General features: G+C 44.4%; 1 long non-coding RNA gene across 1 annotated transcript; it reads left to right on the top strand.

Annotated features, from left to right (window-relative positions):
• The first annotated feature begins 28625 nt into the window (after positions 1-28625).
• On the top strand, positions 28626-53337 carry LOC113629510 (uncharacterized). The gene is made up of 4 exons (XR_003436582.1): positions 28626-29177; positions 38437-38514; positions 49871-49948; positions 53160-53337. It is a non-coding gene; the product is annotated as an uncharacterized LOC113629510 (long non-coding RNA).
• Positions 53338-72089: the final 18752 nt, after the last annotated feature.

The raw sequence follows: 72089 nt of genomic DNA, 5'->3' as shown, positions 1-72089 counted from the left end.
GAAGACCTTGCCCTGTATCTCCCATGGCCGCTCCAGGCCACACCTTGCAGCACAGGGCACAGGGGTGTAGCCCCCTCTGCATGCACCCCCTCTCGGGGGCTCCACCCCTTTCATCCCTGTCCCTCTGTGACCCATGGCAAGCCCTAGGGATGTTTGTATGTTCTTCCTCATGGTTGAAGACATTTTCTTATTTCCTTCATAAAACCGGACGCTTGCACATCTTGGTCCCTGCCTAAGCTAGAGTTAAGGAAGCAAAATAAAAGGTCCTCTTACCCTTTCATCACATCTGGGTCAGAGACAAAGTGGGGAAGAGTGTTGAGAGTGCCCAACATCAGCAAGTCCCAGTATTATAGTAATCTCACTTTCTGTTTTCTCTAAAATTTGTTTAATCTTTTCCAGATTTACCGGCATAGACGATCACCTGATGGCCTGACCTTCTCCTGCCACACTGGAGGCTGGGCAAGGGGAGTGACTTCCCAGAGAAGAGGCTGCCCTTTAGCCAACGTCCATCGCTGCTAAATTGTCCAGGAAATGGCCATTACAGTAGGTGCTTTTTTGAACTTTCTCATGTCCCATCAGCACCTTGATACCAGCACAGTTGGGGGCTTTTAAATATACCCGGTGGATAGGTAACTTATTCCCTTTTTCAAACTCAGATACTCTTGGCTACTCACTGTAAACTAAATACTTCTCTCCTTGGAAACCTCAGAATAGTTCTGTGTGATATCAAACACCTATGCTGGGAAGAACAGGAACAAACAAAGCCATAAGGGACTGCCTTTGAAATGGAGCCTGGGAACCCGTCAGCCACACTGAGTATTTGTTTGCTTCCCTTGTTTCCCCAGAACTGTGCTCACCTGGAGGCAACAGCCTGTACTTTGTCGTTTGTTGGGATGAGGCGGGGCAAGGGAAGGGAGGCACTTCGGCTGGCTTGTCAAAGCATCCCCAGCAGGAGACGGTTCAAAAAGTTCCTATCTTGAGTAACCCTCAACCTGCTGTTCCTTTCATTGGGGGACATGCCAAGGGCTGCGGCTGACTCAGCTTGGGCCCAATTCTGCTGTCATTACTTAAACCCAAAGCTCCTGGTTCCCTGGCTTTGGTGGGGAGTTTGCCCACACGGAGAGGGTAGGGACAGCACCCTGGCTAGGACTGGCTTTGCGTTAGGTGCGTCTGAGGCTCTCGTTTTCCTCTGTGAGCTCTAATTTCTGGCATCAAAGGAATGAAGGAAGCAAGGAGTTCTCTTTTCCAGAAGCAGCCCAGTTGAGGACACATAGGTTCCTATGTCACTCGAGCAGGAGGGTGGAGAAGGGGACATTGACTCTCCTCCCTTGATAATGGAACTAGAGGCAGAGTCTTTTGAACCTTTCAGGTGAGAACAGATGTAGTCCAGTCCCTTTAGTTGGGAGCTACTTCTTATAAGGATGAGAAAGGAAGGGACTGTTTGGGGTTTTTTTTAATTTAAAAAAAAATTTTTTTTTTATACTGAAGTATAGTTGATTTACAGTGTTGTGTTAGTTTCAGGTGTACAGCAAAGTGAGTCAGTCATACATATACAGATACCTATTCTTTTTCAAATTCTTTTCCCATATAGGTTTTTACAGCGTATTGAGTGGAGTTCCCTGGGCTATTACAGTAGGTCCTTGTTGGTTATCTATTATAAATATAGTAGTGTGTATCTGTTAATCCAAAACTCCTAATTTATCCCTTCCCCCCATCTTTCCCCTTTGGTAACTGTAAGCTTGTTTTAGAAGTCGGTGAGTCTGCTTCTGTTTCGTAAATAAGTTCATTTGTATCATCTTTTTAGATTCCACATGTAAGTGATATCATATGCTATTTGTCTTTCCCTGTCTGACTTACTCCACTTAGTATGGTAATCTCCAGGTCCATCCATGTTGCTGCAGAGGGCATTTTCCCATTCTTTTGCATGGCTGAGTAATATTCCACTGTATATTTGCCTATCAACAGATGAATGGATAAAGAAGATGTGGGAAGGGACCATTCTTTACCAGGGTTTGAAATGCCATATAGGACAAAGCACAGACCTGGCTGCCTGTGATTTTCTCTACTCCAGGGCTCTGCCATCAGGGTGCTGTGTCATCTCCCTATCTCTGCAGTCAAGTCATCAAGTTACTATGTAGCTTGGGTTCTAACTCCCCAAGGAATGGTCTCGTTAGTCCCCATCTAGTATAGAGTGTCCTGTTGACCAGAGCTTCTCCCTCGTCTGCCAGTTGGCTGACCTCTATCTAGATGGCTGCCTTTGGCCCCGATGCCCATCCCTGGCCCACAGGTGAGACCAGCTAGTGGGACCACATGGTATGCTTCATTTATGCATGAGGGATTGCCGTGGCTCATGGCCTTGGATGGGGGCCATAAGTGTGGCAAACAGTCGGTATCATATTTTGCCCAGCTCTGCAGAGGCAGTGTTGAGGTGGTGGTGGTGTGGGAAAGGGTGGTTGTTTGCTAAATACTCTAAATAATTTGAGGCACCAAAAGTTTGGCTTTGGTTCTCCTCTCATGGTCACGCGAAAGTAAGGTGAGAAGCATTTTCCTAATTCCTGGGAGGGACCCTTAGCAGCTTTGGCATATGGGGAATTTACCACAGAGCTAAGCTTTAGCACCCCAAGGATGTCAGTGCGTCATAGTGAATGTGGCCCGTATGAGGGATCAGAGGGAGTGAAAGAGGTGACACTGGATGAGCCAAAGCAGGAGAGGGCTAGGATACTGGGTGGTTGAAGCCTGAAGAGAATGGACGGTGAGAACATATGGAAACCCTACAATGACTCTAAGACTTGATTGTGCGGCCTTTTGGGAAAGGCTGGGGCCCTAAGCCGGCGGGTATAAGAGGAGCCACTAAAACATGTGCTATGATAAGGAAAAGGACAAGAAACAGTCCAAAGAAAAGGAGTAGAGAAAGAAAGAAAAATGAACTAAGGGGTAAGAACTTCAGCTTTGTACTGTGTAGGAATCAGCAGGCATTCTGAGATTTCATTCACTCAGGAGTTTAGAAAGAGATCCAAAATAAAGCCCAACCCAAGAGCAATTACTGTCACTCTTAGAGCAGTGAAGAGACCCAAGAGGTCATGTTTACATCATGCCAGGTGGGGAGCAGCGTGAGTGAAGTTATAAGGAAAGTGCCGTAAAGTGAAGGCTTGGGGCTAAAAATGGTGAGAGCTTTAGAGCTGGAATTGGCAGAGAACTCGTGTTGTAATCCTGTGTCTTGCGGAGCACACCGACTTGCCAGCCCAGTTGAAATCATATTCCATTATATGAGCTGCTGGCCTGCACTTGTGCACTCTAGACATTGACGTCTTGACTATAATCGCCACGCCAACCCACCAGGCCATGTGTTTGCCTGTAAAAATACCTGCAAGTGTTCCTTAACTTGAGGTCTTATGACAATAAAAGAAGAGATTTGTTGAATTATATTTTAATATACTAGTCAATGCAATTAATATATACTATAAATCATTCAATGCTTTTTTAAAAGTGGCTCTAGGGCTTCCCTGGTGGCGCAGTGGTTGGGAGTCCGCCTGCCGATGGAGGGGACACGGGTTCGTGCCCCGGTCTGGGAAGATCCCACATGCCCCGGATCCGCGGCTGGGCCCGTGAGCCATGGCCACTGAGCCTGCGCGTCCGGAGCCTGTGCTCCGCAACGGGAGAGGCTACAACAGTGAGAGGCCCACGTACCGCAAAAAAAAAAAAAAAAAAAATGGTAAAAGTGGCTCTATTATAAATTTGCAGTTTTTCTTCACTTAGGAGCTGTTGGGAACTCATACGCTGGGGATGGTCTGCTCTCAAGCTCTGCTGACTTTCCTCCACCTGTGCGGTGCTCTTCTTAACAAGTAGATCTTTAATCAAGACTCCGTTTTATTGTGTCAGGGCTTTTCCTCGTAATTCCTGCTGACGAAGTTGCTCCAAGTTAACTTTCAGGACAGTCTTCATCAGGAATGGCTAATACTTTTTCTTCCTGCCAATCCCATCTGGAAATATTGACAGTCTACTCTGCTTGGGGCCCCAGGGATTGGCATTCTCTGCATTTCCCCTCCAGCTCTTCCTCTTTCTGTGTGGTTCCAAATTAGCCCTGAGTTTCCTGCTTTGTATTCTCTGCCGCTGGTGGCCAAGGAAGGAGTTAAATTCTGCCCCTTGGGTTAGGTCAGAGCATCCCTGATACTAAACAGAAATACGAACTTGATGCCCCTTTTTGTGTAATGCTGGCCGGAATCCCCTCAATAACTGCAACTCGGGAATTGTTTCTGTTGAGCCACTTTATACCTCCTTTAGTGAAGGTGTTGGTTATTTGAGCTTTAAAGAGGTTCAAGCTCTTCTACCACCACCCCCCATCCCCCAGTATTATACGTAGTTACTGAAATGTTCCATACATACCTCCCATTATAAGGACTACTGCTGCCTACACCACCACTCCAACCATCATCACCACAACTTTGCTACCTTATACTTGTATATTACTTCACAGTTTTCAAGGTACTTTCACAATCTCTACCCTATTCGATCTGCACAACCTCCTATGACCTATTCATAGTACCTGTTATTACTCTTTTTCCAAGTGACGATCCTGAAGCTTATATGTCCCAGGGTCACGACTTGGCCCAAGAGCACATGGCTAGTAAGTGGCAGAGCTGGAAAAGAACAGATGCTCAAGGCATTCACGGTGCTCAAAGTCCTTCCATAGTTTAACGTCTTCCCCATCATTTGCCCAGCTCCGGAGAGAGCTGCTCTCTGAGCACCGGGAACGTGAAGTTTGAAAAGGATCTGACGAACTCATCTACATATGCTAACATTCAATGCTGATAAGTTTCAACATGTCACCCCTCTCAAGGACATTGCATTTTAATGAGCTTCATTCAGTTATATAACGTGAAGGAATACTTGCCCAAATATAAAATTGCAGGCATAAGTGAGAAGTTAGCCGGGGACGTATTGGTGGAAAACGGGAGCGTTCTGACATCCCTCAAATCACATCGTGTCGAGGATCCCCATCTGACGAACTCCCTGTTCCTCACGAGGCTGCCCCACCTGGGAGGTGTGGGTTTACGCACCTGCCAGGAGCTTGAATACAGGCCTCCGGCTTCCTTTCCAGCCATGCCTGGTAGGGTCTGTGTTTGCCTTGAACTCACTCCTCAAACACGCATTGGCTCTTCTCCTGCACTCTCCCCAGCGCGGTTTTGCTCCAGGGCTTGTCACACCTGGTGCTATCAGATCTCTGACCCTGAGAAGCAGCAGCCCGGTGACCCAAACCTTGGCGCAGTGGCAAGCAGCAAGGGTTAACCGGTTTTGCACGAAGCAAGCCTGGCTCAACCCTGTGAATCTCTTTTTCACATTTGCTGCTTATTCATAACCCAAGCCCATCTGCTGCGCAAGTAACGACCAGCCGCTCCTGTTTCAGATGTCAACCGCCCCAGCTGTTTCTCTCTCTCTGTAAACATGAAGGGGGGGAAGCAATTACCACAATATTAATATTCTGGCTTGATTATCTCTACGCAATGAAATGAAGACTGATGAATTCCCCTTGGGGCCCACCGTCACTTCAGCCCCACACAGAGCACACCTACGCAGCGTCGCGCAGGCTATCACCTCCCAGGAAGGCCCAGGTGAACCTCGGAGTTTCTGCCGTGACCCTGGCCACCTGGAAATGCCAAGGTGAACGTGGTGCATGCAGGGAAAATTGATGAGTCGCTTGGATCGTGCAGGGCTTTGAGAGTGAAGTCTACGTTGAAGTTAAGGAATGAGGCTTAAAGATACCCCATGTAGCTCGGGATGACTCTTAGATCTGTTTTGATAGAGATTCCAAGAGTCATAATTTCTTCCATCAGCATTCTTTGGTTTAAAGTCAATGTCAGACAAAAGCTATCATCAAGAACATGTTTCCCTCTCTGGTTTTTCGCTGCCATCCCGAGGCAGCAGGAACTGGAATGATCTGACTCATCAAGAAAGCTTTCTTCATTATTTCCTAAATTTGTATTAAGCATCGGCACATCCTCCCTCGGTCATAAGCAGGCACCCAAGCACCTCGTATGAGGAGCTCCGAGATACAAAATTTAATGTGGACCGTTTCCTGCCCTCCTCAGACTTCATACTGCCTGATACTGGGGCAAGAACTTTTTTTTTTTTTTTTTTTAGGCCATACAGCATGTGGGATCTTATTTCCCTGACCGGGGATCAAACCCGTGCCCCCTGCAGGGGAAGTACGGAGTCTTAAACATTGGACCACCAGGGAAGTCCCAGGGGTAAGCACTTTAAAAAGGAGGTTGAATCAGAATCGGTCTGCCTGGCTCTGCCGCTTTCCACATGTGACCTCGAGGTCCATGACCTGCCGGTGCCTCAGTTTCCTCATTTATAAGATGAGGATAGCACTGTTGAGAGGATTAAAGGAGTTGATAGGCACGCAGTGTTTAGAGCAGGCCTTGGCCACACTCAGTGAAGTATACATGTTGCTGTTGTGCTGCGTCTCATATCTGAAAGGGATTTCGTGTGATGGTGTCTGGGTGCAGGTACCGGGAAGGCCCCAGAGAAGAAGCATGTGTAAGCCATGCCTCAGACAAATGAACTCAAGAGTAGAAGAGAAACTGGAGGCCGCGGAAAACCCATGGACATAGTGATGAAGGAATAAGAGTTCTCAGTGTGTTCGAAGTTAATTGTCACCCAGGGGACAAGAGAGTTGGGTGCATGGAGGCAGGAAAGTGAGCTAGAGTGAGCAGGGGATTTAAGTTTGGAATAGATTAGAAAAGACCCCGAGTGATAAACCGAGGAATTGGGATGTGTTCTTACAAGGAACGGAAAGCCTTGGTAAGTTTCTAAGAAAATAACCTAAATAAATTCATATTTTGAAAAACTGTAGGAGCAGGCAGTTCGGAAGACTAAAATGGCAAAAGCACGGGGAGACTTCTGCCGGGTAAGTCAAGGCGAGGTCTGACCCAGGGCAGCAGAGTGCAGACAAGTGGACAGGGCAGTGACCAGAGGGCCGAGGGGGTGAGCGAGAAGTTCAAACGGAAGCAGACCGTGAGGCTCAGGGTCCTGGCACGTGGGAGGAGGGAGACCCCCCTGCTGGCTTAGAGGACACAGGGGGACGACGTGAGTAGCAGTGGGACTCCACTGGGGGCTGACATGGTGTTCTTGGTCACTGTGGGGGATTCCTGAGGTGCTCAAAGGCAGAGAGCAGGGCCTTCCCTGCAGCTGTACTTGAACAAGCCGCTTCTCCCCCCAGCGGCAGGTGTGAGGCCTGAGATTCCATCCACCTCCCAACGGAGCCAGCCAAGCACTGCCTCACGAAGGGAGGGAATCCTAACAGACTCTTCTTAGGCATGGAAGTTTGCTCAGCTTATTCTAGCTTGCTGTAAGAGTCCTGCATTTTATAATGGACGGTCTTATTTCACGAAGCAGCTTCTTCTGGTATATGTGCACGTGTGTATGTGTGTGTGCCAGAACACAGGTGTGCATGGGTGCACATGCATGTGTATGTGTGTGTGAGGGGAGGGGGTGGGTCCAATAAGAAGAGTCGAATTTGCCTGATAAAGTGTCATGGGCTTCTAACCCCATCCTCTCACCCATCCCACTGGAATCTCGTTAGTGGCGACTCGATTCTTTCTTTCTGTTCAGCGTAGCCATACGCACCACAGTGGGGAACGTCTGTGGGTAGAACACCCTCCCTCTCAACAAGACAGCTCTGTGACCTTGAGCGGGTTACGTACTGTACCTGGCTTCCTCACGTGCAAATGATGATAACTGCAAGGGTTGTAAGAAGTATTGTAAGGATTGAATAAAATAAGGCAGCAAAGCCTCACATCTGCTAAGTGCAAAGTAAACGTAAGCTGTTATCGTTGTGACAGGATGCTGACAAACTGACACGGCTCACGGTCAGGGGTGGGGTCGGACAGGGCGCCTCCTCACGCCAGGCCATGCTGTGTGCTGGAGAAGCCTGCAGTTCCAGCTCCGCCCCTGCGTGGCCTGTACCCCTCTGTGCCTGAGCTTCCCTTTGTGCAAAATGGATATGCTGACCACGCACCTTCTGCATCGACTTCCTGTGCGCATGAAATTGTGTAAAGTGGTGAGAACGGTGCCTGGCGTCTAATAGGTACTACTGATTTTTAAGTTCAGCTGCTGTTACTTCTAAAGTAGAGGAAAGGCAGAGACAAGGGGGCTGGTGTGAGGGAAGGTGTCATTGGTCCTGTCATTGAAGATCAGCTTTTCTGATGACTAGGCCCGAGGACACAGCAGTACCGTAGCTGTCCCTGGAACTGGCGTGCTGTGACTATAAGCTTGGTAGGCTGTCCTTCTAGTGTCGTTTCCAAACTGGAACTAGAAACAACTCCCAAAGTACCCTGCCAGAACATTTTAGGTTGTCTCAGCATGGTGACTTGGAGGGGTTGGCGTTCCTTTGGATCTGTGAATTCAAATTTCTCTTTTTAATTGAAGTATAGTTGATCTACAATGTTGTGTTAATGTGATTAATGTTGTATAAAGACATTCAGTTATACATAGATTCTTTTCTCAAATATATTTATTAAATATTACATTCCTACCCAGTCGCCACTTTTTAAAGAGTTAAGAACAAGATGGGAAGAAGAAGAGACACATGAAGCTAGCCCCAGGCCTAAGAGTTGCTGCTTGCCTGTGAACATGGGTGTCCCATTTTGAGAAATCCCAATACACATCACTCAAAAAGCTGCTAATCTTGTAAAAAGAAAAAAAAAAGGAGTGTAGTTTTCTGGAAAAAGAGTGAAGAGAATCAACATTTGCATTATCAAAGGATTCTTTGCTTCAGGGGGAAAAGAAACCACAAAGAAAGAAAGAAAAGAAAAAAAAAAGTAAAAAAAAAAAAATTGAAAAGGATTCCCCACATGGTCTGTTTAAATGGTATCCTTTCTTGGTGAATTTCAACCCTGATTCAATTTGCAAATATTGGATTTAGACTGCAGTGCGTAAACCATATGTTCCTGAGGATGTTTAAAAACGTGTAAAGTGAGGTACCCCTGTAGGAACGATATTTAGGAGAAATTAAAGCAAACCAGAGAAAAGGAGCACGTTCCTTTGTAAAGAAATCGGGTAATTGAACTCAGAGTATGTGAGCTTAAACATCAGCTGAAAAACAGCTGCTCTTCAGAGGCGGATGAGCCAAAAGAGTGAGGTTGGGAGGAAGTTGAGATGAGAACTGTTTAGTTCTTTAATGCTCCTGTGTGTGGATAAAAGGGTGAGAAGGAGGGGATCTTCTTTGGCCCCAGCAGCGGTTCCAAGCAGTTCTAGAAGCTTCTGCCTCCCTGAATATGATCTTCCCGCATGGCGGCTGGAGTGGAGGACCAGGGTCACACACATGGAGCAGTGTTGTAGCAGGGCCAGCGGGTCAGGCACCTGTGAAGCCGCAGCCATAATACATTCTTTAGAAGCTGCTTTTTGACTTAATCGAGCACAATTTTCCATCCCATATGTGCAAAGCATTTCATCCATTAGCGTCTTCTTGGCTCCTTTGGGCTTCTTTCTTTCCATTCAAAAAAAAAAATCAAAAAAATCAAAACTCCCCATACTTCAACTCATCACACGCAAATATTTTGCTTCTGAAATCCACTCCATTTTCTCCTTGACGACTGGCATATTTTAACCTGTAGAGGTTCAACCGCCCTCATCTGCTTTTGATTAATGCAAGTTCCCTCTTTCCTGGGTCTGAACCCAATCACATTAAACAAGGTACTTTGCTAAGTGTTCTGAGGCGTAACAAGGGATCACGAACAGCTGTCTTAAAGGAGCTTACATTTTAATTTAATGTAATTTAACTTTAATTTAATTTCCATGTAACTGCCTGTCTGATTTTCTCAATTTCTACCGTAGAGTACCCCCTCCAAAAAAGAAAAAAAAAACACCAAATGCTTCTAGAAACTTGCAAACTGACACTTTAACTCTTGTGTAGTTGGGGAAGGTGGGGAATACACGCGTCTATGTGCATATGTGCGCACTCACACACACACAAAGATGCACAGATATCCAAAGTAACAACCTCAGATTCTATGTTGTAACCATGCTTTACTTAATTTTTAATTTAAAAATAATTTTTTTAGCTAGGAAATGCTGAGCATCACTTTCCTTGAAATGGTACTTTGCAGTTAACCAAATGAATGACATAGGTTGTGTCTTTTTTTTTATACCCCCTTCACCTATTTCTCTGACCCTGCCCCCCACCCCTGGCAACCACCAATCTGTTCTCCATACCTGTGAGCTTGGCTTTTGTGTGTTTTTTTGTTTTTTAAGGTTTGTTCGTTTTTTTTTTTTTTTTTTTTTTAAGATTCCAGACATAACAAAGAGCACACAGTATTTGTCTTTCTCTGTCTGACTTACTTCACTTAGCATAATGGGCTCAAGTTCCATCCACATTGTCACAAATGGCAAGATTTCACTCCTTTTTATGGCTGAATAATATTCTACTGTGTGTGTGTGTGTGTGTATATATATATATATATATATATATACACACACACACAGACACACATTTTCTTTATCCATTCATTTGTCAATGGATACTTAGGTTGTTTCTATATCTTGGCTATTGTAAATAATGCTGCAATAAACACGGGGGTGCATTTTATCTTTTCAAGTTAGTGTTTTCTTTTTTTTTTCGGATAAATACCCAAAAGTGAAATTGCTAGGTCATATGTTAGATCTATTTTCAGTTTTTTGAGGAATCTCAATACTGTTTTTGACAGCGACTGTACTGTTTTACATTCCCACCAACAGTGCATAACGGCTTCCTTTTCTCCACATCCTAACCAACATTTGTTAATTCTTGTCTTTTTGATAATAGTCATTCTAACCAGTATAAGGTAATAGCACATTGTGGTTTTGATTTGCATTCCAGGTGACTGACGATGTTGAGCATATTTTCATGTACCTGTTGGCCATCTGTATGTCTTTTTCTGAAAAGTGTCTATTCCAATCTTCTGTCTATTTTTTAATTGGATGTTTTTTCTTCTTTTTGCTACTGAGTTGTATGAGTTATTTATATATTTTGGATATTAGCCCCTTAACATACAAATGATTTGCAAAAATTTTCTCCCACTCAGTAAGTTGCATTTTCATTTTGTTGATGGGTTCCTTTGTTGTGCAGAAGCTTTTTAGTATGATGTAGTCCCACTCATTTATTTTTGCTTTTATTGCTTTCACTTTTGGTGTCACGTTAAAAAAAAAAATCATTGCCAAGACCATACTGCCTATGTTTTCTTCTAGAAGTTCTATGGTTTCAAATCTTACATTCAAGTCTTTCATACATTTTGAGTTCATTTTTGTATATGGTGTAAGATAGTGATCCAGTTTCAGTCTTTTGCATGTGACTGTCCAGTTTCCCTAACACTGTTTATTGAAAAGAACGTCTTTTCCCCATTATATACTTGGCTCTTTTGTTGTAAATTAATTAGCCATATATTCATGGGTTTATTTCTGGGCTCTCTGTTCTGTTCCATTGATCTATGTGTCTGGTTTTTTTTTTTTGCGGTACGTGGGCCTCTCACTGCTGTAGCCTCTCCCGTTGCGGAGCACAGGCTCCGGACGCGCAGGCTCAGCGGCCATGGCTCACGGGCCCAGCCGCTCTGCGGCATGTGGGATCTTCCCGGACCGGGGCACGAACCCGTGTCCCCTGCATCGGCAGGCGGACTCTCAACCACTGCGCCACCAGGGAAGCCCTATGTGTCTGTTTTTTATGCCAATACCAGTCTATGCTGTGATCATGCTTTACTTTAAACAGTAACAACATTTTCTGGAATCTAGAATGAAAGGGCCTTTGACCTCAAGACCACATGTAGCCCAGATGTAACTGACCATGGTGAAGATGATTTCAAAGGGGTAAATGCTGGACGCAGGAAGAGTAGCAAAGGGCACTGTTGCAGTTGTGCAAGAGTGAAATGACAATGACCTAAACAAGAAAATGATTGTGGGAAGGGAATGGAGTCAAGATATATTCAAAGATAAATTTGTAGGACTTGGTAGTTCCATGGATTGGGGGGGATAAGCAAAGTTTTGAGTCTCCATTCACTCCCTTTTATCTGACCAGATTGTTAGGAAGTTGGCATTGATGTTCATGGAGATACAGAGCTCATGGGCTGGAACAGGTATGGGGTGGAAACTGGACGAATTAAGTGTGGGACAAATTACATTTGAAATTACCACGGGAATTCCAAGTATATATATGCAGCCAGCCCTCATATATGTCGAGGAGTCTGAAGCTGAAAGGAGAAATCCCTGCTGGAAAGTAGAAGAATGACCCATCGGAGAGGGTCATGTAAGTCAACAACAGAGCAAGGATTAAGGAAGGGTGAGTGGACAACTATGTCGAGCAGCGTGGGTATCCTGTAGACAGGGATTGGGACACATCCACTAGATTTGGCAACATGATGGTTCTCCCCAGGCAGCTGCTGTGACACGTTGAGAAAGTAGACAGCAGAGGAGAGTTTGGGAGTTGGTAGAAGGCTGTTAGGCAAATGGCCGTGACTGTAGCCACACAGATCATCACAGTAATCTTGGCATTTGTTCTGCAACTGCATGGCCTTTAGTTACAAAAGGGATTAGAGAAGCTTGGGACGCTCTCTGTGTAAAGGCAGATCCACGTGAAGGCCCAGGAAACGCACTGAGCATAGAGCATCATTCTAGTCTCTGGTTTCATCCTAAACCTGTCTCTGTCAGAGACACACGTACATGGCCAGATATGTGTGCCCCAAGAACGTGAAAGGACTCAGATTCTTTTCAATGTAGAAAGGTAAGAATTTTAAAGGTCAGTACACATTGATGATCCTAGGAACATCAATGCATTTACAAAGCTCTCTCCCCCCCTTTCCTGGTGTTGGATAACAGGTTGGTAGATGACTAATACCAGCATTTTCAGGTGACAGATGATGTAATCGAATGGTCAGGAATCCTTTATCTACAGTTAAGAGGCATGAGATGTGATATTCAGAGATGGCTAGAACTCCAGAGCCTCACTCGTGTGCAAGAGATTTTGCAGGGGTATCGATTCAACTCAGTTTCTCTACCAAACTCAGTCTCTACAAATCCTTGGATCCTTTAAAACGTAGATTAAGCAGTTCTAACGTATGACAGAATTATAGAGCAACTCCGTATTTCAAAACATCTCTCTGAACAGGCTGACCTTTATTTTCAGAGAGTATGTGGTCAGTGCTTCCTGTAGCAGTTGTGATGCCTGTGTGTTGATATACCCGTGTGGGCTGGCTGGTTCCCTGGGTACACAGCAGGCACTTAGAAAATGTGTCGGGTGGTTCGTGGAAAGTGTGCATTTCTAAATACCTGGCTAGGGTGAGATGTAGTGCACAGCTATAGATCAACACTTCAGACCTCTGTAACCCCAGATTCCCTCCCCATACCCCAGTCAAGATGACAGCTTCTGGTTGGTTCTCCTCCCATCTGAAACCACACTTGTGTAAGTCTCCTTCACCCATGGCTAGATGTACCCACTCACCAATTTCTGCCCCTCATAGGAAATATAAAAAAGCTCATAAAAATACAGGTGACTTAAGTGTGTGTTTCAGTTACTAGTTTTGTCTCTTGACCTCCTTGATCTGTTGAGCTTTGGGACCTTTGCCCCCCTTTGCTAGATGACCTCTGACTCCTTCTAGGTAGAAGCAGCTCATCCCAGTGGTGGAGAATGTGGCCTCTGGCACTGCCTGGGCTGACTTCCTAGCTCTGCCACCTCCTATCTTTGTGCTGTGGGCAAATTGCCTAGCCTCTCTGTGCCCTGGTTTCCCCGGATCTAAAATGGGGCTAAACGTCTCATCTGGTTATTATGAAGGTTAAATTAGTTAATACATGTTATGCGGCTGGAAGAGTGCCAAGCACATGGCAGACAGTCACTAGACTGAGGCACTGTAGTTGCGGAGTTATGGTTATTACCTAGTGCTCTAAGCTTCTCGGCCTATAGCTCCCCATTTCTGACCCCGTGGAGTGGCCGATGGAGGAGCCCTGCGGAGCCTGGGACTGGGTGTCAGCTGGCCTCGCTGCCGGCCGCCAACGGCACAATGCACACTTTAGCCACAGGTTCTCGGGCAGCTCTCAGTAAAGACAAATGTTCACTTGGGGCTCGGAATTGCTCTCCTGACTGAAAGGAGGTGCAAAGAAGAGGAAATTCAAATCATTGTTCCCCTCAAATAATCTTTTATTGTACAGTGTTTGCTGATCCTTCGAGTTTTTTATTTACTCGCTCCTGACCCACTCAACTTCCAGGGGAAAAGAGAATTTCAGAGATGTTGTAGGATTGAGCAGGGGCGAGACACATAACAGGAAGACGTGTCCTTCGTTTACGAGTCTTAATTTGTGAAACTTTCTTCATTTACACCAGTTTCTTAACCCCTCAGACAACTGGCGTCACCCATTCTTGTATGAAACTGCTCTCTCTCCATCACTGGAGAGGACCGAATCCAGCTGTCCCAGGTGATCTTCACAAGAAGCATAGGTGAGAGCCACCCTCCAACAGAGCTCCCAAGCTGCAGGTCCCCGATGAACCCAGGCATATGATCCCTGTGGGGATCCTTCCCACATTTGGTGGGAAGGCACCCACATCAGCAAGCCCTAGGAATGAAAAGGAAATCTGTCTTTTCTTACTATAACTCACAGGCCCTTCTGGGAAAGGGAAATGATGGTCCAGGTAGCCTTGGAGACATTGCTGATAACAGAGACAAGAGGCTGGGGATGCAAAACTTAGTAGTGGCTGCAGCAGCAGCAATGGCAGCTTGATTTACTGAACACTTACTACGTGCCAGCCATTGTGTTTAGTGCTTTATATGCATCATCCCATTTTATCCTCCCAAACCCCTCCTATAGATGTTATCTAGTGAGAGACAACATCTAGTGTAGATGTCTCTTAGTGGTGGCTAAGAGGACAGGCTCTGGAGTGGGGTTTCTCAACCTCAGCACTGTTGACATTTGGAGCTGGGTAATTCCTGGTTGTGGGGACTGTCCTGTACATTGTAGGATGTTAAGCAACGTCCCTTACTCAACCCTGTAAATACCAGTAATATCCCTCCCCTGTCCCAGTCGTCACAGCCAAAAATGTCTCTAGACATTGTCAAATGTCCCCTGGGGTGCAGAGTTACCCCTGGTGAAGGATCACGGCTCTAGACTCTCAGAAAAAGCACAGAGAATCCTAGCTCCAACACTACTGGTACGGCTGCGGGTTAGTTTCCTCATTGGCAGATGTACACACCACATATTTTTAAAAATTTAACTGAAATAATTTCTGTATCATGCTTAGAACAGCACCTGGCCCAAAGGAAGTTTCAGTCGATGTTAGCTCCTTTAATTACTTGAAGTTTTACCTTTCGATACATTTTTGTAAACAGATGAAGAAACTGAGACTCAGAGAAGTTAAATAACTTATTACATTCTCAGCGGAGGTGCGGCTGAGCCAGGTTCAAATGCAGACCATCTGCCATCAGAGTCGCATGCCCTCCACCTGGCTCTCCTGCGGGGTAAGCTCGGAGTCAGCCAGGCTGTACACTGTCCAGCCAATGGCTCGGGGCTGGCTTCCTGGGGTCCTAGTGGGACACAAGCCCTGGAGCCTGGTGACTCTCCCTGACAGCAGCAGGGGCCACAGTGACCCGAGCAGCTCAGCCAAGGCGGCCACTGCGGCTCCCTGGCCTTTGACATTGTTTGTCGGCATCACAAGTGGCCGCTATCAGGGATTACTATTTGCGTATCCGTGAATCACAGTATGCCAGATTCATAAGAGCCAGATGTCCCAGCTGACCCAGACGAGGCCCTCAGACAGATCCCACGCGTTTCATGTGTCAGGCCTATATCCATTCATAAAACAGCTCCCTTCCAATCCCCAAATATAAGTCTTGAGAAAAAAAATTCAAAGTTGGATGTGCAATTCTGAGACTAGCTGCAATTGATTTCCAGACCTCGCCCCCCTCCACCATCCCCAGCCCTGCAGTCATCTTATACTTTTAATTCTGGGTTAATTCTTCCATGGTTCAAAGCAGAAAGAGGGGCATGGTATCCATCATTCGACCCCAGAAAAGGAAAGAGGAATTCAAAGACATATGTAGGTGAGCATAGCATAATATTAGCTTTGCTGTTGTAAATGTTAAAGCTACAGAAATAATTTGTGGTTGGACTCAGGGGAGGTGTGTCACTAACACCCTCCCCTCTTTTTCTTTACTGTTTTTTTTTTTTAAACTGTTTTTGGAGCCACTTTCTCAGAAGCACAGCTGAAAACCCCTTAAAAACGCACACACGCATGCACACCAGAGGGGTCTGGAGTAAGGATCTGAGAGGTTCAAGTTGGCTCCCCCTGTTAAAAATTACAGCTGCACCAAAGATGGTACAGAATATCAACCCAGGGCGCAGGAAACTCGTCTGGTTCTCAGGAATGAGAAAATGTATCTGTGCTGGATCAGACAGAAGGTAGAGGGTCAGGCTTCCCTCTCCCATCACCACTCTGTCCAGAAAGAAAGGTCAGGGAGATGCCCACCATGTCTGGCAGCATCCTGGTGGCTGGGTGCGGTCAAAACACAATGTCTGTCATTCATGAGTGGTCAAAAGACAGGGACGCATTTAAAAAAACAAAATATGCGTGAAAAATCAACCTGGCGTTTAGTGTTACTCGGTTTTCGTTTCCACTTTTTGATTTCCTCCAGGGGCTGAAATTTAATCTCTCTTTTAGCAAACTGGAGCTGGCTCCTTCTCTCCCTCTGGCTTTTTCTCCCCAGTGGGCTCTCAGTGCCTACCCCACAGATACGCTCAGCCGATTAGGAAGCCTGTGCATTGTCACCAAGACCTGTTGTCACCAAGGAAATGTGTTGGGGCAGGTGCTTTCCATCCACCCCTCCGCACACCTTCAGCCCTGCTGACCCTGCTAATCTTCAGGTTCAGCACTTGTCAGGTGCTGACAGAGAAGGCATCCCTTTACAAAACACACCCACCCTGGGGTGTCCGTGCGTGCGAGCCTGTGTGCGTGCACCTGTGTGTCCCACTCTCCCACAAGGTTCCACATTTCCCATGGGTCCCACTAGTGCAGGAGTCGAAGTGACACGGCCTCAGTAGCTGTTCTAAGAAACTCTGGCCAAGGGCTAAGCTTGCCCCTCTTCCGAGGGTGTGCCCCCGGACATTCCTCTCCTCCCCAAGAGGCACTTTTGGTGAGACAACACAAACACCCTCACCCACTGTGCCCCCGCCCCTTGGCTTGATGACCTACATTACTGGCGAGCACAGAGTCATTTCTTAGTTTAACTCACATCCGGTTAGACACAGAGATATTTGTTAAGGCTACTTTGTGGCGGGTAAGAATACATCAGGGGTCACTCCAAATCCATTCCAAATCAGTCTTGCAGGCCAACCCCGCAGAGAACAAGAAGGAGGAAATGACTCACTCTCCGAGCCCATTGCTCTCTGTAATTCCTGAGACTCTCTCCTGGCACAGAGAGCCAGGGGCCGTCGCCGAGGTTCAGCTGCTACTTGAGATCAAGTCCTGCCTCTAACAGCACCTGTGCTCCCTGCTTTGCAGAGGAAGGCCCTGCCCTAATGGCATGTGTCTACACCCTGCCATTCTTGGATTGTACGAAAAGTGGATAGAAACAGCTTTCCCACCCACTCACTTTCCTGATAACCCTTAGAATGTCCGTTGTTGAAATAAGGTAGATTTAGTACATCGATAGCAAATGAGAATCACACATTTTCCCCAACTCACAGTACTTCAGCTCTGTTGTTTTCAAGCAGACTGATAGATTAAGTTGGAATTGTATAATCATGATACACCATCCTTCACTGGCCAAAACTTAGATTTCTTTACTCACTTGTCTCTCCATCAATCTACCCATTCATTGGAAAACACGTTAAGTGCGGGATCTGCCGGAAACAGTGAGACCCAGGGCACGGACATGAAGACACAGTCCCCGTCGCTGATGGGTTGGCCAGGTGGTAGATAGAGATGGGCAAGCAAACGTGCACAATTACATTGGCACCACGATCTGGATCTTCTGAAGCACAGGGCAGTGACATAGTGCAGGTGGTCAGTACCACCTTCAGGCATCAGGAAGGCTCCCAATACTGAACGAGCAGGGATTTCTGGGCATGAATGTGGGCAAAGGTTAAGCAGACAGTGGGAACCCTTGGAGCTGTTTTGTGCCTCTGCCCTTACTCCTGGGGCTTTTTCTGCCTAGAATCCCCTAACCCAGCATTAAGGAAACTGCTGGCACATAGTAGGCAGCTACTGTATGCCCACTGGGGAACTGATGAATAAATTCCTGACGATGAGCAGTTAAAGAAGCTGGTAAAGATGTAGTAAATCAAAGAAAGTGGAGGCAACTACAGACAAGGCCCAGCGAACACATGGCACGTGAATAGCTGCCCCTGGAGTCCTCGTCCATGGCGGATGGCATCCATGATCAGAGAGGTTTTCTGGTTGAGTTTAGATGGCAAAGGACTCAGCTCTGCACAACAGAGCACTTGACTGGTGCACAAAGTGGAACCTGTTTGCCGTGTGCCTTTGTAGACTATTCATAGGAGGCACTTGACAAGGAAGAGTAAAATACACACATACATAGCATTAGAGATGAGACTAATTTCTTCATGAAGAGCCTTTGAATATACCTGGAGAAAGAATATGAGCTAGAACGTCTGCATAGCGCTCACATCTCGTGTATAGTGACAAGAATAAGAGAAACAGTTCTAGAATGTCTATACTTTTCTTCACTGTGATGTTTGTTTCTACACTGAACAAATGATTTGGATTGTCTGTGGGGTCCTGGGCTGTCCGAGGGTAAGATGAGGTTGGTGGAGTTGTAAGGATGAAGCGCTATGGAAGTGCAGAGGGAAGGATGTGAACCTTCTAGCATGAGCACTGAACACTGCTCCAGAGGACGTAAAATCGAGCTGCACTTGAAAACATGGGTCAGGTTTACACAGGAAGGAATTGTTAGAGAAATGACCTTTTAGGGAGGAAAAAGTAGCCTGAAAAAGAAGTCTAAGAATAAAAATTTGAGGCATGGGGGGATTACAGGGAAGAGGATAATGTGTCCAGAATATGCACTATGCTAAGTGCATCCTGGGCGTTAATTAACTAAATCATCTCTTAATCACATGTGGTGTCAGTCAGTACAAGGGTCAGGCAGACAGTATGCTCATATATTCATACTTTAGGGCCTTAAAGAAAATAAGTGACATTTTTAGGAAACAGAGGTTATGACAGTCACGGCCGATAAGAGATCCTTCATCACATCTATTGGGTCCTGGGAGAAAAGTCTGAACCACTGGCTCAGCACAGGGCTGTCCTTCCATCCCTGGACAGGATGGGTATACAACCAGATTTCCCAGCCTCAAAGGACTGCTGTAAATAGTAGATAAAATACATGATTCTAGGACAAAGCCGGGAGCCCCGTCTGTACTTGGAGCACAGGAATTGTGGATTGTGGACAGTAAAGGAGTGTTTCTAGCTTCACCGGTGCATCAGGACCACCTGGAGGCTTCTTAAAACAGATTGCTGCCCCCTCTGCCCCCCGGGAGTTTCTGATTCGTAGGTCTGGAGAAGGCCAGGACGTTAGCATCCTTGGGCGATGCTGCTGGCCCAAGGATTGCTCCGCGGGGACACCCACACTGGGCCACACTGCCTTTCTGTGCTGTGTCACTTGACACACCCACTCTGAGCCTTTACTTCCTTCTGCAACTGTAGACTCAGAGAGAGGGAGTTCATAAACTCATCCAGGGAAAAGTTTCAGACAAGCCATTAATTTACTACCTATTACTTAATATAAATGAGGAAAATCCAATGGTAGAACTTATTTCAGGCACTTTCGGTCATGAAGTGGAAAAGGATTTGGAGGAAGGAAGGATTGATAATGCTTTTGAAATCATACCTCTCCTATAGGTGAGATGACTGGAGGTCTGAGAATTTCTTGGCTAATAAAATGTAGTCAATATTCCTACGTAGCAAAAAGATCACTGCCTTCACCTGGCCCATGAATACCGCAAAATTCAAGTCCCTTTTTCATCTGTTCTTCTTTCCCCCTCCCCCTCCCCTCCCCACCTAGGAGAGTACTGACCTGGGCACTCCACAACGGCTTTGACTGACCCTTTTGCAATAGACAAAGCATCAGTTATCATGATATCCAGCCCAGCATGGACAAGTTGGCACTGGCGATAGGTCAAATACATTCCTCAAAATTTGGTGCTTCCTCTTGAATGTCTAAATATTAAGGTTTAAGAACAGAAAACCCTAACCCCAGTCTGTCACTCAAGGATCCTGCGATTGCCGAGCGGAGGTTTAGAAAAGAAGCGGAGATTTTTTTTCTGGGAAACCACCAATATTCCAGCAAAAGCCACAGCATAGTGAGAACTTCTGAGTAAAACTAGGAAATACCAGCTATGGAAAGAAATGGCAGTATGTTGACCATACATGTAAATAATTTCCTGCCCCCCACCTCCCCCGCCAGCCATCATCTCCAGGGGAAGATAAGCACATCTGTGTGGGAGAGTGTCTGCCTTCTTCTGAACACAGGTCAGGAGCCAAGTCAGTTAGGAGAGCCCCATGGAAGCACAAGATACACAGCTTCGAAACATCACTGGCCTCTCTCTCAAGTACAGTAATTGCCAGGGATGGTCCACAAGGTACACTCCTTCCTGACATGAGACCTTCCACATAGACCTCATTTCCAGTTGGCCCTCACTGGCGTGTGTTCATGAATATTAAGTAAAGGAACAAACATTTATTGAGCACCTTCGACGTACTAGACTTTGTGCTAAGTACCTTACACATAGTGATATCTTATTTAATCCTCACTCCAACCCTGTAAGGAATGTCCTCCATTAACAGATGAAGCATAGGCTTAACCAAGGTCGAGCCACCTCCTGAACATTAGTGATGTGATAAGATTCAATCCTGGACCTGCTTGAGGCAGAACAGCATCCAGCCATTGCTTTCAACAAAAGACCTGTCTTTTCGGTTGTTTTTTAAAAAATTATATTAAAATACACATAATATAAAATTTACCATCTCTGCCGTGTTTAAGTGTTCAGTAGTGTTAAGTATATTCACATTGTTGGGCAGTCAATCTCCAGAACTTTTTAATCTTGCAAAACTGAAATGTTCTACCCACTAAACAACAAGTCCCCATTCTCCCTCCCCACATCCCCTGGCAACCACCATTCTACTCTTTGTCTCTAGGATTTTGACTACTCTAGGGACTTCATATAAGTGAAATCATACAATAATTATCTTTTTGTGATGGGCTTATTTCACTGCACGTAATGTCTGCAGATTTCATCCACGTTGTAGCATGTGTCAGGATTTCCTTCCTTCTTAAGGCTGAATAATATTCTATTATATGTACATATCACATTTTGTTTATTCATCTATGAATGGACACTCGGATTGCTTCTTTCTTTTGGCTATCATGAATAATGCTTCTGTAAACATCTGTGTGAAAATAGCTTTTCCAGACCCTGCTCTAATTTTTTTCTGGATATATATCCAGAAGTGGAATTTCGGATCATTTGATGATTCTATTTTTAATTTTTTGAGGAACTGCAGTACTGTTTTTCATAGAGGCTGCACCATTTCACATTCTCACCAATAGTGCACAAAGGTTCCAATTTGTCCATGTCTTTGCCAATGCTTGTTATTTTCTAATGGGTGTGAGGTGTTATCTTGTGGTTTTGATTTGCATTTCCTTAATAATTAGTGATGCTAAGCATTTTTTCATATGATTGTTGTATATCTTCTTTGGAGTAATGTCTATTAAAATTCGTTGCCTATTTTTATTTTATTTATTTATTTATTTATTTATTTTGCGGTACGCGGGCCTCTCGCTGTTGTGGCCTCTCCCGTTGCGGAGCACAGGCTCCGGACGCGCAGACTCAGGGGCCATGGCTCACGGGCCCAGCCACTCCGCGGCATGTGGGATCTTCCCAGACCGGGGCACGAACCCGCGTTCCCTGCATCAGCAGGCGGACTCTCAACCACTGCGCCACCAGGGAAGCCCTTGTTGCCTATTTTTAAATCAGGTTATGTGTTTTATTTGTTGTTGTTTCATTTTGGAAGTTGTTTATATATTCTGGATATCAAACCCTTTTCAGATATATTATTTGCAAATATTTTCTCTCATTCCATAGGCTGTTTTTCACTCTGTTGGTTGTGTCCTTTGATACACCAAAGTTTTTAATTTGAATATAGTCCAGTTTATTTTTTCTTTTATTATTGTGCTTTTGATGTCGTATCCAAGAAATCATTGTCAAATCCAATGTCGTGAATCTTTTCCCCATGTTTCCTCTAAGAGTTTTATAGTTTTAGGTCTTATGTTTAGGTTTTTGATCCATTTTCAGTTACTTTTTGTATATGGTGTAAAGTAAGGGTCCAACTCCATTCTTTTTCATGTGCCTATCCAGTTTTCCCAGCATTGTCCTTTCCCTACTGGATGGTCTTGGCATCCTTATAGAAAATTATTTGACCATATATGCAGAGGTTTTTTTCTGGGGTCCCTCTTCTATTTCATTGATCTATACGTCTGTCTTTATTCCAGTACCACACTATTTTGATCACTGTAACTTTGTAATGAGTTTTGAAAGTCAAGAAGTGTGAGACCTCCAATTTTGTTCTTGGTGAAGGTTGCTTTGTCTATCAAAAAACCTGTTTTGAAGAGATAATAATAATAATGACTGTTTATTATTAAAAATCCAGAAAGGGAATGGAGTTCTTAAACATACAGACTATTTCGCTTGCTTAGGATCAATGAGTATAGATGTCAGAACCATCTTTCAGTTTGAGAGGATCACGTTTCCTAAGAATTTGAAAATGTTGTCCCCTCCTTCATAAGTTAGGTCAGCTGACTTTAGAATTAGCCCTGCCTTGTTCCCCTGTCTTATCCCTACTCAGGGTCCTGGCTGAGTTTCTTGTTAGTTGAGCTGCTCTGGATGGAAGTTGTACTATATTCCCAGCCTCAAAATTGGGAGTCCAGGAGCAGCAGGGCAGAGGATATCAGTAGTAAACAGGAGATTTGTGGAAGCTCCATAGAGGGTTGGGGCAGTTCAAAAAAAATGGAGTTCCCTCTCCAGTTTTCAGTTTAGAGGCAGAGGGTTAAAGCCTGACAGAATAAAAACACCAAATTCCGTAGGAAATACCTGTTTCAGTCCAAGGCACTGTGGCTGGATATGTGGAGTGGAGATGGAAACCTTTTCTCCTTCCTTAAAAAAAATACAATCGAAATATGAGAAAAGACAATACTATGTTAGCGCATTGGAAGAGAGTCATGGAAGAGAGTCCATGGGAGCCTGGAGACCAGTTGTAATGCCAGAGCTGAGGAAACATGAGCAAAAAGACAAGAACAGCAGTGATGGGAATAAAAGAAACCCAGGTGGTGGTTACAGAGATGTCTCAGGGTCCCAGCGCTAACCTTAAGTGTTGTCCTAAGGCACCAGCAGGCTTCCTAAGGTAGTCCGGGGCAAACGGTGGAGCATTACTCTGCTCCATAACTCTCCCACCCCCGGAAGCTCTCTCCTTCCCAAGTATTCCCTGTTCATCACCACTGTGGTCTCTCCTTGCAAGATATCCTTGGCTTCTAAATAAACCCTCTCCTCCCCCCACCTCAACCCTTAACAAACCCTAGACACGTGCACGCACACACACACACACACACACACACACACACACACACACACACACACGAGTCTCCCTTTTTCCTGTCTTGAGCCTGGTCTCACAAGCACCTGTTCCCTGGGTGTCGCTCACCCAGGGGATGCTGAAAAATTGGCTGTCGATGGCAAACACTTGATTGACAGGTGGCCTCAGGATACCTTCACTTGGATAAGCCAGAGAGGCATGGGGGACTTGGAATTAGAACAGGGATCTCTGACTCTGCTCAATGTATGTGGCAGCCTGGATGGGAGGGGAGTCCGGGGAGAATGGATACATGCATATGTTTGGCTGAAGCGCTTTGCTGTGCACCTGAAACTATCACAGCATTGTTAATCGGCTATACCCCAATATAAAACAAAAAGTGAAAAAGAAAAGAACAGGGGTCTCCGGTAGAGAAAGAGCTGCCAACAAAGAAGTGAGCAAAATAATAGAGGTAAAGTAAAACAATAAAACATATTTAAAAGGACTTAATGATTATGCTTTAAAGAGCAGTTTGTATTTCCCTGCTCTACCTCACACGGGTCCTGTGTCCTAGGTCGTTTAATTCTGATAACTGCACTGCACGATAAATGCTACCATCTTCAATTTGCTGACGATGAAACTGAAGAGGAGAGAGAGGAGACCCATATGCTCTCTTTTATGGAAACTATGAGGTCGGGTCTGACCGGCAGAGATCTGGCCTCCTTTGATTAACCTGTTCTCCTTCTGTGGATAGACCCAGCTTTGGGGGAGTTCAGTCTGGGTTTATTAAAGCACAGTCACACTGCACAGGTCTGTTGAGAGAGGTGACTCCTCTCCCTCTTCTTTCTGAAACCCTTATTGAGCACAGAAGGGGTGAGTCCACAACTACTGAGTAAAATATGCCTGCTTGGTCTATTCAGAGCAGTGTCATTCGTGTCCCACGTAAGAATAGGTGTGAGGGGCGTACCCTGAGGGGTCAGAGACAAGAAGCCTCACCTGGGCTTTTGGCCAAGGTGCTATTTTTGAGGGTTAACTTCTCAGGGCCTCAGTTTACTGTCTGCAGCATGGTGGAGGAGAAGGCATCGGGGGAAGTCTCCAGGAGTCCCTCAACACCCGCAAACAGCCCTGCAGCAACCCTTTGCTCTCACCCAGGAACCACAGAAGGGGACGAAGGGAGGGAAGAGGGACTCCTGGGGACTTCCCCCCGATGCCTTCTGCGTGTTGCTTGTCCCTTATTCTTCCCTCACCTCCACCTCCCTTTCCTCCTGTCCTAGCAACGGGCTGGCATCCTGGTGACCTGGGCTGTATAATTCTCAAGGTCTTCTCCCAACCCTTCCCTCTCTCCCCCCCAGTTCAGGATTTCTTGGGAAGAGAAATACAAGGATAAGAAGAACCGTTTGCCCCCCTTGCAGGGTGTGTATGGATTATAAGATAATTCTTTTCCTTTCCTGTGTTCTGAGTGACCCGACAACATTCCTTCATAGCAACTGCACTTTTATATGGATTAAGAACCAAATGTTGAAAACACAACAGAAAAAGGAATCTTATTGCAGTTTCCAATATCTGACCTGCCAAGAACCAGGAGCTTCAGGGAAGCTAAATCAATTACTTAAGAAGTTTCCATCTTTTCAGCTTTTCTCAAGAAAAGTTGGAGGGAGCCTCCAACCTATCTTTCCAAAAAAAAAAAAAGTGCACACACGGCAGTGAACGGATAATAACAAAGGCATTTCCACCAATTCCGCATTGGATGGGAGGGCCTGCCTAGAGATTTGCCAAGAACACCGAAGCCAACTCCAGAAAGCTTCCTGGGATTGCAGTTGAAATAGCCCTCTTGATTAGTGAACTTCCCCAGGTTGATTAAGAAATTTGTACTGTTCCCCTGTCAGCAAACTCAATTTTTTGGAATTCAGCACTTTGAAGCAAAAAAAAAGATCTAAGAACATGGACTGTATTGTCTTCTTTCTAGAATCTTATTGAAAATGTGTATTTTGTCATTTTTTAATTTTTATTGGAGTCTAGTTGCTTTACAATGTTGTGTTAGTTTCTGCTGTGCTGCAAAGGGAATCTGCTATATGTATACATATATCCCCTCACCTTTGGATTTCCTTCCCATTTAGGTCAGCACCGAGGATTACGTAGAGTCCCCTGTGCTATACAGTCTGTTCTCATTACTTATCTATTTTATACATAGTATCAATAGTGTATATATGTCAATCCCAATCTCTCAATTCATCTCACCACCTCCCTTTCCCCTATTTTGTCATTTTTAAAAAGCTGCATTCTACCCAATGCAATTCACCTAACGTTTGTCGTATGCCTAAGTGTGTCCGGTTCGTTGAACTCCTGATGTGAAAATTCAGAGATTCAGTGTGAATTCAGGAGCTCACGATGTAGAGGGGAAGGCAGCCTGCAAAGGGAGATCTGTGGAGGTACGGAATCCATGCTTCAAGGAAGGGGGTGTCTCTGTGGGGAAAAATGAGTCTGCTTCAGGGATTCAGGACAGACTGGAGAAAAAGGATAAAGATGAATGCCCTTGGCTGGCAAGGGGAAGAAGTCATTCCCAAGTGAAGGGGCTTCCTTTGTGCCTCCAATTTTACATACTTTACCTCTGTTCATCCACACACAACAGGTGGGTTTCAGGTCTTACAGAATTAGTCTTTCCACGTTATGAGTGAGGAAACTGAGGCAACGAGAGACAGTTACGTGTCCAGGGTTACAAAACCGTAAAGCACGGTTTGCACAGGCATCTAAGTCACAGTCTGGGAGTTAGATCTAGATGGAGGCCAACAGGCTTTGGTCAGAGGTGAAAGGAATGAATTCTGCTCTGAATATGTCAAGCTCGAGGTACACGTGGGAATAGATTAGCTAGAAATAAGGACCTGGGATTGGAAGAGAGCTGGGGGCGAGATTTGGGAGCATGGGCAGGTTGGTGACAGCTGGGGTATGTGTGAGAGTGAGTGAGATTGTCCTGGGCAGGCATGTGGTGAGAAAAGCAGCTGTAGATAGAACCCCGGGGCCACAGGAAGGGCCCGAAGACGGACAGAGAAAACGGGGGAGTGGCTGAAGCAGTAAAAAGAGAGGCAAAGCCATGGAAACCAAGACAGAGGAGAGTCTTCAGGAACGAACAGCGCCAGCCAGTGCCATAAATGCTGCCAAGAGCTTACACGGGATGACGGCAGCCATTCCGTGGATGAAGGCAGGAATGTGCATGCTAAGAAAAACGATTTAAGTGGATAATTTTTTCAAACACATTCTGTGTGCCCAGTACTGTGTTAATAGCTTTATATATATGGGCTATTTAAATTTTCCCAGTATGAATTGTTGTGGATGTTACCTCCAGTTTACAAATGAGGAAACTGAGGGTTTGTTAAGAAACTTGCCTCATATCAGCAAACTGGTTTGTCAGAACCAGATTTAGAACCCAGGTCTGTCTGTCTCATAACAGCATGCTCTTAAATATTACTTTTTTCCTGATGTAGAGAGATCGCTAACATAAATTGTCACAAAAGGTTTGATATTTACAAAAACTTTCCAGAAAGGGGCTTTCATGTGATTACCCTCCTGATGAGGTGGACATGAGCTGTTCATCACTTGTTCATCCACGCACTCATTCATTCATTCGTTCATTCATTCCACAGACATGTATTTCTTCGAGCCTCTATAATGAGCCTGACATCAGGCAAGTCAGCAAAGATCCCCACGTGAAGGAGACCTGATTCCTCCCTGGAGGAGCTTTCAGCCTCAGAGCAAACATGTACCACAAAGATGTCCACTTCTCTGTGGTAGGCGGCGTGCGGGAAGACGGCGTTGGCACCCAGGGGCACCGAGAGCAAAAGGTTGCCCTTCCTGAAGGTCAGAAACGATTCAGAGAGGAAGTGGCCGGATCTGAGTGTCAGTGGTGAGTCGGTGTTGTGTGGACCCCTTGGGGCTGGGACCGCAGGCAGGGCAGTCCTGTGCGGGGAGGCTTAGGGCCAGGAACAGGGTAGCATGTGGAGCCGCAAAAAGCCCAAGTGGGCTAGAGTGAGTTCTCAGGCATCAAGAAGCTGCCCTCTTCCCGATTTTTTGATATACCAGCAGGCACCTGCATAATTATCTGAGGGCTATATTTATTTATGCCAACTCTTTAAAAATAATCTAGCTTCAAATTTAAAAAATCCACAGAATTGCTGTTTTGATCAGTGGTTATTTATTCTTTTGTAAGATGTTAAAGTAAAAAAATATCTATTGGTATTTTACAAATCTTACAAATCTTCCAAATCACCTGTTGTGTGCATAATAAAGTATGAACCCCCTTTGAGAGCACAGAGATGAGAGTCCAGATTGGGGGGGGCGGTCTTAAACTTTCGGGTCTCATACAGCACTTGGAGAGTATAATGAAAACGATGGAGCCTCTCTATGTCACCCTGTGGGTACTAGCACACACCCTCACGTGTGGTATTTTGCATGTTATTTAAGAAACTAGCGGAGGACTTCCCTGGAGGTCCAGTGGTTAAGACTTTGCCTTCCAATCAATGCAGGGGGTGCGAGTTCGATACCTGGTCAGGGAGCTAAGATCCCACATGACTTGCGGTCAAAAGACCAAAACATAAAACAAGCAATATTGCAAGAAATTCAATAAAGACTTTAAAAATGGTCCACACACACACACACAAAAATCTTAAAAAAAAAAAAGAAGAAGGGAGGGGGGCAGTGGTTCCTGGATGAGAGGTCGGGGTACCCTGCTGTAGGAGTAGGCGGGATGCAATATGAATGGTCGTGTTAAAGCCTGAAAGAGCAAAGCTGAATCCACCTGCTCTTCCTCTTATTTGGATCCCAGGAGGCCACCTGGTTGCACTCAATAGCCAGAGGTATCATTTCAGAAACTTTGTCATCTCAGCAACAGGAAAACGGCAGCCTTAAGAGGTCCAGGCAAAACTGCTGTATCGTGCAGGGTTCCCAGCTCGGTGCTCTGTGGATGGGATGGGGGAGGAGGGAGGTGCAAGAGGGAGGGGAGATATGTATACGTGTAGCTGATTCACTTCGTTGTACAGCAGAAACTAACACAACATTGTAAAGCAACTATACCCCAATTAAAAAAAAAAAATGCAAAATCAGCCTCGGCCTGTGTAGGTGGGGACTTCAGCCCTCTGCTGGCTGAAGGGAAAGACTGAGTTAGCCCAGCAGGCAGCTCGTGGCAAAAAAAAAAAAGCAAGCCACCGAGGTGCAGAAGCAGGGCCACTGCCCCCAGGCACGAGCAGGGAGGTAGGCGCTTGGCAAGCCGAGCTGAGAGCGGGGGAGAGGGAAACTGCAGCCACCAACCAGGGGCAGGGCCGCGCTATTCAGTCTCTTAGCTCCACTGCTGTGGCCGGGGCCCCATTAAGGGATGCCCCCCCAGCACCCACAGAGAGGGCCAGACAACAAGTAACGCTTGTCTTCCACTGGCAGAACAAGTCCACTGACTGGCCACCCTGCCTCCCCCAAAAAGGCCAGAAGAAGGGCAGACGGAAGGAAGAGGGAAGAAAGAAAAGCAGGGAAGAAGGATCGAGGGACACGCAGAAGAATGTGTCTGCTGCTCCAAATGTGGCAGCGTTTAAGCTCCCGTTAAATGGTGAGTCAACAAAGAGGTCAGCTCGTCCAGGGACCCAATTACCCTCCGCTTGGTGCCCAGGAAGGCCCAATTAATTCTCATTAGCTCGGCTTTGGTGGGGCTCTGAGCTCTCTGGCCCCTCCAGCTCCAGCCCGGGTTGTGGTCCTGGGTCCAAGCACCCCGCTGTGAACCTTGTTTTCTCAAAGCTCACACTTGGCTTAAAACTCTTGCTGGTTTGACCCAAGAAAAAAGAGCCTGTGGCCCAGAGGTAATGAACTGTTCTAAGTCTGTCTCATCTTTCTCTAAAATAAGAATTCTGTCGACTGCACAAATATGACACGAATCAAGACGCCACACCCCCTCTCCCTCGCAGACACTTAACACTCAGTCTCCTGAATGCACATGATTTGATTCTGAGTGAGAAGCTGGACCCTGTCAATATAGCCTAATGTAAATGCTTTAAGCAAAATGAATAGTATCATTAAATTGCTTCTGTCTCTTGTGTTCTATTGGTTTAACACCTATGATGATAAGTCTGCAGCCCTTAAGCTAAGCAGACAATTTGGTACTAACATCCTGCCCCTGGAAGGTACAAGGACAGGAATGACAGGTCCAAACCTCTGCAGGGATGGACACTTGGTCTTCTGACAGTTTCATCCTTTCATTTTAGTATTCTCATTCCCCCTCCCTCCTGCCCATTTTTTTCCCCCACATTCCTTATTCGCAACCCCCAGCCGTGCCCCCACCCTGGCTTGATTTCAGTTCCCTGTTCCTCAAACCTTGTTCTCAGGCGAGGACCAGCTTATTCACACAGAGCCATCACAGGCCCACCGTGGGTCAGAGTTCCCTAAAGTCTGATCCAGGGGCCGCCTGCAGCTGAAACACGTGGTGCGTGTCAACAGTTTAAATCCTGGGCTCCACTCACTGAATCACAATTTCCAGGAGTGGGAAATCGAAATAAGCATTTTAATTGTTTCCCAGGTTATTCCTCTGCGTATACACACACACACACACACACACACACACACACACGCACGAAAAAGCCGCTAAGATACAGCATTTGGCCTCCCAGGGCTGTACGAGAAGTTTTTAAATCATACAGACTTGGCAATTCCAGGACAAGGAATGCTCTACGAGTTGGTCTCAGCTGGGAGATGTACGCACATGTGTGGATGATAGAGTTCCTGCTATGTATGTGAGCTTCTCACATCCAGTTCTCCACAAAAGGCCAACTGGAGAAGTTCAAGTGGCCATACCTCATGGCCCAAAGGCCAAAAGAGGGAGCTAGTCTGGTAAGAGTGAACGGGGGAAGGAATGCTGGCAAAGGGAGATGCGACAGGAAGGGTGAGGGGGGAAAGGTCTGTACATGTTGGTCTGATTTCCTGCAACTTCCGAACATGTATTAGTAGGATGTCCCCACCGTGGTGGGATTAAGTGGGCCTGGAGTATTGAATGACTAGACGCTCCCCCATTCAAACGCACTCACTTCAGGAACCTGGAGATGAAGCCCTGGGTCATTTAGAAATTGAGCTCCTCATGGAACACAAATCAGTCTGCTGTGGCTTAACCAGTTTCTCTTCCTCATCCGATGATACAGCTGCAGGTAGGGGCTGCCACCTTTTTAAAATCCAAGGCTCCTTCTGTCTTTCTGACCTGCCCTCCTTAGAATGCAGCCTCGTCCTTACGGGGGTTGTATCCTCACCTTCCCTCTGTATTCCAGGCCAAAAGAGGAAAAGGGAAAGCACAAGGAGGAAAGGTGCCACTTCTGTCAGGAAAACGCAGCTTCCCCTGAATCCCCAGAAATCTTCTGCTTCTCACTGGTGAGAACTGCCTGTAATAGCCGCCTCGGTTGCAAGGGAATGTGATAAAGGTAGCTCTTATTTTAAAAATCTGGAACATTGTCTCCTTGAATAACATTGGGAAGCTTTAGTAAGGAAGAAAAGACACCTGGATACTGAGGAGGTAGGCAGCTTCAGATGCTCGTGGTGGACCTGGCAGAGGCAGGGGCTTCACAAGCTAAGGGACAGTTTCATGGACGTCCATTCACTCAGTCGCAGCCTAACACTGCTTACTCGATAAGGGTCGAGTAAGGGTCGATAAGTCCCCTGCAGAATCTGGAGGCAAGCTCTCCCCTCTGACTTGGGGGTGTTCTAACATGTGACTAGGAATTTTCAAGGAGACATGACCCCATTGTCTGTGCTAACAAATAGCACTGTCCTCATAAGTGTAACATTTTGAGAGAGGTGACTCATGCTCACGTCAGAGTCTTCAGATGACTGGGTTTTCAGGTCATCACACGGCATGGAGGCTGGCTGGCTGGCTGAGGAGTCTTCATGGGGGCTCCCACGTCTCTGGGGACCCCAGGGGAGGAGGGCAAGAGGAAAGGCTGACAGAAACGGGCTGCGAGCAATCAGAAAAGCTAACCCTTTGATCCATCGTCTGAGAGACGCGCCGAAAGTGTGACTGTGGTGCTGCTGTGTCCTCTGAGCATAGAGCTTCTCTGGGGACAAGCTAAGGAGAATACAGGCTACCACTACTGAGGACTGAACATTCAACACTTCAATAAGCCCACAAGTGACGCACGAGTGATAACACGATGTTATACGTGAGGAGACCTGGGCTTACAGGAGGTGAAGGGACAGGCCTGAGGCGCCCAGCCAGAGCACACTGTGGGTGCCTGTCTCCAGAGCTGGAGAGCTGAGTGGATTAGACATATTGATTTCCACATTAGTAACCCGGGATGGCCCGTGATGAGTTTAGTCCTCTCGGGGATTATTTAGTGTTCAACAGAAACAGGAAATCCTAATGCTTTTCTTTTCTTGAGGCCTTTCTTAGACCTCCCCTGCTTCCTTTGTTCCATGCTAGTTTTCCCTACATATCTAGGCTCTCAGCCTCAGAGGAACTAAAGCTTACCTCCTTTCTCTTGGCTTCTAGGTCTACTGCTGTAACATAGGTACCCTCCACACTGAATTTAGGGGCAGGAGAAAGGGTCCAGACCTGCGAGGCCCCTGCCTGACAGCCTGTGCCCTAATCATCCCCCAAAGGCTTCCCGAGTGCCAGATTCAGAGCTAAGCGTTTTTCATGCAGGTTCTCATCTCATCCCCGACACCTTATGATGAAGATCCCAATGTCACCCCCCGTTTCCACAGATGTGGAAAGTGAGACTTGGAGAGGTGAAGTGCCTTGCAAAGGGGCAGAAGGCGTGGCAGCACTGTGATGAGAACTGTGCTGTTCCAGACTCTTTGTTTTTTCAATCTGCCTTTTTTTAAACTTTTTATTTTCTGTTGGAGTACAGTTGATTCACAATGTCATGTTAGTTTCAGGTGTACAGCAACGTGATTCAGTGATACGTATACATGTTCCAGATGCTTGCGTTCCACATGTGATCACGTGTATCTACGCAGCATAAGCAGACCAAGGAGGAATGTCAGTCTTTCATATCGCAGACTCTCTGTGGTCTTTAGATGACATGAAAAAAATCAAATATGTCCCTGTTATGTCTATTTTCTTCTAATGTTTTCCCAGTGGGAGTTCGAGACGTCTCCATGGGAGACAACCACGTTATCTTCCCCAGGAGCCCTGCAGCATGTCAAGAGTGACGTTGCCATTGCCCTGAATGCCCCCGATTCCCTCATAACCACAGAGCACAGTGTGTGCAAAACGCACGGACAAACTTCCTGTATATTTGTCCCCTCCATTCCAGGCATGCTTCTTATACCACAGAATGTTATGTGTACCCAGGAATTAATGAGTCTGCAAAGGGGAACTCCCCCTCCCCCCAATATAATGCAAGCTTCAAACCTAGGTAGCCACAAGGCAGGATAAGCATTTTTCTGCTCACGAGCACGACAGAGCCACCAAGACCGGGAGCACCAAAGCCCCGGGCCCATCCTCAGCCCGGCCCCAGGAGAGGTCTTCCTTCTAGAACTGGTTCCTCCACTCATGGCACCCAGAGCCATCCTTTCCTCTTTTCCCTGGGATTCTTGCCTTAAAATTCCCCGAGAAGTCTACGCAAGGCAGTGGCAAAGGATGAAGCCTGGAGATTTTTAGAGGACCGGCCCTTCAAGGCCCTAGGTGGAAGGCCTGAACTTCTTTTTCCAGAATTGCTTCAGCTTCCAAAAGTGAACCTCTGCTGGGTTCTGGAAATAATATTGATCTTTTAAAAAAAAAACACTTTTCAAGTATAAAACCTAAGAATCAGATACTCAGTATCTATGAAAGCCAGCATTAGGAAGGTGCCTTTGATGTGGATACGGACTGTACAAGACTTTCCGCCTAGGTGTGTATGTTAATGCCGTGTAAATACAATCAGATCGTGTTTACCTAAATACACCCCAAATAATCACTTCTGAAATACCATAACTGTATCTCTTCTTCGACTTTTACTTTAAGTTCTTGTCGTGAGTGTCACTGAAGATAGACAGAATTAGCATGTCAGAATCAACTGAATGCGGTCTTCTGCCCTAGACACCAAAGTTTCCCAGAGCTCCGTGGCTGAAGGGCAGCTTTTCTCCAAACCCTCTTTAGTGCTACAGAGATGGATCTGAAAGATCAAAGCTGTAACATAGAGGCAGCCAGTGCAGAGACCCGCAGAGACCTGGCAAGTAATGTAAACGGGAGATGCCATGTGAGTGTCAGTAGCCGTGGTGACCAGGAGAGGAACGAAGGCCTTTAGACACAGGGCGTCACCACTCTGTTGGTGCCACGAGCAGCCTCGGCTACGTGATACGAAGGGCTCAGTGCAGAATGAAAATGCAGGGGCCTTTGTTGAGACGGCAACGGCAGAGCATGAAACCAAGCACGGGGCCCTTCTCAGTGCGGGACAGCGTGTGACCATGCAGGTCAGGGGGCCCAGGAAGCCAGCCCTGGCCACACGGGTATGTCAGGCCAAGTTGACAAAAGCAGCGCACAGAGACTGGAGCTTGCTCGCTTCTTGAGACCTTTAAACCCAGATGAAGGCCCAGCCTGGATGTGGTAGGAGGTGGCCTGGCCTGCTGAGGGGTCAGCACTCAAGGGCCCCATCCTCTGCTGCCTTTCTTGGGCTCCACCCCTCCACCGCTACCACCTGCTTCCAGACTTACAAATGCAAGCCTGTTCAGAGAGCCTGAGCTCAGCTGCACCTGAGTCTTTGATAACCTGGCAAGGAACTTTTCCAAAAGTTGCGGGCACATAGGTAGACTCAGGGTAGAGACCTAATACATCTTCCTTTCTCGTCCTTCCATTCTAAAACAGAATGCATGTCTTTCTTACAACCATAGTATTAAATGTTTTCACCTTTTTTTATACCTCATTGTATATTTAACTTTTTGTTTATTTTATAATTTGTTATTAATGTTTCATTTTAAAATTTTTATGCGTTGATTCTCTTAAACATGCAAAAGAATTACATTTCAAATAGAATATACAGACCTCCAAGTATATTTAACCTTAGATTGAATAAATGATGGCATCTGACCTATTTCTTTCAGATCCATATCTTTGTTTTAAGAAGGAAATCTTGCAGATATATTTGAAATGTTCCATATACTCCTTTCTCTTTTACCCAGAATTAACCACAGTCTTGAAGTTTTTATAACTTTCCTATCAAAAGTTTTATGTTTTGGGCTTTCTTGGTGGCGCAGTTGTTGAGAGTCTGCCTGCCAGTGCAGGGGACATGGGTTCGTGCCCCGGTCCGGGAAGATCCCACATGCCGCAGAGCGGCTGGGCCCGTGAGCCATGGCCGCTGAGCCTGCGCGTCCGGAGCCTGTGCTCCTCAACGGGAGAGGCCGCAACAGTGAGAGTCCCGCGTACCGCAAAAAAAAAAAAAAAAAAAGTTTTATGTTTGGACACTTAAGTAGATGTATAGTATTATTTTCTTTTTCTGTTTAATTTACCAAAATCATATATTTGCAAGTTGTTTCGTTATTCCCTCAACGTAGAATAGATCTATGTTGATACAGTAGATCAAGGAGTATTCATTCTAACTGCTGTTTAGGAAGCCCCTGTACATATGAAGGATAATTTATTGATGCCTCATGTATGAGTCTGTCTGTTTCCTTCCGATTTTTTGTTGTTGTGAACAATGTGCAGTGAGGGTCCTGCTCTTTGGGTCTTCGTGCGAGCAGGTATATTTCTCAAGGATCTGTATCTAGTGGTAGAGTCTGAACATCGCCAGGTTGGGAGCAGCTTGGTGATATCCGTCAGAGGCTGTTCCCATTTACTCCCCACATCAGATCTGAGAGTTCCCAAGCCTCACATCCTCGCCCACACTTGTTATGATGAGACATTATTCTTTGGTCTGGCCAGTGGGTGTGAAGAGACACTTCATTGCTGACTGAGTCTCCATTTCCCTGCCACTGATGGGATTGATATGTATTTCCATATATTTATTGGTCACTAGCGTTTTCTCTTCTGCTAAACACTTATTTATATCCTTTGTCACTTTTTTAAGAAGTGGATTGTTTTCTCTCTTTTACTACTGTGAGGGAGTTTTTTATATTCTGAATATCGATTCTTTGTTGGTTGTAAGTGTAGCAAATATCTTTTCATGGTCTGTGGTTTGCTTTTTCACTTTGGATTGCCTTGTGTTATACAGAGGATTTTAATTTGAATGTCACTAAATGGATCATTCTTTGTTTTTACCATTTGTGGTTTATGTGTCTTGTTTTGGGAATTCTTCTCTAATTCATGTGTATAAAGATACTCTCCAATGTGTTCTTTTGTTTAAACTTAACTTCATAATTTTATATGGATTATTAAGTATTTGCCCATAAGCATGTATTTTTTAAAAAATTGTGGTAAAGTACACATAGAAAACTTAGCATCTCTCCAATATAGTCTTTGAAATATTTCAAAATTTACTCTCCATATTTATGTCTTTAATCCTCCTGGAGTGTAATTTTCTGTATTACAGAAATAGGTAATATTTCTATTAGGTAGGATGTAATATTCCTGAGTTAGTATTTCTAACTTTTTTTTTTCCAAATGGAGTTTTCTCAGGATTATCTATTCAATCGCACATTCTGTCTCCACTTACTTGTAATGCCGTTTCTGTCATATATCAATTTCGCATATGTGTATGTTGTCTTTCATTGGTCAACTCGTGTGTTTCTTCACTAGTACGCTGCTGTTTTAATTGTCATAACTTGATCATGGTTACTGATACCAAATAAGGCAAGTTCATCTTTGTATTGTTAGGATGTTTTGGGCTGCACTAATACTGACATAAGAAATGGGGTTTTATAAAATGCCATATAATAATAAGTCTGAAGGGAAATGTCTAGTTCTACTTCCAACCATCACTTTCTCATGAAGTCCCATTCAAAGACAAAATGAGGGGTGGAGACTTAAAAGGCATCCCTTGATTTTTATTAGGAAAAAAACTATCCTTTCCCAGAAGCCCTGGTAGGGATTGCTCTTTACATGCCATTGCTCAGTTGCAGGTGAAATAGACAGCCATCCACCTGTGCCTGGCAAAGAGAAATAAGATTGCAATAATCGACATATTATTGTGGCTTTGTCCATCTCTCCTTGTAATTCTGTTGTCCATTTTGACTTCATATGTTTTGGGGCTGTGCTGTTAGAACTTTAAAGATTCAGGATGATTATCTTCCCGGCAGATTGTTCCTTTTATTCTGATATAAGAATTTATTTTCTATTTTTCTTCTTTCCCCTTAATAATTGTTTGTTGTCTTAAAGACTATTTTACCTAACATTAATATTAATATGCTGGTTTTCTTTTGATTAGTGCTTTCCTCTATCTCTTGTCTCATCTCTTTCCTTTCAAATTATATTTCTTTACATTTTACATCTTTCTCTCACATATATCAGTGAGGATGGGTTATGTTATGCCGTGGTAATAAACAGTTCTAACATTTCAACAGCTTAAAACAACAAAGATGTATCTCTCTCTTTCAAGCTGCAAGTCTCACAAGGCACCATGGGCAGCTCTATTCCATTTCATCCTTCCCCTGGGGTTCAGAGCAGTCACTCTCCTAATCAATGCTCATGGTTGTAGCAGAACGGGGGAAAGTGATAACATCACACACTGGATGTGAAGGTTTCCACCCCAGTGTGGCACACATCCCTCCAGCGTATGCTTTACAGGTCGTAACCAGCACCTTCCCCTCATTCCTAGGGAGCAGGCAAATGAAATCCAAACCATGAGTTCAGAAGGAGAGTAAGAAATATTTAGTGAACAGCATTAATAACTATCATAAGTTGTATTTGAATTAAAATTCAGTTTGAGAGTCTGTATCAATTGGTAAGTTTATTTTATATTTACTATGAATGCTGATATATGGGATGATTTGTGTTTTCTATTTATTTCCCTTACCGTTACTTTTTTTTTTTTTTTTTTTTTTTTTTGCGGTACGTGGGCCTGTCACTGCCGCGGCCCCTCCCGTTGCGGAGCACAGGCTCCGGACGCGCAGGCTCAGCGACCATGGCTCATGGGCCCAGCCGCTCCGCGGCATGTGGGATCTTCCCGGACCGGGGCACGAACCCGCGTCCCCTGCATCGGCAGGTGGACTCTCAACCACTGCGCCACAAGGGAAGCCCTCTTTTTTACTTTCTAGCTATTCTTCAGACCTTCTCCTTGTCTTTGCTGTTCCATAGCTCCACTACAATGTGTCTAAGGGAGGATTTTCTTTTAATCTATCCTGCTTAGGATTCACTGGGATTCCTACATCTGAGAATTGATGTGTTTCACAAATTCTGGGAAATCCTCCGCCATCCTTTTGAATGTTGCCTCTCTTCACTCTATTTTTTCTTTCTGAAATTTTATTTTTATTTTTTAAAACTTTTCCACATTCTAGTATTTTATTTTTATTTTTAATTTTTTGACCATGTCGCACAGCATAGGGGATCTTAGTTCCCCAACCATGGGAATCAGACCCACAACCCCTGCATTAGAAGCACGGAGTCTTAACCACTGGACTGCCAGGGAAGTCCCCCATTCTGAAATTTTAATTTGACATATTTTAGACTGCCTACATCTATCCTGCTTATTGCTTAACTTCTCTTTTACCTTTCAGGTATTTCCAGATGCTGCATTACAAGGAATTGCCCAGATTTTATATTTTTGTTGATTCTCTTTTCCACTATATTTAATGTGGTCTTTAGTCTGTCCTTCGAATTTTTTTATTGTATCTTTTTCTCTTTGTAGAAAGCAGCTCAGTTAGTTCTTTTGTTTAATTAGATTGTTCTTTTACACAGCGTCATGTCTTTCATCATGTTTTCTATTTCTTTTAAATAAAATATCTAATAATTTTAGATAATCTTGTTTTCTGGTTTCTTTCAGATTGTTCTGTTTCTTCTGGTTCTTGGAGGGACGGGAGACATTCATCCTCTTTTGACTGTCCCTGTTGACTTTCCTGTGGTGAGTAATTATTTGTATTATGTGCAGTGTTTTTCTTCCAAGTGCATCTTGACATTTTTCAGATTGGCATGTTTTCTCCTGAATGGTGATTTCTTACATAGAAAGTAACTCATTGTCTGATTCTAGCAACATGTAGACCCAAACTATTGCAGACTCACCTTCAACTACAAACATACAAAAATTTTGGATAAACTATAACAACAGCACAGTTTTAAAAACCTATCTGAGGGGGAAGAATAGAGGGCATCTCTTTTTTTTCTCTGTAAGTCCCTTTAGCCCTGAGTCCTTAATGGTTTTGTGTTTTTAAGATACCCAAGCACTTCACCTGGGTGAGAGAAGCTTTCACGTTAATTTCTGAGTTGAGATTCTGCACTAGCTACAAGTGTTCATTTGATTGTCACTGTGCATGTGGCAGGCTGGACACTTATTTCTTTCTTTTTCTGTTCTTCCCTGAGCCCTGGGCAGAGCAAGCTAGGTGCAGCATGCCAGGTTGGTCCTGGTGGTTTTTCTGTGAAGGTCTTTCACAGAGTCAGTAACCTTCTAGGGTTCAATGCCAGTCTCAATTCAAGCACCATGCCTCATGGGGCCAAAGTCCACGTTACCTGTCAAGGTGTGAGCACCAGTATTTGCGCCCATGAATGGTAGGACACCTTTCTAAATCTTATTACCTCACTACCACATCAGGCTGCCTCTACGTTAGGTCTGTGCTGGCTGGGAGTTCTCTTTTCATTTCTGGCAACTAGAGATTCATTTTAATATTTATTTGCTCCCCTTGATATGTTTTAGAAACTACTGTGTTGTTATAACTTATCCAGAACTCTTATGTTGTGGCGAAAGGTGCAATAGTTCAGTGCCCCACGTTGCTAGAACCACTCGGTGCTCTATTTTCTGTGTGAGAAATCACTGCTCAGGGAAAAAAATCGCCAACCTATAATTACTTTTATAGGAGCTTATTAAAACATTGAATTTTCATAATGACAAAAACCTGGAAATACATATGTGAGTGTGTCAGAATGGCATCTACACCTCCAGGTAAGAAAAGTGTTCTCCATTGCATCAGTCACTTTTACCTTTTGTGTGTTAGTCCAAGGCCACGTTGTTTTAAACCTGTGTTTCGATAACGAAACTTTTCAAAATTAACATATGGAACCACGCTTTTGCTAAACTATTTACTTCTCATTTCTTGTTTCCAGGTTTAGTTTAATATTATCCTTCACTTCAGCTACCATACTTTGTAGAAAATGCGTTCTCTTGCAGAGCCAAAGAAATGTAAAACAAAAATGACACACACACATGTCCCAAAAGTGTCCATCTGTTCATTCACCCTTCTGGAATTTAGGGATTTTTTCATGTACTAGTATGGAGACTTTTCCCCTTTAAGACTCATGTCTTTGATATTCTGTGGGACCTGGTAAATCCATAACATAACCTGAGATAAGTTCCAGGGAGTAAGATAACATTTGTTATTTACAAGCCATTCAATCCCCTTGACAATTGAGTGTTATTTTCTCTCTAAGAGAAATGGTAAAACGAATGAGAATGAAAATTAAGTGCTGGGAGTTGGCAAAATAGGGCTCTCATGTTGGTGAATATTGCACACGGGGAGAATGACAAGTGACAGCCAGCTCGGAATTACATTTCATGGGAAGGTACTGCATAGCCAAATATAGACAGAGGAGATTACTGCTCGTTGAGATCCTGTTTTGAAATATTCCTTAAGATTGTTAAGAGATGTGTTTGTTTTCCTATAGCCAAAGCCCCCAGAAAACCCATAGCAGTTCTATTCCTTGCACCGTTCAAGACGAGAACCGTTACCAATAACACCCCCTCAGCCAGAAGCTATGTTTACCGAATCAGCCCTAATTACAGCTTTAGCTGAGGTTGTGAGGTCAAGAGAAGCAGTCACATCTTTCTCAGAAGGAAAACATGAGGTTGGAAAATTTGATCTGCAGAATTTGTTTTCCCACCCCAAGTATAGGGGATCTATCCAAGATATACAAATGATGGTGCGTTTTCAGTTCTCTCTTGTAATCCTGAAAACTACAAAAACAGCGTTCAGGCAGCTGCTAATACATGAACAGGTTGGATCTCTGAAATGCATTCATAAGTATAGGAACAAGAATGAAGGGAAGACCAGCTCAAAAGCTGGGTGACAGTTTAGTCCTTTGAGAGTCACATTGTAAATCAACCCACAAGGGATCAGGGTCAGGAGAGCAAGGTCACTTTAAGACGGCAGAACTTGAAGGTTCCAATGTATCTATGACAGGTGCATGCATGGATGACACGTAAATTGTTGTGATTCAGCAATTTATTGCTAAAGTTTTCATCGTGAATCTTAACCTCGATCCAGTAACCTGGCAAGTTGTGCTAAAGAGATCCTTAAAGATATACAAAGTAATCACATCAGTGTTGTTTATAGAGAAAAATAAAAAAATAACCAAAGGTCAATGATGTTGGTTAAAGAATTGTTAATACTTGTTCACAATTATTTGTAATTGTTAGTAATTTCAAAATCATGTTACAATATAGTGCACGAAACCCAGGGAAATTCTTCAGTTAGCATCTTTATTTTTGTCTTCCACAGCTTCTTCCGACTTTATTAGGTAGGGGGAATTCTCCAGATGGAAACTTAGGGAGCCCCATGTTTTTTTGTTTGTTTGTTTGTTTGTTTTGCGGTACGTGGGCCTCTCACTGTTGTGGCCTCTCCCGTTGCGGAGCACAGGCTCCGGACGCGCAGGCTCAGTGGCCATGGTTCACGGGCCCAGCCATTCTGCGGCATGCGGGATCCCCCCGGACCGGGGAACGAACCCATGTCCCCTGCATCGGCAGGCGGACTCTCAACCACTGCGCCACCAGAGAAGCCCGGAAGCCCCCATGTTTTGTTTTAACCATTCTTAGCACGTAATTCTCAAATCTTAACACCTGGTTTTTGTTTTTTTTTTTAGCACCTGGTTTTAATATAAAACTTCTCTATCTAACTCGGACCCTCTGCAGGCAAAAAGTCTGGAAGGGCTGGTGGTTCTTACTCATTCTCCACTCTGTCTCCTCACTTTCCCCCCATTTTCCTGAACTGTTCAGGGTTTTGGTCAGGGAGGGCAGGAGGAGGGAACAGGAAAGCTTTTGACTGGTTCTGTAATGAGAGGAGCCCTTCTCCTGGAGCCTGTTTGGAGGTCGAAGCTCTCCTTCTCTGGTTGGCCCTTTGCTGGCCTTTCCTGAGACCCACCACTGGACTTGCTTAATTGCATTTCTCTTGATTCTGTCATGTGTTCCTACCACTTGGCCACTCTCTTCACAGCAGCCCACTAGACAGAGACTTTATCAAGTCCCAAGGCCCCCAGGAAATCCTCTTGGGCTGCATTAAAGATGGTCTGACCAGCTTTCCCTGACTATGAGGCCGCATCTGGTCCATAAGAAACATGCACCTTCCTTTCCTCTGAGGGCGGGTAGGCTCAGCCAAGTGCCCAGCTCCGCTGTTCAGTTTTCCAAGCAAAAGCCAGACATCAGCCTAGTGTATCTCCCCCACAGAGGAGAACACATACCAGATCAATTCTGAGTGGTCCTTGAAGATTTTCTCTTTTTTTTAAATTTTTTTTCGGTACGCGGGCCTCTCACTGTTGTGGCCTCTCCCGTTGCGGAGCACAGCCTCCGGTCGCACAGGCTCAGCGGCCACGGCTCACGGGCCCAGCCGCTCCGCGGCATGTGGGATCTTCCCGGACCGGGGCACGAACCCGTGTCCCCTGCATCGGCAGGCGGACTCCCAACCACTGTGCCACCAGGGAAGCCCCAGAAGCTTTTCTCTTTTAATCAAGAACTTGACGTGGAATGGAAAGCATCCCAGGCCCCATATTGGGATGCAGATTCTTATAGCTCCCTAACTGCTCTATTCATTGAAGTCTTTCTAAAACCTTTCTCGATCTCCATGCTTGTCTCTTTATATACTTGATGTGAGGAAGGGGCCTAAGAACTATGAAACTCATTTTTTAACATCCCCTTTGAAATCCCCACCATGTGGAATGTCTTATTTTCACTCTCTTGTCTTTGCCATGCGTTGCATATCTGTATCTCAGTGGAAACTTCATGCCACATCTGGGGATGTGAACGGCCCTTATCCAATAACTCCAGCCCCTTTGATAATGTCAGTGTTGAAGTTTTGGGGGAGACGTTGTGTATAGAAAGGGAATTCCTGAAGTTAAGTTTGTGGGAAAGGTCTTTAGTCAACTGAACTGTTTTGTTAGAGGGAAAAAAAAAAAAGTGAAGAATATGATTTCTGTTTGTGAGAGGGAAAAAGCAAAAAGAGATTGGGAAGAGGGGAGAAAGTGCACGGCTGAGTAACATGAATTAAAGACCGATGGTCCCTAAGGAAAAGGATGTCTGATATTCAAGTGTAATGGCCTTCACATCCTGAACTTGAAGTCAGCTACGCATCAAACAAACCCTTGTTGGGATAATTTGTTGTTACTCACCAGTCAAGGAAAGAGCCTTATTTCCACATTTGGGTCTATGGCCAAAGCAAAATAAAGGAAGAGCTGTAAGCTAAAGAGTGGAGAATGGAATTGAGAAGAAGCAGGAAGTTAGAGTCACAGGTGATCATTAGAATGTGAGACCCCGGGAAGTTGCCAAAATCCCGAGGAAAGCAATGAAATGAAGGACCAAGGCCTCTTATCTAGATCACAAGGAGCAGAGAGACCCTGCTGACACCTGGCTTACGCATACAAGTGTACATATTAAAATGTCTGGAAGATGTTAACTGCGGTTATTGCAGAATGGTGGGATTATAAAAGATCACTATTTTCTTCTTCTTTTTTCCCACTAATATATGTTTCTTAGATTCTTCTACCATATTTTTGTACTTAGAAAAAAAGCAAAGTTGAGTTTAAAGGAAAAATAAGAGAAAAAATATGCATCAGAACCAGGTGAGTCAGGGAGACAGGAATCCATGGGCTCTACCTTGGCAAGTCCATTCTAGATGTAATGACCTGTTGGCCATGACACATTTAAATGTAAAATGGTATATTTCTGTTTTGTTTTATATATGCATCAGTCTCTGAGATTAGGTAACGTGCATCCCTCCTGAAGGTACCTACCAAACAATAAAAATAAAGACAAATAATAATTTTCAAAAATGTATTTTCCTGAAGAGCCAAGAAAGCTAAGGAACAAACATCAAACTGTAGTGACTTCAATAAGGAAAATGTTCTCTTACAGGGCCTTTGGATAGCCAACCGCAAGCTTTGCCAAGATACATCTTGGTGGGTGTTGGGAAGGTGGGGACATTTTGTCCCCTAAGAAGAAAGCCAGGCATAGTGGTGGGGCTGGTCCTCGGGTTCCAGCCTGGCAATGGCGCTCTGATTTTCACAGAACCTCCCTCCACGTGTCTGCTGTTTCCTAAGGGGTGTAGAGGGGGAGGGTGGCTGCTTAGGGGGCAGGTCTTCCAACGGTCATGGCAGCTGGTAGCCGAGGCTGTAGGTGCCAATGGGCAGAATTGTTTGCAAAGCTAGTGCTACTTGTAAACGAGAGTGGTCCCCAGGGAACCACACTTGGAGAGATGAGGTACATCTTGCCTTGTGTATGGAAAGGTCTTACTCTCCACCTCGATCAGAAATACAGGCTTAGCAGGGGACATGCCAGTGTCCTGGCTCCTCCTGGAAAAGGGCCTTGGGTTAGGTGAGTAGACTTTCCTTTACTAGGGCATCCTAACAGATGGAGAGAAAAGGAGGAGGGCGGGAGGAGAGCAGTAGAGAGCTGTCACTGGTTCAGTCTAATAAAAAAAAGTAGGTTGACAGAAGTGACACCCAGATAATACAGTGGTACAAGGTTGGGCTCCAGAGTTTGACTGCTTGAATCTGAATCATGGCCTTGCCACTTAATGATCAAGAACACATTTCTTTCTTTTTTTTCTTTTTTCTTTTTTAAATTTTTATTAGAGTTAACTTACAATGTTGTGTTACTTTCTGCTGTACAGCAAAGTGAATCAGTTATACATATACATATATCCACTCTTTTTAGATTCTTTTCCCATACAAGTCATTACAGAGTATTGAGTAGAGTTCCCTGTGCTATATAGTAGGTCCTTGTTAGTTATCTATTTTATATATAGTAGTGTGTATATGTCAATCCCAATCTCCCAATTTATCCCTCCCCCCTTCCCCCCTGGATAACCATAGATTGTTTTCTATATCTGTGACTCTATTTCTGTTTTGTAAATAAGTTTATTTGAACCATTTTTTTAGATTCCACATATAAGCAATATCATATATTTGTCCTTCTCTGCCCGACTGACTTCACTCAGTATGAGAATCTCCAGGTCCATCCATGTTGCTGCAAATGGCACTAAATTGTTGCCCTTTATGGCTGAGTAATATTCCACCACACATATGTACCACATCCTCTCGGTCCATTCCTCTGTCGAGGGACCCCTAAGTTGCCCATGACCTGGCCATTGTGAATAGTGCTGCAATGAACATTGGGGTGCATGCATCCCTTCGATTTATGGTTTTCTCTGGCTATGTGCCCAGGAGTGGGATTGCTGGATCGTATGGGAGCTCTATTTTCAGTTTTCTAAGGAACCTCCACACTGTTCTGCCCAGTGGCTGCACCAGTTCACATTAAAGAACACATTTCTTAACCACTCTCATTTGTGAAATGGGGATCATCGGGGGCCAGTCTAACAGGTTACTATGAACATTAGATACGCTATTGCAGGAAAGCACTTACCAGGGTGCTCAGCACAGAGTCCATGATCAATGAATGTCAGCTCTGAGGACAGGTGTAAAGGCCTGTGGGTGGGTGGTCATAAATCTCTCTCTGCACCCACCCCTCTACCCCACCTCCTAACTTGCTTTCCCTCCTGGGTCCTCCCTTGTTGACCACCGGGCACCAGTCTTCTTGCTTCTTATCTGAGATTGGCGTTCTCGATTTAATGAAAATCATCAGGGTTAGCCTGTTCAGTCAGTACTAAGCTGCCAGGTCACCCAGATGTTTTGCACTGGTCTCCACCAGCCAGGAAGAGGGATAATTATACAGGCTGTTTTTAATTGAATCCACTCAACAAGCTCCTCAAATAAGTATTATTATTAGTCTATTTTTATAAAATGTGTAAACCAAGGCTCAGATAGGATAATTTACCCAAACACACATAGGAAAAATAACCCAAACTGGTTTTTTCTAATTTCAAGATGAGTGTCTAATTTTTGAAAATAAGACTGGAAAAAAGATAGGTTCTTTCTTCTTTTCTCTTCTCTATGAATATGTGGAAAAAAACACCAATATTATTTAACTTACCACTTTTTGAGTGTAACATTATCTAAATGCCGTTGAAGAATCACTAGTTCCACAAGAAGTTAATGCATAGTAGACAAGAAAGGGGAAAAGAAAAATGAAAACAAAACAGATTTCCAGATCAAAGCAGTTTGGGTGATGTTGGATTAAACCAAATGAGAAAAACTGACTTACTGTGGGAGTTCTCAGACTCTTCCACATGTAGATCTCCAGAACTGTGGTATGAAATACTATATTACCCAAACGATTCTGGGGAGTTTTACATAGGAAATCCTTTTTGTTAATGGGAAATCTTTCTGGATTAATATTCCTTTGAAGTTCTAATCTATTACCATTTGGAGAAATTTTCAAATATATTTGACAGATTCTGTACAGAACATTTTGAGATGACATGGAAAAGGGGCAAAATATGATGAAAATAAGTTTCTGTGTAAGTTACTGTTGTTAATAATAGAGTTCGTGATATGAAAATCTAAAAGTAGTGACCCCAGTGAAAACCAGGTGAGAGGTTTCCTGAATCCTGTGCGTGTGTGTGCGTATGCATGTGTGCCTATGCATGTGTGCCTATGCATGTGTGTCTAAGGATATGTTTGTGTGTTTTAGCACAGAGGTATAAGAGCTTTTAGTTTTTGCATTATTTATTGTTTTGGTCCATGTTCTTAGAGGAGCATAAAGCATGGTATTAAAAAGGTAATACAAGAATTGTTCTTGAGACATGATCACTCTGAGATGAGGAAAGGTAGAGGGAACAGGTGTAAGTAAAATAAATGAGTGTAAGGGGAAGACCAGAGTAATAATTTCTCAGTAGACAAAGTGGTTTTTCATGGCTATGGCAGGAAAACAGCTGTAGTAGGGTTTCCTGGCACTCACTTTTTAAAAATTTTAAACAAACTTAAAATTTTTTTAAAACAGTTTTATAGAAAAGTTATGAAGGTGGTACAGAGAGTCCCCACGTGTCCCAGACCCAGATTCCACTATTATTAGCATCTTACACTCATATGATACACTTGTCACAATTAGTGAACAAATACTGATACCTTGTTATTAACTAGAGCCCACACTGTATTCAAATTCCCTCAGTTTCTATTTAAAGTCCTTTTCCAGGGTCCCCACCCAGGACACCACGTTACATTTACCTGTCATATCTCTTTGGGCTCTTCTTGGCTGTGACAGGTCCTCAGACTTTCCTTGTTTTCGATGACTTTGACAGCTTTGAGGAGTCCTAGTCAGGCATTCTGTAGACTATCCCTCAATTGGGATTTGTGTGATGTTTTTCTCATGATTAGTCGGGGGTTATGGGTTTGGGGGAGGAAAACCTCACAGATAAATTCATTCTCATCACATCATATTTTTAAAGCTGCCAAAGAGATGGTGGCGAAGACTATGTGTTCACCAAAACCTGTTTCTATTTTTACCTAAGCACATAGCTAGCCTACATTTCTTAGCCTCCTTTGCTAAGCGAGGTCATGAACCTGGGCTCTAGCTAACAGAATCCCCAAGCTTTAACCACAAAAAGCGTCCCATGGATTTTCCATATTATTCCCTCATTCCTCACCTGCCGGTCTAATGCAAAGACTTCAGTGGAGGACTCTGAGACCCTGGGAAATGGCAGAACAGTGAGAATGAAGGATCCTGGGTCCCTGAATGACCCCGTGGAGCACAGCCCCAAGTGGCTTGCAGTACACTGGGATGGGAATAAGAAGTTAACCTTGGTTAAGCCACTGAGGTTTGGCGACTGTAAGAAACAGAAGTTAACCCTCCCTGAATCATATAGAGTTGATCAGGGTGAAGCTCTATGCTGGTCACAAGGTTGAGATGAATCCATTTTTGAGTAAAACCCCTTCCCCTTTGTCAATCTGGCCAGTCAGGGTGTTTTCATAAAGAACCAGTCTTATGAGTACCCATTCCCTTTAACAACAAGTCCTTCCAGTCTGGAGGACTCCCTGAAACACAAGATCTTGGAAACCGTTCTAACTGAATGCAGACACCGGGCTGAGAAGGGGTCTGCCCTGAGGGCCTGCCTCCTGGCAGACACACTCCTACTGCCACACACAGCCTGGGGACTTTTTGTGTGGTGAACTGTTGGCATTCAAGGGAGGAAGCAGGAAAGAGATTTGGGGGGATATGTGTAAATGGATTCCTGGGTTAAAATAGACAAATCTAGAAATAAAGTCACTCTGAATGTGTTTCCCACACAGCGGAGAGTTCACACTGGGTCTGCCATTGTCTCTGGGAGTTCATTGTCTGAAAGGCTCCACCAGGAATGGCCCATGGACAGTCTTGTTACCTCAGCGCAGTTGAATAGAAATGGCCTAATGCCAGTGTCACTTGAAGGATGGGAAACTGAAACATCCATTCATTCCTACCTAGTTCTCCAAACCTGAGTGATACTAAGAATCATCTGGGGAGCACTTAAAAATCTAGAATTTAGGGCTCTACTTTCAAAGATTCTGACTCACAAGGTCTGGAGTAGGGCCTGGGAATCTACGCTTTAAAAACACTACAGGAGGTCACGATCAGCCAAGTTTGAAAATCCCTGATCACAACCGTTTTCAGTCATCATCTACACTAATTTATTTTGCTGCATCAATCGCTTAAAATCAGCATGTGTACACACACACACACACACACACACACACACACACACAAGCGTGCACACGCCATCAAACCATGCAAAGCAAAAAGCCTCCATTCACGCCACTATCAATTAATCAGTCTTCTTTCTGAGACAAGAGGCTCTTATTTGAGTTCCAGCTCTAATTCATTGTCCGTCTTTTCACTCCTGACTCCTTCAATGACCACCAGACTGCTGGGGAGAAAAAGTCTTCTCAGTGTTAGGGATCCACATCAATATCTCCTGCCTGTAACTGTATCTCTCCTTTAATTAAGAAGTTCTGCTTGCAGTAATACTTGTCCTTTTGTTTAAAAAGAAATTCACAATTCTGGGAATTCCCTGGCAGTCCAGTTGTTAGGACTCCGCACTTCCACTGCTGGGGGCCCGGGTTCGAACCCTGGTTGGGGAACTAAGATCCTGCAAGCTGTGCGGCACGGCCAATAATTAAAAAAAAAATTTTTTTTAATTAAAAAAACCCCACAATTCTCAGGTATGTTATTGGGAAATGAATAGATTTCCAGTATATGCCATACGTGGGCTGATCTATGCTCTACATTTTTATTTGGTCATTCCCAGTTTCTCCAACCTGCTTCTCTGGGTGCTGTGAGTGCTGTGTCAGATCCCTAAGGTATTATGTCTGCCATCTTCCTTCACCTACCAGTAAAAGAAATCTAATGATAAAAACAGAAAGGGAATTCAGAAAGCTGAGTAAAAGTTTTCTTAGGGATCCTGTGTGGCCGTGCAACTCCCCCTAGTTTCATTTTCCGTTGTTTAAAAAAACATCTCTTTAGTCATCAGTTCAAACTGATTCCTGGGATTAACGTCAAGTTTGGTAGCTTTTCCCTTCAGGGATTATCACTTCCAGCCTGGCAGTCACACCCCCAAGTCCTCTCAGTAGCCTGGAAGAAACTGGAACCCACCAGGAGAGGCTGGGATTCTTTTACCGTTTTCAGATCCCTTTTATCGATACTTATCATGGTTTTCCAGTATGAAAATGCTACACATTGAGGTGCAAGTAAAATGCCCCTTCTCACTTCTTAAATCTGATGTGAGACTGATGGGGCAGCCGTGAATTAATTAATAAAAATATCTAAATTTGATGTTTCTTTTTTAAACAGTAGCTAATATATGTAATGATCAAACTTTTATTAAAGAGTCACCAGACGTCCCACCAGAATGTTGGCCATTGCAACTCAATCCATTCACCACATCATCCACCCCAACACACACACACACACACACACAGACACACGTTCTCATATACAGCCACTTATAATTTTTTTGGAAACAATGAGATTCACGTGCAGTTGCAAAACTTCACAGAGAGATCCCGTGTACCCTTCATCCAGTTTGCCCCAATGTTTTCGTTTTATGTAACCACAGTTCAGTATTAAAACCAGGAAACTGGCATGGGTACAATGTTGTCACACTTTAAAATATATATATTATTATCTGCTTCTCCAGGCAAAGGCTCCTTCTCAGAAGCCGCTGACTTTCGCCAAATCAGCATCAAATCACAACTGCCCTCCCGTGTGGACCCAGGTTGGTGGATTCAGTCACATGTTTTGGTTTGTCTTGGAATTAGATTACGGTTCCCCCAATTTAAAAAAATTCCCCAAAGGGAAAAAAAAATCATCAAGCTAATTTCACATGGTGTGTACTCCAGTTATCCGTTGTTGTGTAAGAAACCACCCCCAAATGGAGTAACTTAACCACATTTATTTTGCTCATAAATCTGCGATTGGGACAGGATTTGGTGGGGACAGTTGATCTCCGCCCATCTGGATGAGTCTGTCTCGACTGGAAGGCTGGCTGCACCTGACATGGGCGAGGGCAGCGTGAGGGTAGGGCGCGGGGTCGTCTGAAAGCTCCCTCAGCCCCGTGCAAGTTTACTGCCTCAGCTGAGAAAAGTCAGAGAGCTGGGAGCTGGACCCCTGCGCTTCTCGGGCACGGCTCCCTCTGCAGTGTGGTCTCTCCTCAGGTTGCCTCCAGCACGGCAGCTTCAGGGAGAGTGTACTTTTTTTTTTTTTAATTTTTATTGGAGTACAGGTGTTTTACAATGTTGTGTTAGTTTCTGCTGTACAGCAAAGTGAATCAGCTATGCATATACATATATCCCCTCTTTTTTAGATCTACTTCCCATTTAGGTCACCACAGAGCATTGAGTAGAGTTCCCTGTGCCATAGAGTAGGGTCTCATTAGTTATCTCTTTTATACATAGTAGTGTGTATAATATAGGTCAATCCCCATCTCCCAGTCCATCCCACCCCGCCATTGTCGCTTGGTATCCATAAGTTTGTTCTCTACATCTGTGTCTCTGCCTCTGCTTTGCAAATAAGTTCATCTGTACCACTTTTCTAGATTCCACATATAAGTGATATTATGCGATATTTGTTTTTCTCTGACTTACTTCACTCTGTATGACAGTCTGTAGGGCTGTCCACGTCTCTGCAAATGGCACTATTTCATTCCTTCCTATGGCTGAGTAATATTCCATTGTATGTATGTACCACATCTTCTTTACCCATTCCTCTGTCGATGGGCATTTAGGTTGCTTCCATGACCTGACTATTGTAAATAGTGCTGCAGTGAACATTGGGGTGCATGTCTCTTTTTGAATTATGGTTTTCTCTGGGTATATGCCCAGGAGTGGCATTTCTGAGTCATCTGGCAACTCTATTTTTAGTTTTTTGAGGAACCTCCATACTGTTCTCCATATCGGCTGTACCAATTTACATTCCCACTCACAGTGTAGGAGGGTTCCCTTTTTCAGGGAGGGTGTACTCCTTACATATCAGCTCAGGGTTCCCAAGACATGTGGGAGAGAGGCTGAAAGAGAGAGAGAGAGAGAGAGACAGAGCGAGCAGCTGTAAGCTCTTAATGGTGCAGCCTCAGAAGTCATGTAGCCTCACATCCATGATATTTTATTCATTGGGGTAGTCACAAAAAGGCACACTTTCAAAGACAGGGGATTTAGGCCTCACCTTTTGTTGAAGCGTTGCAAAGTTTTGGAAGAGCGTGTGAGACCAGAAATGTTGTTGTGAGAGATCAGGAGGATAAACAAACCAGTGGAAAAAAAATCTAAAGAGATGCTTCTCTTTTTTTTCAAAGCAAATAACCTATGTCGTGATCAAAATTTTATTAGGTAGCCCCTTGAAATTCTTTCAGAATATTTGCCTTCCTCCATTAGCTCATAACTACAGCCACAAACACGCACACGCACACACACGTGTACACACATGTACAGACAGAGCTTGATGATTTCAGAGCAGACAGAGACCAAGAAACCATGGCATTGAGTGTGCTGAGTCCAGACAAATGATATTTACACACACATCCAAATTGGAAGAGAAAATGTATTTCTTTAGGTTTCAGACACTGTAATAGATATAAAGCAAAAATGAAAACCCGTTGCAAAGTTCTAAAAAACAAAAATACATGCATATGTATACCTATGCACACATGCACACACAGACATCACTTTTTTTCTATTACTGTACTTTTAGCTCTGTCCTCAGCCAAAGCTTCCTTCTCAGAAGTCAGAACTGACTCACTGGCTGTCCATGAATCCAACATCAAGACACTACTGTCGGGACTTCCCTGGTGGTCCAGTGGTTAAGAATCCACCTTCCAATGCAGGGAACGCAGGTTGGATCCCTGGTCAGAGAGCTAAGATCCTACATGCCATGGGGCAACTAAGCCCATGCACTCTAAGGCCGGCGCGCCACAACTGGAGAGCCTGTGCTCTGCGACAGTGACCTGACGCAGCCAAACAAGTGAATAAATATTTTTTAATGTACACTTAAAAAATAAAAAGACACTCTTGTCCCCTGATGTGGGATCAGGCTGGTGGGTTCAGCCAGATTGTTTTTGGTTTGTCTGTGAACTGGGCTGTGGCTCCCAGGAGAAGGAACTAAAATCATCCAACTAATTTCACGTGATGTACTAAGAACGCAGCACTCCATGAAGGAGGTGAGTGATTAGTTTACCAAGCCATCCAGCCCTATGTAAATGACCTGTGATAAATGACTGGTCAGCCGAAAGAGCAGAAATCATGTCGTATTTCCAAGTTTGTAGTGAAGTGCCATGTGTGTTTATCATTGTTATGAAACAGCACAGTCGACTGCATGGGACAAAACTTTCTGCAATCACAGAAGTGACTTTTTAGTTAAAAAAACAAAATCACAGTATGAGATTTTATCAGACATTCTTTACTTGGATTATCAATGGTGGCTGGCAGATGGCCTTAGTGTGCTGACAGCCGTGTAATCCGCTTATACAGATATTGACAAGAGTTCTGAATGTGGAAATACTTAAACAAGGTCGAGCTCTTTTGCCTTTTATTTAGGATTTTCATCGTAGATCCTGAGAGTCAGAAAGTACACCCACAGCTTCATCATGGTACACCGCCTGACTCTGCATTCTTCTACTGGATTTTTCTTTCCGTTTCTCTGGATGTAAGAGTAGTGTAGTTGAATAGACAATCTTCTCACCTAAAACCTACATGAATCTTAGGGTAGCCCTGTCCAGAGAGAAGTGAAGTAATCACAGTGTAAATGAGGCATTTGGATAGACTAATGCTTCTTGTAAGTCAGGATTATCTAATTTACCATCAAAGGCCCCAGCTAGCCGTCACTTATCATTTTTTGAGCACTTGCCATGGGCAGGTGCCGTGCTGACAGCTTTAGGTAACATTGCCTCTTTGATAATGACGGATTTCTTTGCAGCTGGTATTATTATTACCATTCTACAGGTAAAGAATCTGCAGCTCCTAAAGACTGAGGAACTTGACCAGGGCCACAGACACCTGGAGCCAGGAGGAACTCAGATTCGTCAGACGTGAACTGCTGCCCTAAGTCAGGTTAGTGCCCTGCCCTTGACAGAGACTTAAAAACTACACAGAAAGGCAATAAGGAGCTTTTGAGATGATGGGAAGAGGCACAGTGGAGTGTGAGCTAACCGAGTGTGGACCCTCCTGAGGAGTATAAGAAAATACTTACGAGTGATGGAAAGCTCACTGGAACTAATGTGGGAGGGTCCCTAGGCCCTGGAAAGAGGTTGGTTCTGAGAGATTTCCACACTTGAGAAGCTGGGGAATCATTATTTTTCCAGCTGAACGGCAAATAACTGTGGTTCTAACTGTCTTGATTTGGCTTTGCCAGTTATTGGTTGACCTGGGGCTGCACTCAAGAAAGATTCAAGAGTGGAGTAAGAAGTAAAACAGGGAAAGAACATAAAACATAATTGATGAAAGGAACTGGGTGTAATTCAGGGAAAAGACAGTAGCTCTGAAGTCATACTGTAAAGAAAACAAGCTGATCTGAGGTTGGACACAGCAGAAATTCTCCCACCGATGCATTCCCAGGGACTTCTATCTGTGTGCACAAGTGTACATCTGTGAGTCTGAGTCTCCATGGTTGGATAGAAGTGGGTGGGTCTGCAGTAATTCTTGTAAACTGTCCAAGTTCCATTGGCAGGGGGGTGGGACTACTTACGCTGCTTCCTGTCCCAGGGGATTACAGTCATTCTCTCACCTCTAATTTTCTCACCTCTAATTTTATCTTATCTACTTTGCTCCAAGTCTTCTGACACAGCGCTTCTCAAACTTTAACATGCTTATGAATCATTTGGGAAAGATTGTGAAAGTGCAGCGTGTTCCTTATAAGTCTAGGGTGAGGTCAGAGTCGCTGTATTTCTCAGAAGCCCCTGGGGGTTATGGATGCCCCTGTTGGGGAACCACACTTTGAGTCATGGGGTTCTAAACAGTGAAATCGTCCTAGCACAGGAGGATGAGGACGGTGACTGTCTCAAGAAAACAGCATTTTTCTCTGTCTTCCCACTCTTGTTGGGCCACTACACACCATTTTATAGGTTCTAATTTGTGGCGAGGGCTGAGGAAAGGATGGGCAGTAGGTGCCACAGTCCTAGGCTTGCTCTCTTGCTTTCTCTCCCATCCTCTCTTTGTCTGATCCCATCTGGATGGCTGGCCTTCCTTCCCCTCCAGAGGGAATTCCACTCAAACAGCTGCTTCCTCCTGTGTCTCAAGCAGTGTTCTTACAGAAGAGTTAGACTCTAGAGCTTGGACTCGAGCATGCAAAATCAGCTGGCCTAGCCTTCCACCCTCATTAGCGGGATGTCTAAACCATTCAAAGGGAGAGAGATGCCTATTTTCCTCACCCAAACCACCATCTTTTTTTTTTTTTTTTCTTCTTAGCTGTTCATATTTTCAAACATTGGCATGGGCCTTTGTTCAGCTGGAGACTCGGTCATCAAGACCACATTTGGATTAATTTGGTTCCAGGTCAAACAGTCCAACTTCACACATTTATCCCATGATTTCCTAATGCTATTGAATGACACATCATTTTATTTTTCCCTTTGTTTTTCTCTTTCAACTAATTTATTTAATGGGTCCAAAATGGGGGACTGGACCATAAAAACATGTGGTATTCTAATTGGATTTTGAAAATGTGTAAACATGGCCCTTCAGTGGCTTCGTGTTACCATCTGGACCAAATAGAAACTTCTGACCCTTGATTCCAACTTGCCTCCACTTGCTCCACCTCGGTGTCCCATCTCATGTGTTCCTTCTCTCCAGGGTCTCTCTGCTCCAGCAAAGCTGGGCTTCTGATTTTTCAAAACCCATTTCTCAAATTTCTGCCTCAAGGCCTCTGCCTGAATTAGTCTACAGAGGAGCAGCAAGTTTCTACTTTCCATTCTCTACACCTTTCAGAAAGGTTTTCAGATTTCAGCTCAAGATTGATGCCTCTAGGAATATTTCCAAAATCCACCCCAACCACTCTTCAACCTTCTGTGATCCCTAGTCCATTTCAGTGCCTTCTGATTATTTTGGCAAAATTTGTGTTCTACTCATATATATTTATGTGTGGGCTTCCCTGGTGGCGCAGTGGTTGAAAGTCCGCCTGCCGATGCAGGGGGCATGGGTTCGTGCCCCGGTCTGGGAAGATCCCACATGCCGCGGAGCGGCTGGGCCCGTGAGCCATGGCCGCTGAGCCTGTGCGTGCAGAGCCTGCGTGTGCAGAGCCTGTGCTCCGCGACGGGAGAGGCCACAACAGTGAGAGGCCCGCGTACCGAAAAACAAACAAACAAAAACAAAAACATATATTTATGTGGCTCACTGAGTTCTTTTTTTTTTTTTTTTGTGGTACACGGGCCTCTCACTGTTGTGGCCTCTCCCGTCGCAGAGCACAGGCTCCGGATGCGCAGGCCCAGCAGCCATGGCTCACGGGCCCAGCCGCTCCACGGCATGTGGGATCCCCCTGGACCGGGACACGAACCCGTGTCGCCTGTATCGGCAGGCGGACTCTCAACCACTGTGCCACCAGGGAAGCCCTCACTGAGTTCTTAACAGAAGCTAACTGCATGCTTCTTACGTGCTGGGTACTAATCCAGGTGCTGGGATCACAGTGAACAAGCAGGCAACGTTCTTAATATCAAAGAGTTTACATTCAGATTTGTAAAGGTGGAGAATGAGCCAAAAACAAATAAACAATAATTTCAGATGGTGAAGAGTTCTTGCTATTGGGTGGTGTAAGTCTATCAGGCAGGGTTAGGGTTAGTAAGTCAGTTTACTTTTGATCTGAACTCTCTGAATGCACTTTACAGAAACCTTTCACATACTGAGCAAACACTTGTAGACTCACTTTATTCAGATGTGCACATTCCAGTTTGCATGTGAATAAAACACGTTGGACCAGGTCTCAAGGGAAGGTTCTTCACGAGGCCATTCATTGCCTGGGAAAATGTCACTGATGAGACTGACCACTGATTTCACTAGTGAGAAAGGGCCATACTGTAGTTTGCAGTGTAGCGCCAGAGTTTCACAAACTTTAATTTCTCATTAGTTTTCCAAACTTTAATCAGATTTATCTGGGGTACTTGTTAATACTCCAGATGACTCTAGTGCAATTGACCTGTGGACCACATAATTAAACACTGTGTTATAACAATTTACTTGATAGCAATCAGGACACGGAGATGGATGAATGGATGGTGTAAGGACGGAAGGAAAGATGGATGCGTGGGTGACCCAAAGATCTTTAAGCTGGAAGCTGGAAGCTGAATTCAGGGGGCATGTGATACAACATACGCTCATGACTCTACCTTTATCCGTCCTGTGGCTCTATGCCTGCGATTTGGGAAGGTGAGCTCAATTCAGCCTCTTTTCTCTAATTTTCGTGAAGAAAAAGCTTATTCTTTGAGCCCCAAATATAAAAAAAAAAAAACTGGTTTAAACAGGGTATGTGAGATGTAATCTTTCATTCAATTGCCCGTCACTTACCATAGAACTTGCATTTTTTGGAACCACATTTCCCCCCCCAAACAAGTCACTTTTAAGTCATGTCCAATTTTGCTAGTATAACAAGATATTTAATACCATTGGAATCAGAGGTACCTTCATATTCTAACAAGACCCGTAAAGAAACCATCGTGCATTAGGACCGGAAACTACACTTTAGGGTGTCTGAGAGGCAGCAGGATGGTCCCACTGCCACCAAGCACCATCCTGCCAGGCCCTCTCCAGTCTAGAGAAGATGGCTTAGTAAGGGCGATGTGGGAATTACAGCGCACTGGTACCAGTCTGTTCTCACCCTAAGCCAGGGGCTGGGAAGAGTATGTTTCCACTTCTGAAACAAAGTGAGGGGGGGCTCCAGAAGAGTCATTTATAACCACTGGGGTACTTGCAGTAAAGGGGAATTGACATTTCATTCTTTAATTGGAGGCCTTCCGAACCTCCAAAGGCGTCAGACCTTCCCTTAGGATGTTTCCATTGAAGAGTGGCCGCTAGAGCTCTTGGGGGAGCTTGGTGTGCAGCCCTGAGGGGCGGCAAAGCATGTAGGAATATGCAATCTGTGACCCTCTTCTTAAAATAGTTTTAAAGATTTTTTTGATGTGGACCATTTTTTTTTAAGTGTTTATTGAATTTGTTACAGTATTGTTTCTGCTTTATGTTCTGGCTTCTTGGCTGCCAGTCATGTGGGATCCCAGTTCCCTGACCAAGGGTTCAACCAGCAACGCCCCACAACATTGGAAGGTGAAGTCCTAACCACTGGACCACCAGGCAAGTCCCTGACCTTCTTTCAAACTAGAAATTTCTGAAGGCATGAGTATCAGAGCTTGGAGGAACTGTGGTGGAAATGCCTAGGAAGGGCAGGATGGTCCCCAGCCCACCTAGTTTCCTTCCATTCTTGGATGATGTGAAAGAGGCCCCCTGCCTTTCACTGGCTCCACCTGAGGGAGCCCAGATATTAGTGGAGGTGCTGGGTGCAGGAGCCATGGGATTCCTTCAATAGTCACCAAGTCAAGACCTGGGATGGAGAGCTAATGGCAGACATGGCTGAATTGGGGAGGGTGGGGGGAAGCTTAAAAACCCACATACTCCACCTGTGGTGAAACCACTAGTAGTAGATGGAACCAGGAAGAATCAGAACAATGTCCAGAGGTACCTCTCTCCCAAGAGTGAGTGGACATTTAAGGAAGGATTCTTGAGTCCCCTAGCCCTGCTTCAGGCTCCCAAGTATCTAGGTCTAGAGGAAGAAGAGGACAGCATTGATCCAGAGCCAGATCTTGCCCCCATCCTCTTTCTAAACAGTCAGAGTCGCAGCGCTAGCTGTAAATTGGATATGCAATTAAGGGTTTAAATTAAGCCACACTAAGTTTTAATTACCAAATGTGACCAGGAAGTTATGGAATACACCCAAGATTTTGTTAAGGGAGGAGAAAATAGTGGCTTCTACATAGCACAATTGAACACAGAGATTTAAAAAAAAAATACATACGGCTATCTCATTTTTTCTTTGGATCTCAGTTGCAATTCCTTCAAGACCCCATTGTCATAGAAGGCTTTACTGAAAGCAATTTTCATGCTCTCATGGTCAAATAATCCAAGAATGTTTACTTCCCTTTTCTTTTCCTGACTTTTTGCACACTTCTGGGATTGCATAATGCACTTTCACTCATCGATCACCCCATATTAAATCTTTCCTTAAAAGTTCAAAGTCAAGGGCTTCCCTGGTGGCGCAGTGGTTGAGAGTCCGCCTGCCGATGCAGGGGACACGGGTTCGTGCCCCGGTCCGGGAAGATCCCACATGCCGCGGAGCGGCTGGGCCCGTGAGCCATGGCCACTGAGCCTGCGCGTCCGGAGTCTGTGCTGCGCAACGGGAGAGGCCACAGCAGCGAGAGGCCCGCGTACCGCAAAAAAAAAAAAAAAAAAAGTTCAAAGTCAAGTATTTGGTCATTTGCAAGAGAACCTATCTGGCATTGAAGGCTAGGGCTCCAGAGTGATGGGATTAGAAGACAAGCCACAGCACTGTATCCTAAGGCAGGCACACAGCAGAAATGATGCTCCGGCCAGACTCGGAGAGAAGCGTGTGAGCCCCCATTCTGAGCTCATGCTTGAGTTGACCTTTTGTTTACATTTAGTCACTCTTGTATATACTTAGCTTTATTCTGGATTAAGGAGGCCTTGACTTGATGTAAAATGCTTTTAGAAAAGTCTTTTCAATGAGGGCAATCTCCACTGATCAAACCAGACTGTGCAGACTGATCGGTAGGTTAACAGTAAGTCGGGTTAGTGGACAACTTGAGGCACGAGACCCACCCTTTATTTTTATCTGATGACTCTGCGAAAATCTTTGTTTTATTGTTACCAAGGTTAAAAACAAATACGTTTGAAAATGAAATCGTATTTGTGTTTCTATTCTTTAATTTAAAAAATAAATTGTGAATCTCTAATGCTAATATTTTTCCAGATCAATAAAATAATATTTTTTTTTCCAGGAGCCTCCCCGAGGCCCCTCTTCTTTGAATTTATGTCATCTAACAAACTAATGAAGATGCATGTTATAATGGATCCCTTCACTTCAGGGGGTGATTATGTAACTTTCAGAAATCATTCCACAATCTTAGAATAGTCATTCTTCAATCAGCCAAGATATTCAGTCAATAAATGCCATTCCATGTGATCATTACTATGGCTGCCAAACTGTGCAATCTTAAAATGGGGGCGGGGGGAGAGAAAAAGCAAGAAGGGTGAATATCCAGGATAAGACCAGGTATTTTGGGGCAGGAGGCTTTTCAGGTAGACTGGTCAGGGTCTACCTAAGTCCATTCCTACCTGGAAGTCTTCATCGTTGTCTTAAGCCTGCAGTCAACGACCATCATCCCCCTGAGAGTCTGAAACCTGAAACAAGCATATTTCTTTAAGCACCTTTGCAAAACTGCTTAATTTTTCATGAGAGCTCATTGCCTTGACCTGGCTCCTGGAATTCAAGAAAAGGGTGGAAAGTCGAGTCCAATAAATGACTAACTTTCAGGAACTTCAAACTTCATTATTTCTGATGGCAACCCAACGCGTTTTCCATTGTAAAAAGGGGGGGGGGGAAGGCCAGGTATCTTGTGCTCAAGTAGCTCTTTCTGAGCGAATGAACGCACGCAGTCCTCTTTACCCTGGTTGAGAGCCTCACATTCTATATCTTGTTGGCTCAGACCGTCTTTGTTTCAAGTCCAGCCCCTGGTTGAGGGTCAGCTAACAAAAGACAGAATGAGGTTCAAATTCTTTAATTAGTTTTGTCAGTGATTCTCTGTGGTTGGCAAATAAAAGAAATACTTTCTGGGAGATCAGGTTCTCACACTGGAACTTTGGACAGGATAAAGCACTTGAAAGGCCAAGATCATTTTCAGCCCATTGTGCTAGCCTGTCTCTGAACTGGGCTTTTGCTAAAGAGCTCTGGAGCCAAAATTTTTATGTCATCCCCCAAATCATGGCCCACAGGTACCAATAAGAATCTCTCTTTCAGATATTAAAGCACAGAGACCTGCCGTCTTAGAAGGGCTTCATGAAACAGTGAACTCCGTGAGCCAATTGGGAGAAAAACAGTTTTTGTTGATGAAGGTTTGTGAATGAGCACCGTCTGGGATACAGATTTCCTGAAATGCTCAGAGGTTGAGTCCTCCAAAGTGAGAGTACTTACAGCAGGATGAGGGCAGCTCACCAAGGATGCTGAAACTCGCTTAGAGGTCAATGTTGAAGGTGGAGGAAAAAAAAAAAAAGGAAAGAAAAACTTTCAAAGAAGCATCTTTGGCATGACCATGCCCTTTCATACCAGAAAGTTCTATTCTTTAAACTCGATGTAGGTCCTTCTACGACTGACCACATACCCTGATACAAAGGCAATAACTAACCTTAAAACTATGCAACTTCGTTGATATGGCCATGTCCCGAGACAGAAATTCTTCGTATAGCACAGGATAAAAACAGGATTCCAGTTTTATCTCAAAAATGGGACACTGCAAATTCAGGCAAAACCCACAAAGGAGAAGTGACCATGTCTTTCCGGCTTATGCAGCAGCTGGAGCATGTCTGGAAGGAACCACACCCGCTGCCTCTTCTCTGACTCACCCCCTCCTCCCTCCTTAGGGAATACCCGCCTCACTTCCTGAGCAGGAATAGGTTTCATAGGGAGGCACCTATTCTCTGCCCTCTGCGTCGGGGCACGGGGCAGGGAGAAGGTGTCCAATCTTACCCTTTCACAAATGTCTCTCTTGGGCAGTCTGACTTTCCTCTGAAGGCCTCTAACAAACCCAGATCATACATTCAGTTGAGGGGGAAGTACTTGATTTCAGTTGAGGGGGAAGCATTTGATTTTCCTTTGAACTTGACTGTCTAGGAAAAAAAAAAAAAGTAATTCCTTGGCTAAAATAAGGGTACAGATGAACTTATCTACAGTACAGAAATAGAGTCACAGATGTAGAAAACAAACATGGTTAGCAGGGGTAAGGAGGGGAGGGATAAATTGGGAGACTGGGATTGACATAAACACACTACTATATATAAAATAGATAACTAATAAGGATCTACTGTATAGCACAGGGAACTCTACTTAATACTCTTTACCAATATGGGGGAAGAATCTAAAAAAAAGAGTGGATATTGTAAGGCCAACTGGCCCGAGGCAGGGGAACACAATCAGATTCACAGGTTGCATCAGACCGAAATTCTCCGGACCACCCAGTTCCAGAAACTGCCCTGGAGACATTCCGGACCACCCAGTTCCAGGAACTGACCTGGGGACTTTGAACCCAGCCCAGCCTTCCCGCCTTTCGAGGGGCGGGACTAATGGTCCCCCAGGATACCTGAAAAGACCACCAAATAAGGAATACCCTGCACCCTCCCAGATTCACCACACCCCTTTCCCTTCTTCCCCTATAAAATCTTACCCAACCCTCGCCCGGGTGCGACTTCTCTGGCCCCTTTCTCTCGGACCAGTGAACCTCGCCCGGGAGCGCTCCCTAATAAAGCTCACTTGAAGCTTTCCTCTGTTTCACGGTGCCGTTTGTTAAGATCCGACCTTACAGATATATGTATAACTGATTCACTTTGCTGTACACCTGAAACTAATACAACATTATAAATGAACTACACTCCAATAAATTAAAAAAAAAAAAGTAATTCCTTGGGAGTATCACTTCAGACTTGAGGCACCAGATGACTCTCAAAACCATCTTGGGACCACATCGTGTTCACTGAATGAGAAATTCAAACATCAAGATAGAAAACAAGAGCAAAGAGAGAATAGAGAAAGTAGGCATTTGTTTACCACTTTTGGAGCAAAGGCTCATCAATACCTGTTTCTCCCACTGGAGATATGTATTTGACGTGACCATCAAGGGCTGCATCCACCGAGGTCACCCACATCATGTCATCCGTAAGTTCCATTCCCAGCCTGCCGTATCTTGGGAGTTTTCTTCCCAGTGGAAGGGATCAGGCACTTGTTTTATATTCAGAGGAACACTGAGATACAGGCGATTTCTTTTCACAAGGGCAAAGCACTACACATGTAACTTGCAGAATATTCAACTGCATGGTGACTTTTCTGTGTTATTATCTGCCTCTTAATCCAACACACTGGACAAATGTTCCCAGAGGGCAGAGAAGACAGAACTTGTAGCTCACTGATGGGCCCTGACAGCTCTCCTCGTTCGTACCCTGCCCGCTGGGCCTCTGGTTATATCCGCAATGGTTACTTTCTGAACCCAGTGGTATTTGTGACTCTGCCCACGATGTCACCCGTTACTGATGTCTGCACATCAGGCTGGCCTCTTGGCTGCAACAATTACCTCCCCGTGCCCCAGTTCTGCAGCAGGGTTGGAAGTTTTCGTGCTGGGTCTTTTAAATTATTTCTTCTGCCTCCCCTGCTTTGGATTGCTCGAAAAAATAGCAACTAACAACAGTAAGGCTGTCTTAAATTTGCCCAAAAGAAATTGCCTGGGACTTCTCAGAGGCCACATTCAATTGATGAATAAATGAAATGGATCTTCTCGACCAGCCATGACAATAGGCACTGGCCTACATATTCAGGGCCTGAAAGAAGTTGAGGCAATGGGCCTAATGAGAAGCAGTCAGCGAATCTAATGAGAATCAGACAGAAGGCCTAATGAGACATTTAACATGCTCCCCCTCTCCCTCCTCTTCTGTTCGGTTTTCATGGGAATCTGTGTTTGGGGAGCTCAGTTGCACTGGCTACAACAGATACATATGGCCCTAGTGGGGTGATCCAGGAAACAGTAGAAAGGCATGGAGATGGCCAGGGATGGGGGGAGGGTGAACTTGGAAAATATACCCCCAGGCCATGATAATGTGGCAGGGCGGGGTGGGGGGGGGTTAGCTGTTTCTTTTACTTATATTTTAATTGTATCTATGCCTTTTCCAGAATACCATAGAGTCATTGAGCTATTGGTGATGATACAGTAAACAGGCAGAGATTTCAATCTCATTACATCACTGCTTAGAGAGAAATCAAGAGGAAAAGTATGCAGGGCTGTTTCTGCGGCTGACGGTGGCCATTCAGAGAACAACGACTGGAATGTAGGTGCTGCACAAAGGGGGATGCCCGGAATAGAGTCCTGATGAGGCAGCGTTCCTTGGAACACTAGGTATTTTCATTTGTTGACCTTGGATGGAGGTGGCAGCTAGAGAAATAGCAGGAGCACAGACTTTCCTGAGTTACAGCTCTGCGTGTCAGTTACCTGTGCTGGCGGTATGCAAAGGAAATACGTATGTGTCCGAGCCACTGTTTGAAATGTTGTCTGACCCATGGGTCTGTCGGTTTTGTAGTATAGCTTGGCTTTGACAGAGCAGGCAAGATTTCTGTCTCATTATTTAGCTTGCAAGCCCAAGAAATTTGCACTGGTCCGTGTTGCCTGCCTATCCCATAACAGTCTCTGTGGATACACATACTCTTTGTTTAATTTGCTTGCCCCAGTACATGATTGAAATGCAACTCTATCCCTCTCTCTAGCCACCTATTTATTTATTTATGACAACTCTTCTTTTGGTTGTCAAGGTCTAACTTCCACTGGCCCACCTATATCTTGAGTTAAGGATCTGAAAGTAAATGAAACAGTCTTGTTCTTTAGTGGCGCCACCTAGTGGCCTCACATGGCAACACAGTCTCAGCAGTTAAATGACTAAGGATTTAGAGATCAGATTAATTATCACCTGGGTTAGTGGGGCGTGGACAGAGCAGATGTGCACCAGCATTAATATGTTCCAGGTACCAGGCTCAGAATTCACATATTTCAGCTTTTTAAAACTTTACAATAATTCTATAGAGTAGATGATATTATTCTTGAAATGCGGCTGTTCATATTACCTAAAATTTCCTATGGGCAGAGGACTGTGCTACATGCTTTACATAACATTGCCTTGTTTTTCCTAATAGTGATATTATGAGGTGTGAATTATGTGGTCTTTTGAGTCTAATTGCTTGGATCTGTAATGGGCTTCAGCCCCTACTTGCTGTGTGACCTTGAACAGATTACTTAACTTCTCTGTACCTATAGTAACAGCGATATAGTAATAGTACATATCTCATAAAGTAAGCACTTGTAAAGTGTTTTAAAAAGTTTCTGACACATAGTAAGCATTCAATATATACCAGCTAGTACTATTATTAATAATAGCAGCCACAGCTACTGCCTCAGTGCAACTAAACGTTGCTGGACAAAAACCGCACTATAATGACTGGTCTCATACATTTCATGTCCATAAATCTCAAATGGACACTCAACAGTGCTAGACCATCCTACATGTATTTCCTTTCCATGTTCACTTTTAAATTCCCCCAAACAACTATTTCCCACTCCTCTATCCTCATATCATTTACATCATGACCACTTCCACACTCAGCTGATGAACTTGCCTCATTATTGAGAAAACGATTAGCTAGGAGCTTTTTCATTTCTCCCCAGCCATATCTGCTGACCTACCTGTTCTCCGCCCTCTGTCTTTCATAAGGGATGAAGTTCCCATTCCCATCAAATGGTAACGGCTCCAGTCACACACACACCTGGATCTCATGTCCTCTAGTCTTTTCAAAGACTTGGCTCCTGTATTTGCTAAATCATCACAATTTCCCTTTCTCCTGGATCACTGCCATCAGCATACAAACATGCATCCTTAAAATAATCCTGCCTCGAGGTTATAACCCCTCCAGTTAACTCCCATTTTCTGCTCCCCGTTGTTCTAGATACAATGAGGATAAAAAACAATTCATTCTAATAAGACCTCTATTTCCACCAAACCCATCAGTCTGCCTTGGTCAAGGTCACCCATGACCTCTATGCCACCAAATCCATTGGCGGCCTCTCTCTCCTGGCTTTACCTCTCAGCAGAATTTAATGCATCTTCCCTGAGTTGCTGGGACACCAAGCTCGCTCTCCTGCTTTCACTCCCCACTCACCCACCTTCTCAGAGGAACCTTCATGTGTGGATGGGCTCACCTGAGAGCTCCATCCTAGCCCTCTTTTACTCTCCATCTGTATCTTTAACTTAGAAAATTCACCCAGATCCATCACCTTAAATATCACTTTCATAAAAGTTGAAACAAGATCTCCCCAGTCCTGCCTTTCCTTGAAACTGCAGATGCAGATACCTCCTCCTGACTTGTCATTTCCATTGGAAACATACTGGTACCTCAAACTGCCACAACAATAATTTTGATACCATCTTCAAACATGGTCCTTGTCCAGTTGTTTTTTTTTAATCGTTTGATTAAAAATCAAACGTTTGATTTTTGGTCTTTTTTGTCAGTAAGCAGCATGACTGTTGACCAGTTCGTCATGTCAAAAGCCTGGGAACGTCTAGGAGGAGACTTCGATGCTGCTTTTCCTTTCTCGGCCTTAAAAACATGCTCTGCTTCTGTCCATGGCTCCCTACATGGACATTTCCCACTAGCAAAACCCAATCATTCCTTACATGGCGGCCAAAGTAACTTACCCAGGCTAACTTACCCTGATCTCATCCCACACATTTACAATCTACTAGCCATGCAGCAGTTACAGACGTTATCTGAAAATATAAATCAGATCACTTCCATCACTTCTCTCCTTTAAATCTATCCGATGGCTTCCTGTCACATTGTAACTTAGCCCAAATTTCTCACTCTGGCTTTCAAAACACAATAGAGCAGAGTATCTTTAAGAAAAATGACATGAGGCTTTTTCTTAATTCTGAGAGTTCTCCAGTAACTTTCCAACAAATTCCTTTCTTAACCTAAGTTAGCCAGAGTCTTAGTTGCTTACAGTTGAAGAACTATAATTATATAGCCTGGGACTAGAATTCCATTGAATGTCTGGCTCTTCACAGGAAAACGTTTGGGATGTGGGTAAATTATGGACCTATCAAGCAGATTGTGTACGTGCGTGTGTGTGTGTGTGTGTGTGTGTGAATGTGATGAGAAGGTACACAGGCACTCACACACATAGTGATACTTAATAAGAACTTGTTGAATTGCTTTGAATTTGACTTATAATTTCTCTATGAAATCTGCCTTCTCCCAAACCTCAAAAACAAAACAAAACCAAACCCTCCCATCTTGTCCTGGAGAGGAAAAGAACTGGCAAATAAAGGCCTTTAGTATGAGACTAGGGGACAAGAGGCACATTGCCGAGGGCCCATGATACTTTTAGGAGCCCTCAAAAATGTTTTACGTTCTTTTTAATCAGAAGAAAAACATAATATAATAATAATGAATATATAATACTGAATACAACTTGTATTATGTTCATCTTTATACTAAAGCAGTCATAAAATGTAATTTTTAATATTTTTTGTGGAGGAAGGGGTCACTGAAGGCAAATATGCTGGAAAGGCCCCCATGAAGGTCGTACTATTGTCCTGTTCCTGGAAGCCTTGCTCTCTGCAGAAAAGACTGGGGAAGGGGCTTCGGGCTTTCTGGTCCCACTTGAATTTCAGTGATTGGGGAAGGCCAAATGAAACCCAAATGGACACAGAGAAGCAAAAATAAGAGGCTTTCCGCTACATTTATTTTTTTGTTTGTTTAACAGACACTTATCTAAAGCTCACTGGATGCAAGACACTATTCTAATTGCTTTGCAATCACTAAGTCATGTAATCTACTGTCTCCTGGGTGAATATGAAGTGAGTGTCAAACACCTTCGCTTAAGCTCTGCTAGGCTACTTCCTTCTTAAGGTGGATGTTCTTCCAGGACCAAAAGGAATGTAAACACAGAATTTCTGAACTTGTAACTGCAATGTAGCAGGCATGAAACAGCTGAAAAACAACCACCAAAAAACTGTTTTTAAGCTTAAGCTATAGTGTCCAGTGTTGACATACTTATAATGTCCTTAGTGATATCCATCTTGTTTCAGGAAAACAGAAAGAAAAGAAAGAAAGAAAGAGAGAAAGGAGAAAGGAAGAAAGAAGGGAAGGAAGGAAGGAAGGAAGGGTGAGCTGTGAGCAATCTGCGAGTGTCTTTGTCTTTCAAGGAGCTCCCTCACCCTAGAAGATGTCCTCCAACCCACCTTAATGCAGACCAGTCTCCAAGTTTTCCCCAAATATGAGATCAAGTTAAACATGTGTCACTTCAGCAGGTCACAGCACAGCAACGCCTGTCACCCCGCATTCTCTGGAGGTACGCACGTAACGTGTCATACTCACATTGGGTTTATACTTACGTGTGCCAGTGCCCATCAGTGATTAAATTAACTGTTAGAAAAACGTAAATGTGATCCTTCTGTAGTCTTTTTCTTTTCTTTTCAATGAATTCCTCTCAGTGAAATTTCAGGCTGAAGCATCATTTGAAGCTGAGCTTTTGTGAAGCCCACAGTGAACCAGACTTGCTCTGGCTGGAGAATCAGATGGGAAGCAGCTCTGCAGACCATCCCATCTCAATCGTGGATGCTCAACAAGCCAGGCGGCTTTCTAGAAGATCCCAACACTCGGGCTCTACCCAGACTGATGAAATCAGAGTCTTCGGGATTGTACCTGGGCATCAGCTTCTCTAAAACCTCCCTAGACTATGCTGGTATGCAGCCAGAATTCAGAAAAAACACTGATTTCTGTTTTGTAAATAAGTTCATTTGTACCATTTGTTTAGATTCCACACATAGGCGATATCACGATACTTGTGTTTCTCCATCTGACTTATTTCACTCAGTATGACAATCTCTAGGTCTGTCTGTGTTGCTGCAAATGGCACTATTTTTCTCTTTTTTATGGCTAAGTAATATTCCATGGTATATATACACCACATCTTCTTTATCCATTCATCTGTCAATGGATGTTTAGGTTGCTTCCATATTCTCTTTGCAGCATGTAAATAGTGCTGCAAAGAACATTTTTTAAATTATGGTTTTCTCCAGATAGATGCCCCCAAAGAGAAACAGAGTCACAGATGTAGAAAACAAACTTGTGGTTACCAAGAGGGAAAGGGGGGGGGTCGGCAAATTGGGAGATTGGGATTGACACGTATACACTACTGTATGTAAAACAGATAACTAATAAGGACCTACTGTATGGCACAGGGGGAGAAAAAAAAACAAACAAAAAACACTGATTTCATACCAACTGAGTACTAGGACTACTAACGTCCCAGCTCTTTGTATCAACGGGGTGCTCTACAGCTGTGGCCTCTTCCATGTAACCCTACGTTTCTCTGTCTTTATTCTGGGAGGACTTTTTAATTTAAAGTGATTATCTACTCAACTCACTAGTCCTAGTTTCAAAGTCATTTGGGAATTAGATCCTCATTGAAAAAGTGTCTTAGAACCGCAGAAAGGCTACTGAGAGCTCAGGGCTGGATCCCAGGACAACTGAGAGGTCATCACCTCTCAGTTGAGCAGCATCACCAAAGGGCAGTCTGCACCACTGTCAAGGCAGGGAATAAAGCAAGTCAGGGGATCAATGCACAGAATACTGGTTTAGGGGGAAAGTGAAGATAATCATTGCTGTCCAACAAAGATTTCTTGAGGACCTACTGTGTTCCAGATATTGCACCAGGCACTGTAGGTACAATCCTACTGTCTAGGAGCTGAGAGTTTAAGGAGGAGATATCATCAAATAATTTCAAAATTACATGGGAAGCTATGAGCAGAGTGAGAAAGGATATTTGGTCCCAAGTGATGCATGTGAGTAGAACTTCTAGAACATACACCCTTACACAATCCTTGAGAAGTGAATGTCAGTGAAGCAAGTTACGGATGCCCAGGAAGTGGACAAAGCAAGGGCCAGGTGAGAGGTGGTGGGACCAGGACAGGACCAGTGCCACTGTGGTAAAGGTTGGTGTGAATGAGCAGTCAAATCATCAGAACTTCAGGACTGATGGGATGTGTGGCTTGAGTGGGAGAGAGTAGACTCTAAACTAAAAAAGTCAGGCGCCGGGAGAATGGCTGCTCTCGGGACATGGATTCTGAAATGGGTGGAGACGGGCAGTCTAAGAACCACATGAGGGTCAGGGGTGCCAGCTTTTCATGGGGTGCCAGCTGTGTGGCTCAGGTGGTGCAGCCTTGAGTGGTCAAGCTGGATGCGGCGTCTGCAGAGAGTGAGGTGGAAAGCTAGGTGCCTGCGTCCTTCCCTTTGATTCTGTACTTTACTCATCGCATTGACAGTTGGGATTAGTATTTTCCTAATTCAATTGTTTTTGTAAATCCCCATTGGTCTGATGATTGATTACAGGTGGCTATAAACTAAGAAATGGTGGAGCGTGGCTTAGCCTCCCCTTTCTCCTTCCCTCAGCAAACCAGAGGCCTGGAAAATCTTGGTGTTGCCTTGGGAAACGAAATGCACTCTAAACAAGGAGCTCAAGGAAGGTGGAACCTTTAAATTAACCTCCAGTGGAAACCCCAGCCTACTTGTTATGGTCATTCTTGGCACCAAAGGCCTCCCATATTGGCTCAAATCCAGTAACACAAAAATGGTAAAGTTGCAGGACAGAAAGTTGGCATGGACCCTGTGGTGATTTCCCTGTCCCACTGACTCCCCTGCCTTGGAATTCTGTCTAGACTTGGCTTCAAGGCACATTCCTTCAGCGTTCAGTAGGCAGGGGTGTCCAGCTCTTGCAATGTGTACATGATTTTAAAAGAACTAAGAACAGGCTCTCAACCACTGCTTTTTTTTTTTTTTTTCCAACCACTGCTTTCTAAAGGTCAAATCTCACTGCTCCAAGTGTGAGCGGGAAACACAAATATATTCCAGATCACACAGCCCACAGGTGCAGAAGGGGAGTTCTGCAAATTTCATGTGCAGACTGGCGGGGCCCTTTCTTTGAGTCTCCAGATGCACAGGGAATGTTTTATGTACAGGAAGACAGAGGCTACACAGGGACAGCTGGGCTTTGGAGAAAAAAATTATGGACATGTAGTTAACTCTACCACAACTCCCCATATTCAAGCCACCAAGATAGGAGGGAGAAAGGAAGCACGCAGGGGGGTTTCATCCACACGTTCATTCCAAAAATGTGGAGTGTTTACTATATGTCAGACGTTTTCCAAAGATATTTTCCTGCCTGTGACAAAGTTGCTCACACTAGAGAAATGTGTTTCTTGCCACTTAGAAATCACTATGCAATTCAGGGAGTTAGAAGATCGGCATACCGTTTGCCTTTGATTAATGACATCACCAGGAAAGTGATTTTATGACTTTCCTTTTATCTAACTAAGCTAGTCACTTTTCATAAATGCCCTGGAGAGAAACATACCCTGAGAAGTGGGTTTCACGAAGGAAGCAACCTGCCTGAAGGAGGTTGGGAAATGTCTAACTGAAGGGCAATTATGGGTCTCTCTTGTTCTCGATGAACAATTGCCAGGAGGCTCTTGCCATGGACAGCCATGGTCTTCAAATTCTCCACAAACAGAAATGCAAACCATTTTATGTGATGGTTATAGTAATGATGATGATAATGATGATGATGATGATATGATGATGATGGTAGAATAGGCTAAGGAAAATATTGAAGGAGGTAAGAAGGGTGAGAAAAAGGCACAATAATCTAAAATAATAAGGTGAGGGCAATGTTCATGGACATTGATACCAGGGTATCATTCATTCAGAGATATTTATTGGGCACCTGTTATTTTCAGGTCATGCTAGGTGGTGGGGATATAATAATAAACAAAGAAATCATGGAACTTGCATTATAGTGATGGAAGAGAGAAAACAGAAACAAAACAAAACATAGGATGCCAATTGCTGAGATAGAGGAAGAGGTACGGGGGAGGCCATGTGTGTACATGTCTAGGAGTGGGTGTTAATTTGTTTAATGGTGTTGGAGAAAGAGACTCCTAGAAGATAACATTTCAGCTGATTCCAGTGGCTAAAGGGAAGAGTCATTCTTTGGGCAAACAGAGCTGATTCTTTGACTTCCTCGGCATTTCTTTTCCTAGACTTGGAGCTGAGCTGGTGTACCCTTCATGTTCAGTATCGTCAGTTTCATAGGGAACACCTTTTGATTGTGGGACCGGGTGGACTGAGACACAGGGAGAATTTATAACCAGTGCCTACCTTCTGTGCTCTCCTCCGGCCACGTCCCAGATCTTCTGCTCTGTATGCTACATAGTTTCTGAGCTATTCCCTGCTTCTTCCCAAAATGTCAAGAAACCTATCCAGAGCTTGTGCACCAATCTCTTCAAAATAAGGCCATGGGGTTTGTTAATTCAGGTCAAGGAGCTGGAAAAGAATAATGGTAGGAAGCTGGCAGGCTTCCAGAGTGGGTGTAACTCTTTGGGAGAAGTGGGCCGTGAATACTTTCTTTGTTCTTTTCCCTCCTTACATTGGATTGGGTGTGTGTGTGGGGGGGTATTTTCATTTTTAGCATCAATGATACGGAAGAAACTGGACTCCATCCTCTTACTTGGATGTGCCTTGTTAAAGTGGGTAGATGTCTTTACCTTTAAGCTAAGTGCACCCTGCACACAATTTGCAGTCTGGCCTTGGCTGTCCCTGTCCTGATTAGCGTCCCAACCTTGGGGGCAGGAGTGACCACACCATGTGAAAAAGGAGGGTACATGACAGATTTCCTGAGCAGCTTACACACCTTTCTCTCTGCTTTGCCCCTTCCTCGGGTATATTTAGGTCCCACCTAATAAGATTCGACAGTCTAGGACATAATCCTATAGTCAGGCAATTGGGTAGCTAAGCTGCTTTAGAACCCTTGTCTCAATAATCCTTTATAATTGTATAATGTTTTATTTGTTTGTCAAAGTTCTCTCCTATTTTCTCACCTGTTCTTCACAGTACGGTTGTTAGAAAGCTTGTACTATTTGAAAATCTCTGTTTTACAGATGAAAACTCTGGTCTCAGGGAAGCTGGGTTGCTAGTCCAAGGACATGAGAAGGTCATTTGGGAGCCCTGAGTGACATCTA

The sequence above is a fragment of the Aethalodelphis obliquidens genome, unplaced genomic scaffold, assembly GCF_003676395.1.
Source record: "Aethalodelphis obliquidens isolate GAN/ISIS:26980383/991018 unplaced genomic scaffold, ASM367639v1 scaffold27, whole genome shotgun sequence".
Lineage (NCBI taxonomy): Eukaryota > Metazoa > Chordata > Mammalia > Artiodactyla > Delphinidae > Aethalodelphis > Aethalodelphis obliquidens.
The sequence above is the reverse complement of the archived record's forward strand: the minus strand, read 5'-3'. Positions and strand labels throughout refer to the sequence as shown.